Here is a 71,549-nt window from a genome sequence, read left to right as displayed (position 1 = left end):
TAAAAATTAATTGCAGCTTTAACATAAAATCGTTCATTTAATGCAAATGATTCTAATAATTTGATTATTCATTGTAGACACTCTACCTCAAATTGTTTTCTCAATCGCGTCCTTAGTTCTATCATTTCGTTATAAATACTGACTGGGAAACTTTCGACAATATTCTTGAATAGTCCGAAAAAAATAACAGGAAAAGTATGCGGCGACATGAAGAAAATATATCTTAATATTTCCATAAACACGCTCTTCGATTTCTGAAAAATTATGAAATATGTATTTGTGACATATCTTAACAATGAATCTCATCATTTAATTGTACCTTAGGATTATCCCAACGATTAAATATTGAATATACATCTTTGATACTGAGAAGAATAATCGCGCTTATTTCAAAAGATCGTTTCATGTCTTCAAAATCTGCCTGGAAATAATCAAAGAAATAAATGTGATGTTTATCTATATATCTGTACACGTATTTATCTATATTTGCTTCTTGAAGTAATATTGCTTGCAATAACTTCTTTATAATTATAAATTTTTCTAATTTAATTTAATTTAGGACAGATTATTAATGTTTCAGATTGATTGTATTAAAAGTTACTGGCATACAATCATGTCCGAAAATTATATAAATTTATTTAATAAATAATAATAATATAATATTTGAAATATCCAACTTTAATTGTAATTGACTGTCTTACATTATATTGGGTCGTCCGGAAAGTTCGTGCCGATGTTGAAAGAAAATTGAAACGCAGAAAATTTTAATTTAATAAATGTATACTAAAATTTAAATTTTAATCGGCACGAACTTTCCGGACAACCTAATAATTTGATTCATTCATATAAAATCTTGTTTTTAAAGTCTTAGCATTATTTATCTATATAAATACTGTTATTTTTTTAAATTAAAATTTTAATCTTTTAAATAAAATGAAATCTATATATAACATTAAATTTTCAGCGTTACATAATTTCAACGTAAATACATTTTATTGTATATATTATTTTTAATTAATTATCGGAAAAAATTTAAATTATTACTGTGTTACACATATAAAGAAATAGTCTAATTTATCTAATAATTTAATTCTGATAACAAATTAAAAGATAAGTTATAATATAAACAAAATCCTGACATACTTTTTCCACTCTAACACCGCTTATTACTTCTAGATGTCTCATCAATTTATAAATTGCATTTTGTACATCAGTTGTAATTGAATCTGGAAGCGGGCCATAATTATCCATATAAAAATACTTTATATCGCTTAGATATACCTGTAATATGCAAATCTTGCATAAATAAGCATTATAAAATAATCATTTATATCAACTTTATTCATTATTTATATTAATTTCGTCAGTTAATTTCTTTAATACTAATATTTTATTACATTTAATTAATATTTTTAGAGGAAACAGAATATACGTATATAAAAGCAGTAGTTTATAAAATTAAAAAAATTCTGACCTTTTTATTAAAAGTAATCCTAGCTTCATCCGATTGTGACATCACTGTTAATAACAGAGGCAGATCTGTAGCGTATCTGACCATTGAACCGATTGAGAAAAATGTAGACCAATTTTTATCATTTGCACTAGGTTTGTGTCCTTCTACTGATATCCAGTCTAAAATATAAAATTATTTTACTTATGTTAGTTTATGTATGTTAGTTTATGTTGTTTTATAAACAAGTATACAAAATTAAAATTTTGAATTAACTCATTCTTTTTCTCTGATTGTTCGATGAAAACTTACTTGGTGTGGGTTTATGGCCAAAAATGCCGCAAAACATTGCCGGGAGCCTAACGGAACCACCAATGTCTGAAGCCAAACTTAGAATCGAAGCGCCAGAGCCAAGAAGAGCAGCCTAAAAAAAAAAATTAGTGTTGAACTATTACAAAATTCCATTATGTATATAAAAGTTTATATATCTATTTATATATAAGGTTTATTTAAGAATTTTTAACTTTTACGAATTTTTGTAATAAGAATTTTTAATTATAAAAGAATCTTCGCGTCATTTGTATAGAAGAAATATACCTCGCCACCGGAAGAGCCACCAGCGGTCCTCCGTGTATCATAGGGATTCTTGGTGATGCCAGTTATTTTGTTAAATGTATGCCACCACAAACACAATTCTGGAGTGTTACTGACAAGAAGAGGAATCCCACCGGCCTTGCGAATCCTCGTTACAACGTCGGCATTTTCTGTCGCTCTCAAGAAAACATCTTTCACTCCCACAGAATAACTCATCCCTAAATAAATCTTATATTTTGAACATATACATACATTACATGCTAGTAAAAATGAGGAGGTTAAAAAGAAGTCAATATAGCGTTTTTTTTTTATAGATTTCAATTTCTCTTTTTCATATTATGTATTTGTAAAAATTATGCAAAGGTATGATAAATTTTCATTTCAGAGACCTTGGAAATTAAAAAACATTAATTTTACATTAATTTTACATTAATTTTTGGTACACAAGTTCCTGACATTTGCGATAGAAGAATTAAAATCAATTTATTATTTGCTACTTAAAGTAATATATGCAAAGTACCTGAGTATTTTTCTGGAAGTCTCTGTGGAATTAATTTTTAATTTATTTAAAATTTAAATACGTCAATATACCATGTTGGACATGCATAATAATCAGTATGGAATGGTAAAATAATGTCTAACGCAATAACATTACGTCAAAAAACAATTCTTAGAAAATTCTAAAAAAAGCTTATCTATCAGGATGAGTTAACTGATAGGAAAACATTTCGCTAAATCATGCGAATTATTAGATCGTAGTCATATGCTAAGTGTTCAAAGTAATTCAACTAGAGATAAAAGGAGAGAAACATAAGAAAAGCTAACAACTTTAATATTTCGCGCTTATATATATAATTCTTATATATAATTATATTTATTATATATAATTCTATAGAACTATTAATTATTGTTTCTATTTTCTTATTTTTATTTTCTTATAATTAGTTTTGTGCGTGTGTAATATCCAAATGTTTATTAGTATCAATCGTAAAATTGGAATGCAAAAATGTAAATGCTGAGACTATTGAGCATTGTATAGCTTTGAAATTTGCACGGACAACAAATGTGAACTTGAGTTTAATAGTTTTGATAAACATCGATCAAATATGAAATTTAGCATAATTTCATGTTAAAATTCTATTGTAATTAATTCTACAAGCAAAAATAAGTAAATACGTATATATCAATTTAATGTAAAGTTTATATATACAGGATGTGTCATAAGTTTAGAAACGGTCGAATATCTCGAAGGCAAAGCATTTTTGAGAAAACTGTTTTAGAGAAAAATTATAGGGCTTAAAAAGATCTATTTACTGATTGCATCCACTTGACCTTGAGTAGCGTCGCCAAAATCAGACTCAAGGTCAAACTAATTTTTTTAAATAGAACACTCTATTTTTAATGCCAGAATTTAATAGCTGATGTCAAGAACTTTCAAAACACTGTAATAAAATTATTTTTCGTTTAGTATTTTTCTAATTATAAAGTTTGAAAGTTACAGTACCGCTAGCATTAGCATTACGCAAGGTCGAACCGGCTAAAACCTTTTGAATATTAGGATAATGTCTTGGATATTAACATTTATCAAGATCAAAGTCATTGGAAATTGTATTTCTTATTTTTATTTTTACATAAAAATAAATTCTCTACTCTCTGCAAAATATATACATTTAAATTGTAGAAAAATGAAAATACATAACTCACCTTGAACAGCAATACTTTCTTTAATTGTGACAGGTAGTCCGAGTAATGGTTTCTCATTCGCAATTTTCGTCTCGTCTATTATCGTTGATTGTAGGAAATTATCGATTTCACGTGCCTCTTGAATTGCCGCATCGAAACGATCTTCTACAATAGCATTGATCAACGGATTCACTATCTTGCATCGCTCCACATATGTGACGATCACTTCCTCGGAGCTGATCTGCCAAAAATTAAGTTATTAACTTTGAATATTAATTTTGATTCAATTATATTCAAGTGATTTTTCAGCATGCATCAAATTGGCAATAATATATTGCCTTCTAAAATGAGTAGAATCTTTCGAGTCTAATCAACAGAGTGACAGTAAACTTACTTCTCTTTTACGGATTTTCTGGGCAATTTCTGTCGCCGACAGCAGCAAAATTTGATTTTCGATCGGTGGACATCGCAGTCTTTTCTTCAAACCTCGCAATTTGAAGAAAGGCCCGAGCAAACAACGTAGAAAAAAAAAGAAGTACTTTATTATTCTCATCGCTTAAATCTTCTGTATAGAACGATATATTGTTCTGATAATTTTTTTTTATATCACAGACACAAATCGTTAAGACAAAATCTGAAGTGAATTTATAATCTTCCCATAATATCAATTATTCTTATTGCTTAAAAAAAAAAAATCTTTATTACATATTTCTCTTTAAAGATTTCGAATTTCTCAGCTTTGCAATTTTTTAGAATCACGTTGGTGTGCGATCCATGCAGATTAAAGATTTCGAATGTCCTAAATAAGGAGAAAAGTTTTATTTTTAGGTCACGAAATATTACTACATGCATTTTATATTATTAACTTAAACTCACTGAATGAACAAAACAGAGATCACTGCAGAGAATGTTTAATAATAAATGGAAACTCCATAACGCATTTTATCACGTTATTGCAATTTATCCTACTTTATTGTTTCTAATTAATCCATCGATCCAATCGATGTTATCATAAGTCTCACTGACTGCCAAAACACGCTTGTGTTAATTACAGGAAATGTGTGACTGGAATTACAAAATTTTTAATTTATGCATTTAATTTAACACTACTTAAAGTCGTCGAATCAACAGAGAAAATATCTTTATGTTCCAACAATAAAAAAAGAAAGATCGCGATAGTTGCCTCGATATATTAAAGTATAACTTCAATATTAATTATTGAATTTAGTGAAAAATTCTTTTAAACTTTTTCAATAATCAAAAAAAAAGTAAAATAAAGATATTCAAAATATTGTTAATATTTAATATTTTTGAGGAATACAATATAACTATAATTGATGTGATTTTGATGTAAAAGGTAAATATTTAATAAATCAATTTATTAGATTACAAGATTCGTTACTAATATAATGTTTCGTCATTTGTTCACAAAACTTTTCTAAAAGGCAATGAAAATGGACATGTGAAATATATTGCTTAATTTAACACCGACATAAAATATCGCGAAGTATTATCATTAAGAAAAACTGTGTGTTCATTACACTGAGCCAATGTTAGTTTTATGAAAGATGCAATCACTTATGTTAATCCCATGCACGTCTAACGCAATACTTTGTGGACACTTCTTCGAGGTTCTAGGTCGTATCCCACATGATTCACCGTTAAAAACGGTAATGAAGCGCAGTTCGTGAGTATTTTATTTATGAGACTATCCTAATTTTTTCTTTTATAAACGAATCGAATATACTGATTATTTCAAATTGGAAAAAAAGATTTATAGTTAAATTAATATTGATTTGTGAATATAAAATTGATTAAAATCAATTTTATATTCACAAATCAATATTTTCGAAGAATTAAATTAATAAAGTTTTCAATTGATAAATTTTTTCATTGATAAAAGTCGATTTTATATTCATGACGCAAAAAAATCTTTGAATTATATATTTTAATCACAGAAATGTATGTATTTTGCTTCATTTGAATATCAATTTTTCAAGATATGTTAATTTAAAAACAGTTCTTTTTTCATTTATTTAATTATATTAATCAGGATTGAGTTAACTTTTTTTTTATCAAGTTAAATTGAAGTTAACAGTCTTGAAAATTTAATTTAGTTAAAATAAAAGTTAATCTATAGTGAATTAATTGAATTAAAAATTAAATTAATAGAAAAAAGTAATTGAAAAGTTAAAAGTTAAATTTGTCTTATTACATGATTTCGATTAACCATTTTTTAATTAAAAAATTAAGTTAAAAAATTAACTTTTTAAATTAACAAATATGTCCCCTATAAATAAACATTTCTATTAAATATTTTTTATTTGAATTAGGTATAATTTCATTAAGTATTTTCATAGCATTTACTATTCAGCAAACGAGAATTGAAACGGATTAAAATGGATTCAGATTTTCAAAAATACGGATTCATGAATGTTAAAATAAATCCTTTTCAATCCTGAATGCATTTTTATTCATTTATAGGAAGTGCATGAAACAAATGTCTTCTTTTTTATTCTTTTTTAATCTTGAATGCATTTTTATTCATTCTTTTTTAATTTTGAATGCATTTTTATTCATTTATAGGAATGGCATGGAATATATTTCTATTTAATCTTAATTCTTTTCAATTTAAAAATAATATTATAGTATTTTGTGTGGTGTGGTGTGCATCGTGAATACTGTTTAATTAAAAATTCTGAATAGGAAATGCAGTTTTTCAATCCAGTTGAATCTAAAAATAATTATTTTCTTAAAATGGGCCATGAATACTATTCAAAATTGTGAGTAGAAAATTCACTTTTATTTGAAAATACGTCATGAATGCTATTTTATCCAGAATTATAAATAAAAAATTTTTCGTTTTAATTCACTGAGTTAAAAAAAAAGTTGTACCATAAAAATATAAATCATGAATTCTACTTCATTTAAATATTTACAAAAATATTTACAAAATATTTAAAACAACTCATAAATATTATGTGTTGACTGGATATCAAAATTTAGTTTTAATGATTTATTAAATTAGTAATAGAATTTCTTGAGTTTATTAATTTTTAATACTTACATAACTATAATAGATCTTTTGTATATGTATGTATAAAAAAGTATAAAAAGTATGTATAAAAAGAATGTATAAAAAGTATGTATAAAAAAGAAAATTAATTTGATTATATAACATTCCCATTTATAATTATTTTTCATTCTATAAATCTATTTAAGTTTCGACAGAAATTATTATCTTATCTTGCAAATCGATAATAATATATTGATCAAGTTGTTAAAAAATACATAATTTCAGTTTTTGGAAATTTAATAATTTTCTTCTTATTTTGTGGGCTATTACGTGCCCAAAATAAATTTTCGATTTTGATGTGAAAGATTTCTTTACAAAATCGTTTTTTAAAAATATTTCTAAGATTTTTTGTTATTCAGTTAAAAATCACTGTACCACAATTTAAAAAAAAACAGATTTTTAAAGTTGAAACTTTGCTCTATCGAACAGTATGATCGCCAATTTAAAAAAAAAGTATATACATCTCATATAAATGGATTGAGTAGTAAACTTTTATTCTATTCCATTTTATAATTTTATTCTATTCAATATTTTGTAATTTAAAACTTTTTAATATTTTATGAACATGATGAGCGCAACGCAATAATATAATTATTCTTATCTCACATATTCAAACATCTACGTCATAACTTTTGTGATTGTGATTATTTCAAATAAATCAAATTTCACACTGACATCCTTCGTTGGCTTATACAATAATTGGCATTATTTTATTATATTAATAAATATAAATAAGAACATTGAGATAAAGTTTAATTTAATTATCTTACCTGTTTAGTACGAATTTTTAGAAAACATTAGAACATTATGAGTTGAAGAATTTTATTTATTCGAGATGATCTTGATCAAATTCACAACTTCCAAACTGAGCGAGTAATATCCAAGTACATGAATCATAATCCGACTATTCATACTTGACTGATTCCTATTTCACATCGATATGAGACAGCCAGCAAACGAGTTTGAAGAAGTGGGGCGAGCAAAGTGTGGAGTATACATTCTACTTTGCTTTTTTATCATTTATCGAAACGCATATATTCTATTGATTTAAATTCTACAGACATTATTATTTTATATTCTCTGTTAAGTTTTTGTGATCTATTCGCACTATGTGACTTTTTGTTTCATATGTTTGATCATGTACGTCATAATTTCTTTTCGAGGTAAATAAGTAATATATGGATCAATTTCACGATGTATATCTTAACATAATATATGTATCCCTTAGCTGAGATTCAAACGAGTTCTCTAATAATATTCAAAATTTCAAGGTCTACAAAAAACAAACAATTCTACTGAATTTAGATAGACACACACATCTAAAATAATTTTGTTAGATCATCAAAATAATGTAATTAATTATATAGAATTGAGTCTCAAACATGGTGAGCAATGTTGCAAAAAATTTTAGCAACAGAAAGATATTATAGCAACCAATTTGAACGTTCTAGATAATTATTTTGATGGTCCAACAAAATTGTTCAGATTTGCATCTAGATACATTTTTAGATAATTATAATACAGTAAAACCGTTCTTTCCATGCATAAAAAAAAAAATTGGTAAATACACTCGCTATATCATTACTGAATTACTAAATAATTTATATATTTAAACTATAAAATTTATTTATTATATTAAACAACTGGCCTACGTAATACACTTATTACTGAATCGAACCTTGTTTTCTGTGAATGTAATATGATGTTTTCGTTGCCTCAATTGAGATATCATAATGTTTGAAGAAAAAGAATTTGAACGAAATAAAAAGTGTTGAATTCTGAATTCTCGAAAATAATTTACACGAAAATCAATTACAAGAAAAAGAAAGTAGATGTGAGTGCAACATTTCAAGAACTATTTCATCTAAATATTTTTTTCGAGTTTCGAATGCACAAATTTATTTAATTTAAAAAATAATTGCATGATTTGTAGGTATTTTTACATTAAAGAAACGACTGAGTTGTCTCATAAAATTTACAAATACAAAAATCTTAATGATCATAAATCCGTAAATTAAATTAACTTAAACAATAAGAATCTTATTTTAGATTATACGAGATTTTTTTATTTTATAAGCTAATTTGTGCGATTACATATATTGTGGAATAAATATTTCAAAGTGTTTAAAGTATCGATATTTTTTAAATTTAAAGATTCATAGAATGTAAAAAGTACAGAATATCACGAAAAGGATTTTATTTTGCAAACTTATATTCAAGTTTTGTTACGTGTGTGTGGATTCTATTAGCCAGTTTCATTTTTACCTATAATTTCGAAATGCTTTGTATACACAAGAAAAAAGAAAGAAAACAAATCTTACAGTGATAATATAAGGGCTAAACAAAAATTAAAATAAACTATGTAGTATCTTCCATTGAATATTATATATGATGTCTTTTTTATTATGTTGAAGAGCCAAAAAATACCTTCACTTTTTAAAATGGAATTATGTAATTTTTTCACAATATATTTTCCTAATTAGTCTCCGCATAAAAGTAGGAACATCAATAAATTAATAATTTAAATAATACATAATAATACATAATAAATTCAGATATTTTTTAAAGACATTTTAAATGGACTTAGTTATGCAATAGTAAAAATCCAAGCTGTTATCCGAGGTTGACCAACAATTTTTAGATTTGAGATATTTTATATTTCATTTACAATTTGTCAGAATAAAATATAAAATACCACGTAAACTTTGATTTTTCAATATTTTTACTTTGATATATATTTATGTGTGCAGAATATTTAGAGGGATCATACCACATGAAAAAAAATTATCTTATAATCCCGTTTAAGAGACTGAAGATGACCTTTCAATCTTTTCAGTTTATCTAAAAAGAAAACAACGTAATCAAAATCAGGATTGGGAAAATTACTTGTAAAAATAATTAGTTACAATTCCAAGGTACCGAGACCACAAATTAATTTGTTAAAATTACAATTACTAAAAGTATCTTTTAAAAGTACTTTTCAGTTATTTTTTTTTATCATGATAGAAAAATGAGTGACATCGATATCATTAGGGCTATCAAAGAAAAAAAAATTACAATTTATTACCAGTCAAAAAATATTTTAAAATATTTATAGTAGACCGTATCCTTAAGTATTCGGATTTTAACCAATCACATTACAGACGTCACATGACAAATAAATTTAAAATGTAAAAGTAACTGTTAAATTATTTACAGTTATTGGAAGAAATGTAACTAATAATAAGTTACATTACAACTACTAAAAAAAGATAACTGTAACTTTGCAAGTAACTAATACTTCCCAACCTTGATCAAAATACACTTGACTAATATGAATAATAGATGATAATGATATTACATACAACATAACTTGTTAAATGTGATGATTCCATTTTTTTGTTATTGTTTTTTATAACCTTTTTTGTTACCACTTTTTTATTTCATTTGATTACATTGAGAATGATTCGAACTTGAACCGAAACGTTCGTTTTATTTAAGCACTGACTAATGAGCATTAAATAATTTATATTAATAATTTTAAACTCCGCATCATTTTCTGCGCTGACTCCAAAGCCCTATGTTACTTATATTTTGAATTTTATTACTTATACTTTGAACTTATATTTTGATTTCGAGGACTCCGTTAATTGTTGTTGCAAAATATATCCTCCTCGAAACCACTCTATTTTTCATATTTCTGAAACAGTTTTTTTATATCATCAATAATTTCGGAGAAAACTGACTATTTAAAATAAAATAGGACAATCTATATGAATTTTTGGAAATTGACAGAAACAAAAATAATTATATAAAGAGGAATTAATTTTTGTTTTTCTCATAATTATAGTAAGTTTATATATATGTGATTTATATTGTTTATAATAGAAGGAGAGAGAGGGAAAGAGGGAGGGAGATAGGGAGGGAGGGAGGGAGAGAGAGAGAGAGAGAGAGAGAGAGAGAGAGAGAGAGAAGCGAATACAATCGGAACGATATTTATTACAGAAAGATTATAAGATTATATTCAGGACTATAAACATTTTAGACGCGGTTGATGCGCCGTGATTAGGACGCCGTTTCCCTGTTTAATGTGAAAAATATTATTTACATTGCACATATATCACTAGCGTTACTATCAAACGAGCGAACAGTTGGTCGCTGAGAACTCTCCGCGAAAAGGCCGTTCCGAACGAAAAGAATACAACCTCATCTCAACACGATCGTCTTCTCTATAAAGAAATGATCTCAAGAGCACTTCTAACAACTAAATATGGTCCCTCCACCCGATCGAGTTATCATTTATCATTCGTATTCACAATTCAACTGATCAGATTATCAGGACCACCGAACCAGCCTCTAGAAATCTCGCGTTGCGTCCGTTCATTCTCAACAGATTACTTAGCATACGTAATTTTAACGCTAAAAGAGCCGAAGATGAGGAACAAAGACAAGCGCCTTTCTCCCTCGAGATGTTCAGCTAAGAATTCGAAAATTTCCTCGAAAACTTACTTTCTTTATATCTAATAGAGATCTATAAAAGTTACAGAACTTGCGAATACTCGAGGAAAACTTATCCTCGTCAGTTCTTTCGGCGCAAAGTTTTAATCTTTTGCTAATCTTTCGCGCGCGTAACATTTTAAAATAATTTCAAACATGTTCACAGAATATCAATTTTTTTTTTCGCACGACCGTGTCGGACAGTGTCGCGTTTGAGGCACTCGCGCCGCGGAAAGTCGCTCAAGAGAAAAGGAAAAGAGGCGTGTTCTCCGATCGGGAACGTCGCTAAGGTAAGCGTCTAAACATCACGAATGGATAGCAGTTGCAGGTTGGCGTCGAGAGAATCACTAATACTCGTATAAACGCGTATAAGATCAAAAATAGTCATTTGTAGTCGGTTGAGTTGTCGAGAACGAATGAAGTAGTTCTCTAATAGGCGACTATCGTCCATCGCAATCACGAATGGATGCTAATTGTAACCATCTCTGAAGAACGCAGATAAGGCGAGTTTTTTTTGCTCTCACTCTCACTGCGTCTTACTATCTTTCCTTAAGTACCGAATACAATATTACTATTACTATCATCATTTATGTCTACATTCATCGTATATACGCGCGTATCTTCGTTCCACGGCGTTATCACCTTATTTCGCTGCCGTTAATCACTATCTTATGTCGTTATAATAAAATACGTCTATATGTATATATATATATATATATATATGTATAATGCAATATGTATATACGTATACATATATACGAGGTTCACGCGATTGAATTCTTAATGTCTACTGCAATGAAAAAAATATGTTACCCTTTTTTAAAACTTTTTTTTTAGCACTTTGGAATTTTCTAAAGATTTCATTATTATCGTATGTGTAACATGTTGAAAGAAACAACGAATTACTTGATACATTCGAGCTATTGACGAATCATCATATATAAATAGCGATAACTGTCGGCGCTGTTGATCAATTGTTAAGAATACTCAACATTTACAATTCGCGACTTTTAATCCGAGATATAATCACTATTAAGTATTGACTTAAAACAAAATATTCGGACGTTGCGAATTCGAACTTTGTGGACGATTAAAGTGCTGCCATTCATTAATGCAGCATAAATTTAATTAGACGAAGATCGACGAAGATAAACGCCAGTGAAATATTACGTTACATCAATCACAACGTTCACACAGAACAAAGACATGTGATAGTTTTTTGTCGATAACATTAATTCATACAAATCGAAAATTAATAACTGGATAGAATTATATGAGAAATTGCAGTAAGACGATGTAGATGATTTAACTAGTAGTATTCAGTATCTGAAAAACATCTGAAGCAGGAAATATCACTTTCTACAGGGATAAAACGCGTACAAAAACCCTAATCATATAAATAAGTCTATAAGCGCTTAATAGGACGATATCTTAAAGTAGTCGTTACATAATAATGCGATAGCATTGCGCGTTAACTTGTCTTTCCTTTTTAACGGCACTATACATATATGTGTGTGTGTGTGTGTGTGTGGGTGGGGGGGGTGCGCGCGTGTATGTGTTATTATACCAACAATGTGTAATTTCTCGATAAGAAACATGGGATACTAATTCGAGAAATGATAGAAAATTGTTGTTTACAAAACTATCTCTAAACATAAAAATAACCATACGAAATTCACGATATGCCATCGCATTTGTACATAGCCATACGAAGCATCAGTAATTTCTACAGTTATATAATAGCGACAATATTTTTACATCCGACAATAGAGCAGCAGATAATAATAACGAAATTGCAGAATACCCATGAGCATTACGATTAATTTTATTTGTTTGTGAAACAGAGACGCGTGTATCTAGAATTTTCAAATTCATTTTTTCCTCGAAATATGCACTTCGTACTTATCTCTCCTTTGTGTATCAGCAGTGCAATTAATAAATTACGATTGAAACGTGCTTGAAGAACGTTTGGAGAAAACAGTCACAAAGTCGAACGCGCCGTCTCATAACTTCCGTCTTGTTATCTTTATCCACTCGATAAATTTTTTTCTCTCTCTTTTTATATGTGTGCACATAGTGAGTATACAGAATATATCTATGCGCCGTCAGAGAAGAATGAAGTTTCACAGCGAACACTATAGGTATTTTCTTGCGTCAATCGCTTGTTTCTGAAGCGGCGACAATTTTTGCCGCCAATTCTTTGAAACAGAGGCAGATCGTGGAGTTAGCGATTAATAGATCAGTTTAAATAATGTAATTATATGTGCGGGTTAGCGAAGATAGCATGGTTGAGAGATTCTTTGGAAAAGTTTCGAGAGGACGAGTGGCTCGTAGACAATAGACGGACTCATCGTGCGTCTTTCGCTGTCAGTTTCTCTATTAGCTCTTGCAAAGGTGCCAATTCTCTTCTCTCGATCAAATTAAATTCCTACAATGCGATATTATATATTGAATATCAGGAATAAAATCAAATAATTAAGTTATAATTATGTATATAATTATAATCTAATTATTTGATTTTATATACATAAGGATGATTTAGATACGAATAAAACTTTTTTGTTTTGATACAAATCGATGTTGGTAGACGTATTTACACCGAGTAATAGATGTGGTTGACTGATCATGCTCTATATAGTTATAGTCTCGTACAATTGTTTTTGTAGTCGTTGTTATCAATGTCCGAACAAATGGTACCAAGTCATTCCACAATGAGTTATTCAAGTTCATACGATCAATTCTTACAAATAAAAATGTTAAAATTGTTGAAATTTAGCGTAAATTGCATGCACAGTTCAGAGAAGAGACATTATTGAAGGCACAGTGCACTTGGTACTATTTATCCTAACATTGCAATGACGAAAATAGTTGCCATGAGGTCACAACTATACAATACGTGAGCAGACATCTCTATCTGTCATCATTCAGTGTAAAAAACCGTCTATCAACCGTTGATTTGTCTCATTCATACTTGAATCTCTAGTATACATGTGTTACTATATCGTGAAATTTTATCATTTTTTGTTATCAATTTAGTCTTTTAATTTAATTAACTTTTTGCAAGATATGATTGCATACCTGAACAAAAAATATGAAATGTTTGAACGACGTATTTAAATGCGCCTCTTCACCGAGCTGTACAACTTCACTAAAATGCTGATGATAGATGTGAGCATATACTCTAAATAACCGCTTCAGAATAGTTTTTGCAATAGATAAGAAATTCTTGGGGAAAGGAACTCCTGCAATATTGAGAAAATAATCGAGAATTAGTTTTCTGTTCGGAATGATCGACGAAAAAGAAAACACGTAAAGATAATTATATAATCACCGATTTTGGATGGAAATAGAGTCTCGTCGTCCAATTGATCCTGCACCCAGGTCATTAAGTAATCTATGTATTTGGGTGCTGAGCATTTGATAGGTTTTTTCACCGTGTGACCATCGGCCCAGTGATATTCATACTTTGGTCCGGCCGACATGATGGGACAACTCTCCTCTGTACAGAATTCTGTGATAGTCCCGTATAACATGTTGATTTGATTGAAAAAATCAACAGCTAAAAGAAAAAGACAGATGTTTAGATCTGATTGATATAAAGATATAATGTTCAACTTACTATTAACAGCGACCCATTCGTTCAAATCCTCTCCTTCAGGAAGCATTACTGCCAATCGTAGATTACCGGAGCCTAATGTAGCAGCGGCATGTTTCATTAGATCATATTGATGAGTACCCTCCGGAATGTTTTTCTTTGGTTTAAAAGTCTTGGAAGACCTACTCCCACTTGAAAGAAAAAAGGACAGATATTAAAAGATCTGTGATTTCTGTTTCTTATTATGAAATTCGGAGTTATTATTTTAATATTTTAGTTCGATATTTACTATACAATTCTAATTGCATATCTTCGCTTAAAAATCTGAGGTATAAAGCAAGAAAAAAGATGTCATATAAATAAGCTATTTATCATTATAGATAAATCAATGTCAATCAGCTGACTGCCAATACTTATTAATAACACTTGTATTACTGATAAGATTAAAAAATGGCAAACATTAACATTTAATTAAAATATAGAGATGAATGTATACAATATGTGTTTCTAAGAGTCCGTTATATTATTTTAATTTTTTATAATTTTTTCCAATAATTTTATTTTCTGATTTATCAAAGAGTGCATTTCTTTAATAATAATAAGAATAAATTCTCCATTCAGCTGCAGTCTTTTATACTCCTGAAATGTTTAGTTGAAGCGCAAATGTTCAATGAAGATATATATCGTTTCTTTATTTCAAAAGTGATAACTAAACAAATAAAATTTTTCAAAAAAGAGGGAAAACGATTTTTCAATTTAACAGAAAATGATGGACTAATCAAACAATATCGGTAAAAAATATAACACCTTTTTTGATAAAAAGATAAAAAATATTTTTCCTCTTTTGTTCAGTTTTTTTTAGTCTGCCAGTTTTAGATCTTATCAATAACAAGTCGACAGTTAACTCTGATTGTTTATCCGTAATAATAAATCTAGTATTTATATGATATCTTTCTTTTTGTATATACTTCTTAACGTATTTAATCTTTTCGCAATTTTGTGCAATACAAAAATTAAACAATATTAAAATTAGAGTCAACAATTCTTCCATCGAATTAAATAAGATTGACTTAAGTTGCTTTCCTTTTAAGAAATACAGTCGATATAAACGTCGTTCTTCTTGGCATTCAATGAATAACAAAGATAAAATACTTGTGTCGATTGTCTCCTAAAAGGAAAGCAGCCTTATTGTCTTGAAATAAGAGTGACACGTAAATGTATTATATATTCTTACGTTTAGAATAAATCTTTATCCGATATTATAATGTACGATGCCACAGTATTTGAGGCGAAACTGATGTGCTAAATAATTTCTAGTTTTAAAAATTCTTTATTTAAGAATATAATAAATATATAAATTAATGAATAAAATATACATTTTTCTTTCAATAATAAATATGATTCATTTCTACATCAATTCTATTATTACTAATATAAATCGAAAAATAAATAAGATCCAGAAATTTTTTTTCTATAATAAATATAACCTTCATTTTTGTCATTTTCATTTTATAACTTCAAAAAAATTATCTTATTTGAATTGTGATGATTTTGGTATCTTACAAAATTATTAACAAATCCAAAATAATTCATCAAAAATAATTAAAAATATCATTAATAATTTATTCAGTTTATCTTCATAAACTAAAATAATTCAAAATGGAAGAATTTCTTTTTCAAACTGTATTAATTCTACATGTTCTCTGCAGAAGATTCCTTTTTATTTATAAAAATGACACAATTCAAAATGTATTACTCTGATAGAAGGGATTGGAATGATGAATAAAATGACGTTTTTTTGTATTATTATTAAGAGCAGTAGCTTCATTAAAAAATGAACAAAATTTAAATTTAAAAAAAATTTTAAGCTTGAAAACTTTACTTTCAAAAACTCATTATATATATATTTTGAATTGGTGTAAATTTGATAATTTTTATATATACTAGAAAACTATCAGCTGAAAAAAATGAAAAATTTTCTTGTCATTTTGTAGGTATCCAAAAAAAATTGAGAAAATTTTTTACTATCGTAAAAATTAAAATTTTTTCAAAATCGTTTTTTAATAATGTTCTTACAATCTTTTGTTCCTGAGTTATTCACGGATTAAAAGGAGCATTTTGATTTTGGTTGCTCATAACTCCATTAAAAATCATATTGCAAAAAACATAGATTTTTAAAGCTGAAACTTTGCTTTAAATAATATAATCGCATCGCTAACTTTTGAAAATATAGTAGAATATATTAAAAAAGGAAAATCACCATTTTATAATATGGAAAACCGACATTTACTTACATCAACTTAATATTATTTCTTTGAAAATTTTAAAAATAATAGAAGTGCTATTTAATGGACAGACTGTGAAGTTAAATTACTTTTGATGATCGACGGAGTAATTTTCATCTAATTCATTTATGGTAAAAAAAAATAAATCATTCTTTTATTGTGTCACTTTTGGAATAAAAGAATGATGTAAATATGTACAAAAATAATTTTTCATTAAACCTCTTATTGGATTTAATATTTTCCTACATTCAGCAAATCTTTTTCTCTTTCCTCTCTCTCCAAAAACCCGCTTACACTAAATGAACAACAAGAGGCAGGTAGGAAAGTGCAAACGTTATCTCCCTCTCTCCTTCTTTCTCTTTTTCTCTCCCTCTTTATCTATATCTCTACAATCTATAGTGTCTATACACTTTCTCTGGTCAAGCTTTTTTTCTAGACAAAAAAAAATCTAAATATATTTTCCTTTACAAATGCAAAAAACGTAAAGAAATCATAGTTTGAAGAAAAGGAACCCTGCTCGATCGCAACGCTCAGCTGATCGTGATTACGCGCATGCAGAAAGCGACTGCGTTATTTATCACGAATGTCAAAGTGACTCCGAGAACGTCAACATCGTGGCATTCTCGATGACGAGGAGCACAAGGCGCGGCCACTGAGACGGATGATTCATAGATTACGTGCCGCGTCGAGCGATAATCCTGACATTCGAGAAATATTGTAGGTCCCGCGGGAAGACGCACTAAGGGAAGAATCTCCCGCACGATAGGCGCGCTATTTTTACTCTCGATCGATCCATCGGTAGACAGCATCAAAATTGATCTCATCCTCATCAACTTCGTCATGGAGAACAAAACATAAATTTGACTGTAAAGATTAACTATTAAGATTAAGATATGAAAGAAAAAAAAAGAGAAAACAGGACATCCTGGAATAGAATAAGAAACAAAGCAGGATCTTTCCTAAAGAAAAATAAAAATAAATCGTCAGCTGTCACAAAAGGAGGTGAATAAGATTAGGATTTTTCTTGTGGCTTCGTTCTGTCTCGTCCTTGTAGGAAGTATGAGGACGTATCGATCGGAGGGCGGCGATTTAATTCGACTCAACTCGATTCGACGGCGACGGAGAGGAGAAAGTCGCGGAGGCGAAGAAGAGAAGACTCACAATAGAAAACTCATCGTGACGGGCTCGTAGCTGTGGCCGAGTCGCTCCGCTCGTTGGGTCCGCTCTCGCCCGTTTCGCTCGGTCGCGTGGTCCACTCAGGTCCGCTGCGTCCTTGCTCAAATAGACGTGTAACGAGACAACTGACTGGACGACAACGGATGACGGACTGTGCGAGTATGATACGATGACGATGACAACGACGACGACGACGAGAACGTGCCAGCCAGCCGGCCGCCACACTCGCGAGTCGCGCGTGCGATCGCCTCCTCACAATGCTACTCGCTTTCCTTGTTCTGTAAACGCAGCTGTACCGGGGAGACGAATTGCTGTCCACACAATTCAAGCCACTCGCTGTGTCGTCGTCAGTCCACTAAATTGTCCGGTTTCTCTCGTGCTTATTCTCTTCTCCCTTCCTTAGTTCCTTTCTCTCTTTTTCAAACTGCGGGACGTTGCGCGATCGATCTGGCAAGAATCACGGCGGTGCGGAGACTCGTTACGTTGGCTACAATGTATTCAATAGAGCATCCAGGATTGCGTTCCAAAATTCAATTCTGTCAACTCCGAGTATCATTTCATCTTTGTTGGTCACCGAATGTTAAATAAAGGATACTCGAAGTTGACAGAGTTAAGTTGAACGCACCCCAGGGGATCGATTTTATATCTTGAAATGAGATGAAAATTGTAAAAGTGAGCAAATATACTAGAATACTAATTATTTCATTGATCAACACCTAATAAATTTGCTTACTTTTGTAATTTTCATCTTGTTTGAAGATACAGAAGGTTTATTCGCGTCGCATGCCCCCACTCCTGCTATAGTTCCTACTCATTCTAATCAACGCATTGGAGTAAGTAAAAGCTATGAAGGGAGCATGTTGAAACATGCGACGCCAACAAATCTCATGTGAAGAGAACCTGTCATAGGAGCATGTTGGAGCTTGTGACGCGAACAAACCTTAGGTATATCAATGGCTGCGATCAGCGGGCTTAACAATTGAATGAACACTTGCTGCTATTGATGTATTCTTGATGTATTCAGATCTAAAATGCTGATTGGATGATCTAAAAGAATACATTAATAACAGCAAGTGTTCACTCAACTGTTGAATCCTCTAAACGCAGCCATTGCAAATGCATTAATAGAGAGCTTTTAGAATACCGAGTATTCCGATACGGTAAACGCTAAGGCCCGGTTGTTCCACCTTTTGGTAAATTTTATCTGTTGAGTAAATAGCAAGATTACCCAATCACACGCGCAGATTGTCAGATTTATCTAACAGGTAAAATTTACCAAAAGGTGAAACAATCGGCCCTAAAACACGTAATTTAATGGAAAGACTATACATGCAGTTCGATTTTTCATTAAATAATGAGACTTTAGCGTTTAGGATTCACTTTACGAAATGCCGATTAGTCCATTGGAATGGCCAATCGCATCTGCCGTTAAATGAAATGATAAATGCGATTGGTCGATTAAGCTAATCGGTGTAAAGTGACCCTGAGCGATTGCGCTTCTGGCTGCGTTCCAAAACTCAACTCTGTCATATCAAATATCATTCTATCCTTGTTCATTGAACAAGGATAAAAGATACTAGAGTTGATGGAAGTCGAGTTTTGGATTCATTCTAGAAATTGAACGCAAGAAACACGACTTGCATCGATCGTTTTGTCGAACGCGTCGTCATCGTTCGCCATTTTGTTCACGAATCTTCGGTTTCGATACTTACAAGTATTTCTACTTCGGTTGTGTTGATCGTTTGTATGTAGTATTCAACGAACGATTTCAAAGATAATATTGTAAATTCGAGCAGATTTCTCTAATTACCTAACTTTGTGCTCGAGAACGGGAAAAGCAGTATTTCAACGCCCCAGGCGGCGGTAAGTTGGGCGAGTCGGTATCATGAATCTTGTCGAATGCCATTGCTTCTCCCAACAGTCGTAATGGCATTCCTCCGCGAGATGTTTCATCAAATATCTGTTAGGTCTTTTTTTATAATTGAACTAATACTTATGTTTGGAACTTAAAAATAAAATTGGTATATAGTTGATATTTGACTAAAATAATTTACTATAGGAATAAAAAACTGATCTAAGTATGTCGCCGTTACAACACCCAACGTTTAGTGTCAGTTAAATTCTTCATGATTTTCGCATATATTTTTACTTGTGAGTTGATTAAAAGTGAACACCGTAGTCTAATGAGTGATTATTTTGCGATCAGAAATTATTCACTTTTATTTTCTCTTTTAATCTTATCGTGTTCTTTTCGTCAATTTATCTGTCAATATTCAGCCTGTGAAAACAGTTGACGGAAATTGTTGATATATTCTGGTTTTTGTTTTTCTTCTCTCTTTTTTTGTTATTGTTTTGTGTATGTTTCTTGCAAAACAATTTCCAAGATGTTTTAAATTGTGAAAAGTGCATGTTTCGACATGTAATGTGAATCTAATTTGGAAGAATTGCGAAATTGCTGGTATTCAAGTAATATAATTCAAGTAATATAATTAAGTCTTATATACTCAAGTTTGATATCAAGTCAATAGCATATTAAAGTCATCATATATTAATCTCAGTGTATTAAAATAAAATACAACTTTGAATTAATAAATTTGAAAAAATGTGAGTGCATTTAGTATTACAGACTGGGCACTGAGCATTCAATGAGTAAGAAAGGAATTAATATGTTTATTATAATATTCATAATATAGAATAACTTATCTATTATAGGTAAGCTTTAATATTATATTTTTTACTTATTACTATTTATTATTTTTCCAGGTGAACAATATGAGTTCAATTTTATGTCACTCATATTGCTTAATGAATGTTCACGATCTTAAGAATTAAATTATTAAACAGTAATTAGTCACTAAGAAATATAATATTAAATATTATCTAACAGATAAGATACTCTAGAATATTACAATAAACTTATGAATATTACAATAAACATATTTTTTCGTTTCTTCACTGAGCGTTCAGTAAATGCTGAATGTACTCTATGTATTTAAAATATATATATGTATTTTATCAAATAACACAAAATATTGAAGATTTTACAGTTTAATCTTTATATTTAAGTATATTTATATTATATAAGTATTTTATATTTATATTAAGTATACATTATTTGTCTATAAAGACTTTAATATGCATTAAGTGTGCATTAGTGTGTCCAATTGAATTCACTATTATAATTTTTCTGTACACTGTAATTATATTATTTGAAATATCCAACTCTAACCAATCCTAAAGCGTTCTCTACTTTTTTTTATTGCTACATTTACTTTGAGCTAAATTGATTGTAAAATATTCCATCTTTGTATTTGCAGATATTATTTATAAGGAGAGATTGCATTAGATTAGAATCATGTCGAGTGGTAGTGGAGATCATGAGGAGGAGGGATATGTCGTTAAGGTGCGTGGACTGCCATGGTCCACCACTGTGGATGAGATTATGAAATTCTTTGGCGACTGTTCGATTTCAAATGGCAAGAATGGAGTTCACATGACTACATCCCGTGAGGGACGCCCTAGTGGCGAAGCCTATGTGGAAATGGATACTCCAGAAGATATTGAGAAGGCTTGCAAAAGAGATAGAGATCACATGGGCCATCGTTATATCGAAGGTTAATTTTATAATTTCTTTTAACATGTAATGGTTGTATTTAATAAAAAAAGCAGTTTTCAATTATTGTAAGAGTCTTTAATATGATTTTACCTTTACTTCCTCATTGGATCTAAATGTATAATGTTGTTTCAGTTTTTAAAGCAAAACGCGGCGAAATGGAATGGGTTGTGAAGAGGAGCGGTCTAAATTTGGAGAACGCGATGGACGATGGTTGCGTGAGATTGCGCGGCCTGCCGTTTGGTTGTTCGAAAGAGGAAATTGCACAATTCTTCTCAGGTACTTAGCATGTAACAATCAAAGTATCCAGTATCAATGCTTTTTAATTGATATCAAATGTCATTGAGATTTTATTTAATCCTTGGAAAACAGACACCTATTCATCTTTTTCAAATATATAGCTTTTTTATATTTTTATACTTCCTTTTTCATAAGATAAAAATGAATAAATGAAATTCAACATTTGTCTCAGGAACGCAGTGACGGAATACTTTCGATGGCTTTAACAATTAAATTACTAAAATTATTATCTTGCATCAATGAGTTTTATAGTAAGCAAGTAAGCTGTAACAATTGCTTTCTAACAATATTAGTTGCTTAATCTAAAATTAGCTATTAAAAGTAATGAGATAATGGCTCAAACGCATCTATCTAAATTAAATTAGATGAAATTAAATTCCATCTGAAGAACGATGTCTCTGTGTTCTGATATCGACGATTAGCCTTAGTTAAGATTTAAGATTTCGCTGAGTTGTACGAATGTGTCGCAGATTTATGATTTTTATAATTTGTACGAACGAAAATATTTTCATTGCGCGATTTGATCGAGCTTAATTCTTAACTTTGGTTTTCGGACGTGGCAATTTAATGTCTTATATCTGTATAAGGAGAATCACGAAGAGAAAGAAGAAAGAAAGAAAAAGAATGCGCACATATGTGCGCAATTTTAGAGTCCTTAAAAGTTTTGCTTCTTTTATAAGGGTTTTAATAAACTTGACCATAACATCTTTTTCCTAATGGGTGCCTATAAGCTACAATATCGATGTTTGATTATGTGTGGGTCAGGGTTGGAGATTCTTCCGAACGGGATATCACTACCGACAGACTACACGGGCCGCAGTACTGGGGAGGCTTACGTTCAATTTGTTAACAAAGATGTTGCGGAGCGCGCTCTGCAGAAACACAAGGAAAAGATAGGACACAGGTGGGGCACTGAGACGGTATAGCTGGGTTTGGGTATACTTATGACTTTTCCATATCATTTATATTAATGATCGTAGTACATGTAGGTATATACATTTCGTTTAGTAAATAGTGGGAACGAATTCTACGATACGGATGCAGCTTCTTTATCTTTCTCTGAGGAGGATTTTCCGCGCGAGAACGAAAATGGAGGAACCATTATATTTGTACTATTATTATTAAGCTCTATTCAGTACATGTGTATCGTTTTGAAAATTTTTAACATAAGCTAATTTGAGAAAATCCCGCATCTTGCTGTGTCGAGATAAATAATTTAAGTTTTTTAAAGTTATAAATGAATTTTTTTTGTGTCGAAAGAGGATCACATTTAGAAAATTTTTCTTATTTGACATAAAGAAACTGCCTCTCTCAAAACACAATTACAACTAAATAGTCGTACGTAAGCGAAAGTACTGTGGACCCAACTATTTATATTTATGGGTGGGTGTTGGGGGGCGGGAGATAGCCCCTTACCATCATCACCAAATCCCATGGGAAATGGGTAGGGCATGCCAAAGCTCGGTGGGTGCTACAGAGAGAAAGAGAGAGGGAGAGAGGTGGAGAGATATAACCATCGATCCAATACGACAACGTCTAAGCGACGCCCATAATTGCAGATGAACGTTAAACTTCAAGATTAAACTGTCTTGTAAATTCAAAATCAAATCTTCTTATAAATTTTAAAATAAAAAAAAACTATTTAGTAAACTTCAAATCGCTTTATTATTACACTAGGACATTTTTTTTTATGTCAGCGTATGTTAAATTGATAATCTACATCAACCAAAATGCTCGTTCATCTGCAAAAGGGTGCAATCGTGAGCGTAGCTTACCCGAAGATCGTCGGCGTCGCATGGGCTTGTGGGGTACGTGTGACGTAGATACGTCGGGAAGGAATTTCATCGTGGGAGGGTCTCTTCGCAGGTTTAATAAAAAATTGCGGAGGTTTAGTATGAATATAATTGTTCTGTCACACTTGTAAACTCAACTTCAATGCCAAACTGCCAGACAAGTTTCCTCCTTTTTTTTCTTTTTATTGTAAACGTCAGACAGTAAATAATTAATCTCTCGCTACTGCTGTGCAGGAATGGCTCCTCTTTACACTTTTTCTGTTTCTATAAAGTAATGTGTATCACTGTTTTTGTTTTTCTTGTCTCTCACCATTTGTGATATCTCGAATTAAATCCGTATCGTTAAGTTTTGTCGAATTTTCAATTTGGTGGCATTTGTATGGTGAGAGTAATAATAATATAATAATAATAATAATAATAATAATAATAATGATTATTTGCTAACGTATCGCTCTGTGCATCTCTAACGCGTATATCTTCAATCGTTAACAGATATATCGAGATCTTCCGAAGCAGCTTATCCGAGGTACGCGCTAGTATCGGACCGAAAATGCGCGGTGGTCCTATGGGCGGCTTCAATCAGAGGCCCGCGCCGTATACTCGTGGTGACCGCTTCGGTGGGATGAATCGTTTTAGCAACAATGGCAGAGGATCCAGAAATAGAGGTGATTCCTTTCATCTATCGAAGTACGAAGACAATCGTGCAGGACAATACCGTAATAGAGACTTAATATACAATTCACGTACTAATTCATTACGTATGTATTTACATGTCTTATATTTTACTTCCTTAGAGCTTCTAGTCTATTTTCAGCTTTATCGTAAACTGTGTAATCTTTAGACTTTGATAACGGTCCATGGGGAAGTGGGAACAATTATGGATCTCGTGGTGGCAATATGGGAATGCGTGGCAGCATGGACATGAAGGGTGGCAATTATAGAGGCAACAATGATTCCTGGGGCGGTAATTCTGGCGTGTATAGTATCCATATGCGAGGACTGCCGTTCAAAGCGACAGAACAAGACATAGCTGATGTAATTCTCATAACTGATAAGATTCTATTTAATAATGATAAAATTCTATTTTTCAAAAATTCTTTCCTAATATTCAATAACATAACATTTTGGATGGTTGGTCTTATTTTGCAGTTCTTTAGACCAATTGAACCGGTAAATGTTCGCATTATTCTTGAGAATGGTGGTCGTCCATCGGGAGAAGCTGATGTAGAATTCGCGACTCATGAAGAAGCTTTGAAAGCAATGTGCAAGGTTTGTGTGTACATTTTTTATTTCTTTAATCGAAGTCAACTTCAGAAATCATTTAAACAGTATATATGATTATAATATACGATTATGTATGATTTTATATATATATACACACACACACACACACACACACACACACGCGCGCGCGCGATTATGTAATTTTAAGATAATATAATTTTAACTTCTTCACATTTTATTATAGGATAAAAGCCACATGTCGCACAGATACATTGAGCTATTCATGAACTCATCCAGCGGATCAAGTAACATGTCACTAAGTGGCATTGGCAATTTCTGTGGAGGTAATTCTGGATCATATGGAAAATTTCCAAAAACACGCTACAGAAGATAAAAACTGTTTAAATTAAAACTCTAAATTATTGTTATTCTCTAAAATATATTTTTAAAATATATAAAATAATTTCTTACGAGTCTTTGTCATATTAACAATTTCTATAGAGATAAAATTGTTAGATCATACCAAAAAATATCTGAAAACATAACAAGATAAAATAAAATAATTGTACTTAAGATATTTTGAAAATATATCTAATAATCTCTTACAATTATTATAAATTGAATTTTGTATATATTTTTTCCTATTACATAATTTGAAAACAGTTTTATAATTTTTAACACTTAAATTACAAGCAAATGTTCTTTTCGCGTTTATTATATCACATTGACATAATATTGACATATTATTTACTATGTTTATGTATACGTACATATAGATTTCTTTATATACAGGCTTAAGTAACAACTTCAGGCAAGGATACTCTCCAAACAACAGAACTTTCAACTCGCAGTTGGGCGGCAGCAATTACAATAGTTTTTGAGATCGGGCAATGCGTTTCTAACGCTAAACGTTCAAAAGAATCAAAGTGATCGATGGAAAAGACCCACTTCTAAATCACATTGATGCAATATGAATAGATTTTATTTTATTTTATTTTTTTTTTTTCATATATAGTCTTGAATTATATGTTAATCGTAAGCCAAATCAATAGTAGTATAAGTACTCTCGCTTATTCGTTTATAACATAAAGTATGTTATAAACATATATAAAATATGTAATTTACATAGAACATATAATTTAATTTTTGCTATGAATGAGTAAAGGTGGAAAGTTCCCCTTTGATAACTTTTTTTTTTTCTTCGTTTAAACTGAGCGCAATGTCAACAGATAATCGTACGTCGTCGAAATAAAATACAAGGCGAAAATTTCTTGGGGAATTATTATTGAATGAAAAGAATATAATTTTAGAGTTTGGTTTAGCATATAATTAGATTAACTGCGATAAAAATATTTCTTGTTTTTAGTGGCGACGTACATGATATTTTCTGATAATATCAAATATTAGAATTATAATTTTATATAATATAAATTTATTACTTATCGTAATAGCTTTGATGCAGGCTTAAATATGATAATCGTCAATATGCGTCGAGACGTAGTGATGAGCTGTAAAGCGCAAAATATATGATTATAATACGGACTAACTACAGTTCGCGATTACACCTCAATAAATTCGTATTGTCTTATGTATTGTACATGCGGGATCCTAAGTTAGATATAATAGCCGCTTACACTCATCTTTCACCACAACGCGATAATGTACTATATGACGTATAATCTTGGAATAAGAATTATAATTTCCATTGATATTTATAGATGTTACGAAACTATATAAGGAGACGCTGCAGTTCTCTTCAAGTCGGTGTGCCGGTTGCAAGTGTCAATGTTATATATATCTTAACGCAGGTTTGATTTCGGTTTATATTATCGCACATGTTTGAATAAAAAAAAAATTCGAAACAATGAAGAGGAAGTGCGTAAAATGCATAATTCCCAGAAACAATACGAACGTGAATAAGTTAGACTTATTATTTCAATTGAATGTTCGACTTTGAATTACGCCGAGTAAATCTAATTTATTTATATTTGTATTGTTATACATATTCTTAGTTCATGTATTATATTCTTAAAATAAAATTGTCATTCAAAATTGAGAAAAAAATCCAATCTAAATAAAATTCTTTGAAAATCCAGTCAATTCCTCATTTCACATCCAAAACTTATTAAGAATATTTTAGCTATATCAGTTTAAAGTATTAGTCAAATAATTAATCAAATAAACTAATGTTAGCTTATAATAGTTTTATGCAGCAAAATAATCAGAATTGTGCTCAAATTTTACACAGATATTCATAATAATGAAACTATCTGAAATTTTTATATTTTTGATAATGTTTTGAGATATGAATCACACATCTTCAGCATTTCATTTATAGAAGAAACTATCAAAAACGGTATATCTAAGAATATATTTTAATGAAAATTTTTCTTGGAATTTTTTTATATCAAATTTTTTAGAATTTCTGATTAATTTTATAACTTTTTAGAAAATTCTGATTTTTTTATAGAAATTGGAGCACTTCACACAGATGTCAAAAAAAATCTGTATTTCTTCTAGAATTCTAAAACATTCATTTATTCATGTGAATTCCGAAAAAAAATATTCTAAAATTTCTCTTTCTAATAAAATGACATGAAAAATTCTAAAAAAAAGATAAACTTTTTCAAGTATTTCTAAAAAATGTTCCAATTTGTATAAAAATTTTGAGAAATTTTTTCTCCAACAATTGCGTTTCGAAAACTTCGAGTATCTGCGAGTATCATTTTAGCCTTATTCATCAAATGTTAAACAAGGATAAAATGAATGAATCTTGTTTGTACATGTTATTTAAAATATTCTGGGCCAGAATATTCTAATTATTCTAATACAAACAGAATTCATTCATATATTTACGAAGTAAATTGAGTATCTTCTATGCTTTTATTAATTGCTTTATACATTTATTCAAATATAATTTTGTATCTTAATTGATTTATTTAAGTATCTACTTTTTATAATATTTTTACAAGACTTGATGTATCTTCGATATCAACTCTTGTAAAAATATATAATACAAAACATTTATTCATTTAATAGCGAACTCCATGGACTCGAACGTTGTAACATAATATAACTTTTCAGACACCCCGTATACAGTCGTGAATACGCCGACACGTCACTCACATACGCTTCCTCACACGCAAACGTTTCATTAAGTAAACAATGCACGAGTGGTTCATCGTACTTGGAAACGGAAGCTCCGGGAAGAAAATCGAACTGTCAGAAGACGAAGCATGGGTCAGCTGAGATTCCAGATATGACTGCCCACACTTTTCCAGGAGACAAAAGCGTACGGCTTTGATAGAAGATCATTCTGTGCACGGAGTTTTCGAGCACGTTCAAAGTACGTTGATTCATATCCCCATCAATCGAAAGTGAACTGGTAAGCAATTTTGACGGTTTATTCTATTTTCGATATTGTAAACAAGATAAAACGCACGATCTCGCAGTTTCCAAAGGAGAGAAAAGGCTTCTCCAAGTAAGGTTTGTTTTTGTGCGCCAACAGAACTCGAATTTATGCTTTATGAAATGATATTCTACTAAACGTTAAATTATTATTGCAGGTATTAAAGTCATTCAACACAAGAAGGTGTGCATGTTATATAAATGCCATATACGGTACGACTGCGCCTCACCCTTCCCTGTTCTACTCTTCGGCTTCGCGCATGAACGGAAATTTAAAAAATACGCACTCATTAATGATGTCGAGAGATTAAACCGTACTCTTATCAGTGTCGCCGATGTAACCGGTGATTACTTGTCGCAAATGAGGATATCTCACACTGTCGATGAGGTAAGTAATGGTATTGAATATTATTTATTTATGTATAAAGGGTTGCGTGAATGAAAGTATGTGGGAATAATTTATATAGGGATTGGCATGTTTATAGTCGTGTCATGCGTTTTCACAGTTGTATAAGAAGTTTGTTTATGCCTCGATTTTTTGAAATACGTAATAACTAGCTTAATTCTCACCGAACATATATATAATATTTTGTAGCTTTATGTAATTTCGCTTTATCACGACACGCCTTGCGGTGATTAGAGATCTTTATCTCACTTAGTTTTTCGAGATGCAATTGTGATGTGAATTTAAGTTTCAAGTTTCAGATTCTTCCGGTACCATTACATTTGTTAGAGTGAATTGTCAAATAATAATAGTATTCTGTAAAAATGGGACAAGACACAGAAAGCAACAATGGTGATAATGACAAGTGGATTGAAAGTAACGTACAACACAAACGTAATGAAAGGTATATGGTCATTTAAAATTGTCTTTCATATTCTCTTCTTGAGAAAAATAATGAAATATTTTATTTGAATTCAGTTATATGAATTAACTTGGAAGATATACCAATTTCTTTCAATCTTTTCTTAGATCTTTGGAGCCCGAGCAACAGCATTCTCTTTTACCAAAGGCAAGTGGCAGTACAGCGAAACAAGTTAGGGAATATATCCCCAGATCTGGGATGAAGAAATACAATAATGCTTTGAGCAATTTGATACCAATACGGTATCAAAACCAGTACGTAATCGAAGTCTCAATCAATAATCTTTTGTAGTAATTAAAAATGTTTAATATATATTTAATAAAATATTTAATGAAATGTATTATATATGATCTTTATCAGATACAACAATATAACTTAATCAAATAATAGTAATATAACACATGTGTTGTATTAGTTACATTCTTGAATGAGAAATTAATAAGTTGTGTTACTATTTTGTTGATATTTGTTGGGAAAAATTATTGTTTTAATGATGAAAATATATTTTACAGGAAGAAAGAAAATTCACCAGCGGATAATGCTGGATTATTTTCTTATGTATATATAACATGGATGACGCCATACTTATGGAAAGCATACAAGAAAGGTCTTACGGTAAAGGACTTACCGGACATATCGGTATATGATAGCTGCGAGTACAATGCACTTAGGTGAGTTTAATATATTATTGTGTATCCTGAACAAATAAGTAAAACTCTGTTTATTGGCACTCTATTTAGACAATAGATATGGCGTCATAGTTTGGATAATAAGAGCTCGATGCATTCAATTTGTTTTCTTAATGTCAGCTATTATTGGAACTAATAAATACTGGTATCGGAACTGTCCTCCGACACTTCAGCTAAACGAAGTTTTATTGTAGTTATAATATAACTAAGAATTATTTTTTTAGACTCGATGTACTTTGGCAACAAGAACTAAGTCAAAATGGCCCGAATGCAGCATCTTTTTCTACAGTTGCGTGGAAATTTGTACGCACACGAGTTTGTATGTCATGTTTTTTATTGACATGTTCTCTTATTTTTGGATTTCTAAGTCCGGTAAGATCATTCTTATAACAATATCTAAATTGTTATTAAATTAAATCTTTGTATTATAATATAGAATTTTTTTTCACTTAGACGATATTAATGAGGAAAATATTGGAACACGTAGAGTCTCCAGAAGAGGACTTTTGGGATGGTATCAAATGGGTTTTTCTGCTGACAGTATGCGATTCTTTGCGAGCTTTCTTCTTTACCTGGACATGGAACATGAACTATAAGACTGGATTACGATTGAAGTCGGCTTGTACAGCTCTGTTGTATAAGAAGATTATAAGATTAAATAGTCTTGGCAATAAAAGTACAGGAGAAGTGAGATATTTAATTTGTTCCGTAAATCTTTAAACACAAAGAAAATGCTCTCTTAATGAAGTAATATATGATTCTTGTGTTCAGATAATCAATTTATTTTGCAACGACAGTCAAAGACTTTTTGATGTGATTATTTATGGACCAATGATTATCAGCGGGCCGATAGTTATAAGTTGTGGTATAATTTACATATTGTGGCTATTCAATCCCATTGCTCTAGTAGGAATGATAGCTTTTCTCTCGTTTTATCCGTGTCAGGTAAATAGCTCATTGTTAAAGATATTTAGTCATTGTAGATATTAATAATATTTTGATATTGTATCAAAATTCTAAGAGAAAAATTTTTACAAATGCTCATTCTGCATATTTTGATAAGCAGAGCAATATCTGTTTTAGTACTTCATCTCTCGTGCGACTGGCTATTTTCGCTCGAAATCGGTAAACGTTACAGATACTCGGGTGCGACTCATGAGTGAGATTCTCGAATGCATAAAGTTAATTAAGATGTATGCCTGGGAGAAATATTTTGGCCAAAAACTTCTCGGTGAGAATAATACAATAGAAAATTTATATTTTATATAGAACAGAAATTATTAAAAGCAATGTTATTGGCAAAGCAATAGAGTTTTATTTTAATATACATATTCTTTATTAGAAAGATATATAAATTTGTTAAATTTACATTTACAAAAATTTGTGTGTATAAAATATAGGCAATTTAATAATTTTCTTGCAGCTATACGCAAGAAAGAAGAAAGTTGGCTTCATAAGACTGCGTACTTTCAAAGTCTTAGTATTTCTTTGACGCCTGCTATACCTGTTATATCCGCGATCATCACGTTTTTAGCACACATTGCTTCGGGCAGTGGATTAACAGCTGCACAGGTACAAAATATAATCTTTTAATATAATTTCTGATTTTTAAGATATATATTTTCATAAATATCTAAATTTTATGTATATCAGGAGAAATCGAAAAACATTCAATAGGTAAGCAATTTGGTAAGATAAAGTTTTGGTATGATAAAGTTTTCCCTCAGAAGTTAGTTCAATCAATTTCCACGAATATTCGCAATCTCAATTGCAAGATAATATCTCCTGAATTTTACAATCAATGGATTATATTACAGGCTTTTCCAATGACCACATTATTTGGAAATTTACTTAGACTGGCACTCACGTCACTTAAGGATACCACGCGATATTTTATCAGCGCCCTCATAGCTCTTAGAAGATTCAAGGTCTCCATGTTTTTTAAGTGATTTCATGTACAGCTTAATGGGAGGTCGAATATCCGTACCTATTATTAGAAAGTCAGTATCCGTGTTCAATAAATTTAATCTCGTTTGAATCGTTAATTTATTTTTATATATTTTTTTACCGAGATTATATATTAAAATACAAGTAATTAACTCTAATCTAAATTGTCATTGAATTTTAGTTTGCAAAGTCTATTAAAGATATTCAATCATTATATAAATTAATATTTTGATAAAGAATTTTTGCAAATAGAGATTAGCGAAAAACAGCACGGACACTTCCTATAATAATACGTACATGAGGTCAATGTTGTTTTAATGTAACATAAGCTTTTTAGTAAAACTAAAGTAAATTATGGACAAACACTGCATGCCTTGTAAAGCACCTTGTTACATTCGAACAGCTGTTTTCTTAGCGGTTCTTTTAATATGCCAAATACCCGAATTGCATCTGTATACAATATCGAGTGAAGATGTAACGTTCCCATGCCACGGAGGATTATAACAGTCGATTTAATTCTACACTTTTCAGGTGTTTCCTTTCGTATCGGTACTCAATGCTCAAATTCGTACCTCTTTCATGTTTTTACAAGTGGCCTTAGTTAATATCACCGCAGTAAAGATAACTTTTGGCAGAATAAAGGTTTATTCTTGTTTATATCTAATAGAAATGCACAGATTGCACCATATATATGTGTTATATCGCAACCGTGCTTTTCCTATTAACATCTTCATTTTCCGATATAACCGAATGATAATAAGCTTCCATTTTGCTAACAAAACTTGCCTATTCAGCATTTTCATTTTTGCTTCTTTTGTTGCTTTTGTATCTGTATCATGTCAATTATGATGAGCTTAAAGAGCATATATATATTACTGTATAAATTTGTTTTTAAAAATTGATTCGTTTGGGGATATTTCATACTACTGCGAAGGATATCTAGATTATCGCAAAATGTATATTGCATATCTTTATCTTATTTCTGCATAAAGTTACATTTTTACATATTTATTTGTTCAATGTGCTTTTAACAATGGCTTTACATTTCTTTGAAAATTTATTGACTAGATAATTTGATTAACAAAGCAATATTTGTATAGAGTGTATTACTATTGGATGAAAGCAGTTGCCAAGCATCAAAACCGATTGTGAGATCGCAAGCAGTTGCCATTGCTAATGGTACCTTCGTTTGCGACAGTATGACGCTTCAAATAGATGCATTGATCGACAACAAGAAAAAGTAAATATTTATTCCATAATATTTATTATAATAATCTCTCTGATGTATTGCGATAACTATTTTTTATATAGAAAGAAATCGCTACCAGTCACAGACAGTCCGCCGGAACTGGAAAACTTGAATCAATTGATACAAGAAGCTAAATACGTTGAAGTTCTTACTGACGTGCATTTCGGAGCACCTAAAGGAAAGCTGGTCGGTATTTGTGGTCACGTAGGCAGCGGCAAGTCCAGTCTGCTTTTAGCAGCTTTAGGACAGCTGAAAATAACAAAGGGACACATCTTAAGGGAGGGCACTTGTGCTTATGTCAGCCAACAGGCATGGATTGTGAATGGAACCTTTAAGGAGAATATTTTGTTCGGCGAGGAGTTTGATGCCAAACGTTATTATCACACGATCACAATTTGCAATCTGAAGGAAGATTTAAATATGTTACCGGGAGGAGATGATACTGAGATCGGTGAGAGAGGTATCAATCTATCCGGAGGACAAAAGCAGAGAGTTGCGCTCGCGCGAGCATATTATGCCAATCGGTACGTAAAATCTTTATCATTTCCTTTTTAAGAAATACATTAGTTGTGCTGCTAATGTCTGTTTCTACCAATGCAGTTTAATTTTAATCTCGGTTCAACTAATTCTTTTTTTTCTAGTTCTAGTTCTAAAAATTGAGCCGAGATTAAAATTAATCTACATTGGTAGAAACGGATAAAAATCGAATATAGCAATTGTATTTATTGTTTCAGGGATATTTATTTTCTTGATGATCCTTTGAGCGCAGTTGATGCATACGTTGGTTCATATATATTCGAGAAATTGATCCTTGAAGCTCTTAGAAACAAATCTGTTCTTTTCGTGACACATAACATTCAAGTATGTATTTAATTGATGTTAAAATTCCAAAATATTTATTAATAATATACATGTGCCTCATAGTTAATAATATAATAAAATTCATGAGAATTTTTCTCTATATATATTTTTATTGTTTTCTAAAAATATAAAAAATAAATTCAAAGGAAATTAATTAACAATGTGATTTGAAATATTGGCGTCAAAATTTTAAAATATTCCAAATTTTTTCATTATAGTTTTTAAAACGCTGTGATGAAATTTACATGATGAATGCGGGCAAGATTGTAGAGCATGGAACCCACGAAGATCTCTTACGACTTGATAGGGAATACGCATCAATGGTGAAGAACAGCACAATTGCAACGGAAGATAATTTATCAGCGTACGTTTAATGGCATTGTATTTTTTGAATTATTTGAAAGTAATTTAGTAATCTTTTATTTTTTCACAGTGTTAAATCTATGAAAGTAACACAAAAAAGTATTAACGATTTAGAAGTGCAAAAGAAATCTGCGCACAAAGAAAATTATGGAAAAGAGAAATTATACAAAGGTACGCGCATTTAATCGTATATCTTTTGATTTAGAGATCTCTGATATTTTTCTTTTTTAAATTATATTAATTGTATTGAATAGGAACTTTAACAATGGCAGAAAAGTCTGAAAGTGGATCCGTCAAGTCGTACACTTATCACACATATATACAAGCTACAGGTGGTTATTTGATCGCTATTCTCGTATTTTTTACGTTTTTTTGAACGTAGGTAGTTCGGCCTTCAGTACTTGGTGGCTCGCTGTATGGATTAAAGCTGGCGGAGGCGTAAGTAGTACATTGTATTCAATATTTTATATATATATATATATATATATAAAGAGATAAATAAATATATATCTATCTCTTTTCTTCAATCAAAAAATATTTTAGTAATATTTTTGTTATTATCACTTTTTTAGTTAATATTTGATATATCGTCACAGACGTCGTGTCAATCTTATTTAATTTTCAGAACGTGACTATGCCAGGAACTAATGATACTATATACTCAGAGGATATCAACGCTAATCCTGATTTTTCATTTTATCGAGATATATACGGTGCTTGCATCATCGGCATATTATTGACAAGTTTTCTTCGTGGCTTAATAATTATGTTTGCCACGATAAAAGCTTCGACTACATTGCACAACACGTTTCTTCACAAAATTATTAGTTCTCCGTTAAGCTTCTTCGAAACTACTCCAAGTGGTAGAATACAGAACGTTTTCAGTCGAGACATAGACGAAAGTGAATAATTTTTTAATTATTTTACACATGCACTTGTCGCAAATCAATATATCTAATTTAATTAATTTTCTGATTTGCAGTTGATAATTATTTACCCATATCGATAGAAAACATGGTGCAAAATATTTTTACTTGCAGTTTTGCTATTTTTTTTATTTGTGGCATATTGCCCTGGTTTTCGATACCGTTACTTCTATTTGGTGTACTATTCTTCTTCGTTGGCAAATTGTTTAGGTATTAGCCTAAATATCGCAATTTACGTATATAATTTACATATGATTAACTGTTTTGTTTTGTGTCTTCATAGAATAGGAATGAGGGATTTGAAAAGAATGGAGAGTGTCTCGCGGTCTCCTGTTTTAAGTTTCGTTACAACGACGATTCAAGGTTTAAGTACAATTCACGCTTTTCAAAAGGAGAAGAATTTCTTATACAGGTAATTATTTAGTGAAATACATGCATCATATAATAATGAAGTAATAGAAAAAGAATATGGCGATTGAATTGTTTCTTGTCGATAGATTTGAAGAATTATTCAACACGAATAATTTATGTCAGTATCTATGTCAAGCCGCGATGAGATGGTCTGCGATTAGACTGGATAGTTTGGTAATTGCTTCATCCTGTATAATCGCGTTATTCGTGATTTCATTTAAAAATGAAATATCGCCGGCCTTTGCCGGTCTGGCTATGGCATATGCCACACAGATGACTGGTGTTTTCCAGTATACGGTCAGACTAATGTCTGAGACGGAAGTGCGCTTTATAAGCGTAGAGAGAATTAGTTACTACCTCAAGGTAATCTATTTCTGTTTAATTGATAATAAATTCTGATTCTGTAATTTCTTTTTGTTTTAATCTTATATCTTATTCAGACTTTGCAGAAAGAAGGTGCAAGCAGAACAGTCGCTCTTAAACCAGCCGATGATTGGCCTTCTCGTGGCAAAATAGAGTTCAAAGCTGTTCAGATGAGATACAGAGAGGAGTTGCCGCTTATACTGCTCGATGTCTCGTTTACGATAAAGCCCGGAGAAAAAATTGGTAATAGCTAAATATTTTCTTTCTCTTTCTCGTTTGTCGCATTTTCTTATGCGAGAAATTAATTGTGAATTATTTCAGGCATCGTAGGTCGCACAGGATCCGGTAAAAGCTCCTTAGTCGTAGCTTTATTCCGATTAGTCGAAATTTGTGAAGGGATCATTAAAATCGACGGTATAGATATTTCGAAATTAGAATTAGATATACTAAGAAATAAATTGTCAATTATTCCTCAAGATCCAGTTTTATTCAGTGGCACTGTAAGGTAATAAATTTAATTAGCAATTTTTGCTAGCTATTCTCTTCATTTGATTCGTTTTTTAGATCTAATTTGGATCCTTTCCAACATCACGCCGATCATGATATTTGGAATGTTCTTGAAAAGACTCAGATGAAAGAAAAGGTGTCTCTAATGTCGGGAAATCTCGATGCGTCCGTTGGATTTGGCGGAAATAATTTGAGCATTGGCGAGAGACAGCTTCTTTGTCTGGCAAGAGCTTTATTACACAGTACAAAGGTAATGCACTTTTATTGAACGATTTTTGCAATATTACATACATTTAAAATTGATTTCCGGAGAATACTTCTTATTTCTTTTTAGAATATTAAAATTAATATTAACATGTTATACGCATATTATAGATACTGATTCTGGACGAAGCCACGGCCGCCGTCGATCCGGAAACTGAAGCGACAGTGCAGAACACGCTGCAGAACGAGTTCGCGGATTGCACTGTACTTACGATCGCTCATAGATTACAAACTGTTGTTGCGTGTAATCGTATTCTCGTCATGAGCGAGGGCAAGATTGTTGAATTTGATGCACCTGCCACACTTCTCTCTTATCCAGATTCCGAATTTTCGAAACTGATGGCTGCTGCAGATGAAAATGCATAAAATAATCCTCGCAGAGATCTGACTCATAATTGCAATGCATTTAATCACATTTTATCAGTTTGTATGATGAAACTAAATACATTAACTTTCAGCGTCATGTGAGTAAATGAAAGAGCAAGAAAAGAAAGATATATTTATATATTTCAAAAATACAAAATAAGGATAAGTAAAGAAATGAACATAACAAATGACTGTATTTTTCTATTAATAAACTACTTTATTAAATTATTAATTAAAGAGATTAAATAATATTATCTATAAGCTCGTATTCTGTATATAAATAAAAGAGAGAAAAAAAATCTTCCCGTTTTCTCCCTCTTTTTACTTAATCCTTTCAAATAATTTATTATAATAATTTAATTTTTATTATGTTATACTAGTTGTATAAAGTTATGTTATAATATATAACTTTATATTATATTAGTTATATGTTTAGCTAGAACTTTGGATTTGCTGAAAATTATATATGAAAATTGTGTTTCAAAAACATCAACATTTTCGCTGTTAAACTGTTATTGGTAACATCTATTAATTTAGCGATAAAAGGATTGATTTAATATTTTAATTAAAGACGAATATTTTTAAGTAGGAATAAATAATTATAAAAAAATCACGATTTCTGGAAATTCGCGCCCTTTAGAATAAAGTGTGAAATATTGATTTTCTCACAGAAGGTGGAGACCGTGGAGGACACACTGCTCATGCCCATTTGCCCAGACTTTCGGCCGTGCTGGCGACACGGCCGAAACATGTTCACCCCGACATTGCCAGCTTGTTATTACCTCTGAGATGTTTATTACATGTTGAGCTTTATCGTTGCTTTATATCGAGATGTAGTCTATAGAAATTGCCGTAAAGGCAGTGTCTGTCGTTTCGTGAACAGCTAAAAGAAAGGTAAATTCTTTGATAATAAAATATTCCTTAGAGTTATCCCTTTTACGAACAACACCGATTTCGTAAACTAGCTATCTTTTAAGTTTTATTGAGCTATTTTTAAAAGTATATGTTACTGGAAATTAAAATATATATTAATAAATTATTTATATAAAGTTTGAAATGTTACATATATACTAATAAGATGTATTACTAATCTAATACATATATTTTAAAATAGTGGATAGAATGTATAGAAAGATATATGAACACATTGAGAGCAAACGTGATGCATACTTATCTTGTCAAATAATAATTTAATTTTTAATAATCATTTTTATTAATGATATGTCCAATTTCGATCATTTTTCTGTTACTTCCAGGCCTCACCATTGCGAACATAATCCCTATTATGATGCTGGGGCGGAAGCAGAGCCTCAAGGGGGAACCCGTCCTGGCCGATTATGGTCCAGAAGAGTCCCTCAATGAGAGCGCTGACATAGAATGGGTCAACAAGGTGAGTGGAAGTATAAATTGACCCAGGGGAGAAAATTGTAAAAATCGAAAATGTTTTCCTTTTCTCACAATCAGATCTTTCCTGAAAACCGCTTTATGTGATTTCAGTTATGGGTAAGACGGTTGATGCGACTTTGCGCCCTAGTCTCGTTGGCTTCTGTTTGCTTGAATACTCCAAAAACTTTTGAGAAAGTACCGTCCCTTCAATATGTTACCTTTATTTGCGATTTGATAATCACGTTTCTGTTCACTGCCGAGATGATCGCTAAGATGCATATACGGGGAATAGTAAAGGTAAAGTCCCTCTTTATCAAAGAGATACAATTGAGATACTTGATTGCTTTGAGAAATAATTAAAAGTTTTTATTTTATTATTATGACACCAACAACATTATGAAATGGCGAATAAAATTTGTATGCACTTGTAACACATTTGATATAGACTAGAATGAAATTATAAATGGCATTGCAGAGGGATAAGTCTTACCTGAAAGACCACTGGTGCCAATTTGACGGGTTTATGGTAATCTTTCTCTGGTTATCTGTAATTCTGCAAATGTTTGAGATGCTGGGTTTCATAAAATTTAGTTACGCTTCAATAGCGCGGTCACCACGGCCGCTGATCATGATACGCTTCCTTCGAGTCTTTCTTAAATTTTCAATGCCCAGAGCCAGAATCAATCAGATCTTCAAGTAAGGATATTGATGTAAAATTGATATGAAAGATTTACATTTAAATAAGAATAAGATATCACAAGATACTATTATACACTACAATTATTAATTTAATTTAATTAATTTATTTAAGTTTATTAACAATATATGATTTATATTTAGACGCTCGAGTCAGCAGATCTACAACGTAACGCTTTTCTTCCTGTTCTTCATGTCCCTTTATGGTCTTTTGGGTGTGCAATTCTTCGGCGAACTAAAAAATCATTGCGTGCTGAACACAACTGAGCCTAATTACATTACGATCAACAGCCTGGCTATTCCTGACACATTCTGCTCCACCGATCCAGAATCTGGATATCAATGCCCCGAAGGAATGGTCTGCATGAAACTGGAGTTGACCAAGTATATTATAGGCTTCAATGGATTTGACGAGTTTGGTAGTAGTTAATGTTAATGTTATTATGCCCTTGTTCTTCTGTATTTATTGGCTTTCATATTATTTTTCTAAGAATATGTAAAGCTAACTAATTTATTGGAACATTTGTTACAACTTTATGATTTTATCTTTCTTATACATATTTTCTTATATTTCATATTTTCACATTCTATATTCTTATGTAATAATAATTATAATAGCTTCAAAGATAGTAATAAGATTACAAATTATATTATAATTTATCCAGTGCAATTTTATCAAAATTTTGTCGATTTTTATATCTTGTATACACCGCATGTAAGTCTTTTTTTAATATGAAGATTGAACAATTTTAATATTATTTATTTTAATATTATTTATCAATTAAAAACTAAAGTAATATTCGAATATTATTTGTAAGTATTTAAAAATATCTTATTGTCTGAAAATTTAATTCCAAATTTGAATTATTTAGCTACCAGTATCTTCACCGTATATCAAGCGGCTTCTCAGGAAGGATGGGTCTTTATCATGTATCGCGCGATCGATAGTCTACCAGCATGGCGCGCAGTTCTTTACTTCAGTACAATGATATTCTTCTTGGCCTGGTTAGTGAAGAACGTTTTCATTGCTGTCATTACGGAAACTTTTAACGAAATCCGAGTACAGTTCCAACAAATGTGGGGCGTTAGAGGTCACATTAGCAACAGTTCGGCATCGCAGGTCAGTTTTACCAAAGATATCTTTGAAGAAACAGCCTTTACTTTACTTTATTAAAATATTCTCATTAAAAATATACATATATTTAAAATTAATTTTAAGTGAATATAATTGTATGATTTTATTGATAATATAATTGATATATTTACTTTATTTAATGCAGATATTGACTGGAGACGATAATGGCTGGAAATTAGTGACATTAGACGAGAATAAACATGGGGGCCTAGCCTCTCCACTTTGTCATACTATTCTCAAGTCGCCGCATTTTCGTTCAGTTATAATGTGTGCAATTCTAGCGAATGGCATCACCACTGCGACGATGAGTTTCAAGCATGATGATAAACCGAGGCAAACATACTATGACAATTATTACTGGGCTGAGATCGTCTTCACGATATTGCTGGATTTAGAGACCCTCTTCAAGATATGGTGCCTGGGTTTCCGGAGTTATTTTAAGCATTCGATTCACAAATTCGAACTGCTGCTTGCCATTGGCACGACTTTACACATTATTCCGTTTTTGTATCTCTCTGGATTCACTTTCTTTCAGGTTTCTATCTTTATTTGATTCCTCGTCTTTCATGTCGCTTCACTTTTACATTTTTCCTACAGTCTAATGTCTATGCTTTTTCCTTATTGTTTATATATTTTATATTCTTAGTTGTGTTGGTCTTTTTATACTTCTAAAAATTCAAACAATATAAAAGACCTTTAATTTATTATGGTATTTTTATATGGGAAGGTTCTCAGAATAGTTCGGCTTATTAAAGCGTCACCAATGCTGGAGGACTTTGTCTACAAAATTTTCGGCCCTGGCAAGAAGCTCGGTAGTCTCATCATTTTTACCATGTGCCTGCTGGTGATATCCTCAAGTATTTCTATGCAGCTCTTCTGCTTCCTTTGCGACTTCACCAAATTCGAAACTTTTCCTGAAGTGATTATACTTTAACAAACCACATTACACGACTATTGTGACTTACTCATCAAAATATAAATTTTCAGGCATTTATGTCTATGTTCCAAATTTTCACACAAGAAGCCTGGGTCGATGTGATGGATGAAACTATGTTACGAACACATGAAGGCATAGCACCGTTTATCGCAGTATACTTCATTTTGTATCATCTCTTTGTCACATTGGTAATCATCAATATCTCCTTTATGCAAACTATGATATGAACTAATGCTGAATTATATCTTCAGATCGTGCTAAGTCTTTTCGTCGCGGTAATTCTTGACAATCTCGAATTGGATGAGGACATTAAGAAACTGAAGCAATTGAAATTTCGTGAACAAAGTGCCGAGATAAAGGAAAGCTTGCCATTCAGATTGAGAATCTTTGAAAAATTCCCAGACAGTCCGCAGATGACGTGTCTTCACAAAGTGCCATCAGATTTCAATTTACCGAAGGTAAATATTCATGAATAATTATTATTAACTCCTTGGTTTATTCCTTAGATATTAAATTTAGAATAGTTTTAATTTTGTTGAAGAATTTTAACATCTTACAGCCTCAAGATTATAAAACAATCTATTTCGCTTAATTATTCAATGGATTGAATTAATATTCGAATTATCTTTTTTAAGGTGCGCGAGAGTTTTATGCGACAATTCGTGCTTGAAGTAGAGGATGAGGAAAATGAAGGTGTAAAGAGAATTAACGAAACCTTTGATTCAAAAATTGTGTATAGAAAACAACGCCCGGTGAAAATTTTAAATAATCCGCCGAAGGTGAGAAGTGTCGTTACTAATTTGAAGAAAGCTTCTGTTATTTATATCATAAAGTAAGTAAAATATCATTCGTTATTATATTTCTTGAAATTTTCAACTTAAAGATTTAAGTCGTTCTAGTGATTCCAATAATCAGAGGCTTCTCTTGGGAGACTCCGCCATGATTCCAGTACCAGGAAAAGGACTTCTAAAACCGCAGGGCACCGTGAGTGGCACTAAGCAACTTCGCATCGATCCGAAAAAGTAAGAACAAGATAATAGAAATGTTAATAGAATGAGTAACGAGAATTTAGATTTAGAAATTTGAAAATTTTTTAAATGGGACAATTTAAAGATTTAATAATAGTTTTTTTAATTAATATATTACATATAAAATTTTCTAAATTATTACTGTCTCTGTTAATTATCATCGATTAAATTCTGATATTCTTTAAGTATAGTATGTAGTACGAAGATATTTTATGTTTTTACATTTATTTATCTATGTTTTCTATTGGCATAACAAAAATAGATCAATCAGAAGAAGCGTCCGAAGTGGATCGATCAAATTAAAACAGACGTACGAGCATCTTATGGAAAACGGTGATATAGGAGGAATAAACAGAGTCAGTTCGTCAAGCAGAAGGCCACATGATTTAGACATCAAATTGCTGCAAGCTAAGAGACAACAGGCGGAGATGCGAAGGTATCGAAATTATTTCTGAGATTTTTAAGATTTTCACAATTATATATCTCTTATATATCTTATATATCTCTTCTTTCATTCCAGAAACCAACGTGAAGATGATTTGCGAGAGAACCATCCATTCTTCGATACGCCGTTATTTGCGGTACCTCGCGAAAGCAAATTCCGAAAATATTGCCAGTTATTCGTCTACGCGAGATATGACGCGAGATTGAAAGATCCTTTAACAGGCAAGGAAAGGAAGGTGCAGTACAAGAGTCTACAGTAAGCATCGCGAGATAATATTGAAATATATTGTCCCATCGTCATGAAGCAAAGAAGCCAAGTTCAACAAATTCTGTATCTCTTCCAGCAATTTCCTTGGTTTAGTGACCTATCTCGATTGGGTAATGATATTCATCACGACGTTGTCGTGCATCTCGATGATGTTCGAGACACCACGAAAGCGCGTAATGGAGACACCGGCGTTGCAGATCACCGAATACTGCTTCGTTATTTGTATGAGCATTGAACTAGCGTTAAAAATCTTGGCGGATGGTCTGTTCTTTACACCCAAGGCCTACATCAAAGACGTTGCCTCTGTGTTAGATGTCTTCATTTACATTGTTTAGTATATTGGAAATATTAAATTCTATTGGGAAATATTTCTTTTAATCTTAAGTATAATAATTATATGTGATAAATCATAAATAGTTCTTAGTATGTATATATAATATATAATATTGTATGCACGTTGTCGCAGGTAAGTCTCATATTCTTATGTTGGATGCCGAAAAGCGTGCCGCCGAATTCTGGAGCGCAACTGCTGATGATATTACGATGCGTCAGACCGCTAAGAATTTTCACTCTTGTTCCACATATGAGAAAAGTCGTTTACGAGCTGTGCAGAGGATTCAAGGAAATTTTATTGGTAAATATCGTTCTTTATTATTCTATTATTATCGTTCTATATTATCTCTATATCTTCTAGAAATAACTAATCTGAAAATGATGAAACAAATTAACAGATAAATATTATTTCATTCAGGTATCAACATTATTGTTCTTGCTGATGTTCATGTTCGCGAGTTATGGAGTGCAATTATATGGCGGTCGATTAGCGAGATGTAACGATCCCACGATCTTGAAGCGCGAGGAATGCGTCGGAGTATTTATGAGAAGAGTGTTCGTGACGAAGATGAAACTACGACCAGGGGAAAACGAGAGTTATCCGTCCATATTAGTACCGCGTGTTTGGTATGCATAAATCATGCAATTCTGAGAATTTTACTCATTTACATTTTCTTTAATTCAGATTAATTATAAGGAACTAATGTAAGAAAATACGCTATTTTGTACACGCTTATTTTGTCACACATTTTTCAGGGCTAATCCTAAAAGATTCAACTTTGATAATATTGGCGATGCTATGATGGCTTTGTTTGAAGTACTTTCTTTCAAAGGATGGCTTGACGTACGGGATGTTCTTATTAAAGCTCTTGGTCCCGTGAGTCATTATTTCTTTTGATAGAATAATAGATTATGTTGTTTAATATAGATGATCACAAAAATTACAAAATTTGGAATTGGGTAAGAATATTATTTCTCCGTCACATTCTTCAATATCTTATTGTATCTTTTTTCAGGCTCACGCTATCTATATACACGTTTATATTTTCCTCGGTTGCATGATCGGCTTGACATTGTTCGTGGGTGTGGTGATCGCGAATTACTCCGAGAACAAAGGCACTGCTTTGCTCACGGTCGATCAAAGACGGTGGTGAGATGTCGTATATTTCGTCAGTAAATATCGCGATCTCTAGATTAGGAGTTTTTTTTTGTTGGGTATAGGTGCGACTTGAAGAAACGTCTGAAGATCGCTCAGCCACTGCACTTACCACCTAGACCGGACGGCAAGAAGTTCCGTGCTTTCATCTACGATATCACGCAGAACATTTATTTCAAAAGATTCATTGCTGTCATGGTACTCGTGAACAGCGCTCTTCTGTGCGTTTCTGTGAGTTGAACAAAATAATATTCAGATATAGATGCGTGAGATTCGATAGATATTTTTCAAGGCTGATTATTTCCTTAAATTGAATTACAAAAATATGTATTAATTTTTAGGAATATTATTAATTATAATAAGTGTATGCTTGGAATTGTAAAATTGTAAAATTGTGCTAAATCATAATTCTTACGTCATATAGCGTCATATAGCGCATATAGCGCAAAGATTAATCACAAAATTAGGAAAAATAGTTTTATAGACTAGCTTGACATTCTATTTAGTTTTTTACGGATTTATTAACATTGCTACATAGAATCAAGCGCTTGATTCATATCAAAAGAAATATGCAATTTCAACGAATATCGTAAGAAAATTTTTCTTGAATTATTTATTCCTTGCCATCATTAAACTAGTAAAAATAAATATAACGTGCCTGCTCGTGTTTAATCTGCTATCTTTCTTCCTTTTTTGCTGCTCATCTGAAGTGGAGACTCGAAGAGGAACACACAGAAGCTCTGGCTATGGTCTCCACGATTCTGACACTGGTGTTCCTTGTGGAAGTAATCATGAAAAACATTGCTTTTACACCGCGTGGTTATTGGCAATCCAGGAGAAACAGATACGATCTACTCGTGACAGTTGTAGGCGTTATTTGGATTATCATACACTGCACAATGCAGGTATTTTCATCATCAAGAATCCTTTGTATTTTTTCTTCGTCTATCACTCGTTGTTCATTCTCATATTATCATGTTTTATTGTATTGATCTCAGAACGATCTGTCTTACGTAATTGGATTTATGGTCGTAATCTTGAGATTCTTCACCATCACTGGCAAACACACCACTCTCAAGATGCTAATGTTGACAGTTGGTGTATCCGTCTGCAAGAGCTTCTTCATCATATTCGGCATGTTTCTTCTTGTCTTCTTCTACGCGTTAGCTGGCACTATAATCTTTGGTACAGTGAAGTACGGAGAAGGTATAGGAAGGTGAGAAAAGTATATACTGTCTACGAAATTTTAAGATATATAAAATACACGTGCAATATAATTTAATATAAATCTCTTCCAATATAATTTTTTTAGTATTAAATTCTTTTTCGTTCTATTATAATATTTCTTTATCTTGCTCTGCTTCCGCTTGATATATCAGAAATAATCTCTTTGTAATTTAGACGCGCTAATTTCGAATCACCGGTTACTGGCGTGGCGATGCTCTTTCGCATAGTGACGGGGGAGGATTGGAACAAAATTATGCACGACTGCATGATACAACCACCCTATTGCACACCGGCGGATAATTACTGGGAAACGGATTGCGGCAATTTCCATGCTTCTCTAATTTATTTTTGCACTTTTTACGTCATCATTACTTACATCGTCTTGAATCTTTTAGTGGGTATGTATGCAATATACTTGTACATACATCAAAGAAGCTTATACAAAATCATGTTGATTAGATTTTAAAAAATCAGCTGTATTTCTCCTCTTAGATTAGACAAAAAAGGAGATTGTTTAACAGAAAATATATTATTATATAGTGGCTTCAATCTAATTTTTCTGTTTAATAATAATATATATATATATATATATATATATATTTAATTTTTTTTAATTAGATGTCTATAGAGAGTAATTTAAAGGGAATAAAACAAAGATTGAAATTTTTTCTTTTTGAACAGCTATTATTATGGAGAACTTTTCTTTATTTTATTCAAATGAAGAGGATGCGTTATTATCGTATGCAGACATAAGGAACTTTCAGAATACGTGGAATGTTGTTGATAATCATCAGAAAGGTGTTATACCGGTGAAGCGGGTATGATTTTATCGCGAATCCGTATTATATTAGAAATAATATAATTTTTAAGAAGCAAATACTGATGTTTGCGGATTTCAGGTGAAGTTTATCTTGCGATTGTTGAAAGGTAGATTGGAGACCGATCCACAAAAGGATCGCCTGCTCTTCAAATACATGTGCTACGAACTCGAACGATTGCACAATGGCGAAGATGTTACCTTTCACGATGTTATTAAGTAAATTTTACAATATGGATTGTAAATGAAATATTAAACATTTATAGCTTGTTAAGTAAAATTTTTAGATATTTGAAATTTTCTCAGGACAGATCTTCTATAGGACGTAGTTTCTTCTTTATTAGATGTTTTAAATATTTCAATTCGTGAATTTTTCATTCATTATATTTTACATTATTCGAATATTTTACAATGTTTTCTTAATAAAAATTTTTTAGTATGTTATCGTATCGCTCAGTGGATATAAGGAAAGCGCTACAATTGGAAGAACTTCTTGCACGAGAAGAATTCGAGTATATAATTGAGGAGGAAGTGGCTAAGCAAACCATCAGAACTTGGTTACAGGGCTGCCTGAAGAAGATACGAGCGGTGAGAATGACTTAATCTGAAATCGTATCAGAGAAATAATAATTTTTTTTCTTTGCAGAAACAAAACAATCTTATCGCGGGTCTTCGTGCTACAAATAACACAGCTGTGCCACCTCAAGATATAGAGAAAGGTAAAGAGGAGAAAGGCAAGGAAGTTAGTGTTGATCGTGAAGAGGAGACTGAAATAAAGGTGCGTCTTATCTCACACTTTATTTGCTTTATTACACCCCAAGCATTTCTTGTAGAAAAATGTGAATTGATATTTTTATATCATAAATCAATGATATCCAATAGTGACATTTTTTGTTTAAAAAATTTTTAAGTATCAACTTCTATATTTATAAAAATTAGAATTTGTACCATCATTATGATTTCAAAAAAGTAATATAATTTGATGAAAAAAGTTTATTATCTTGTTTTCAACTGTTAGGATGTCGAAGCTCCAAAATACAGGGCCAAGAAACCGATGGTGCTTCCAAGATCGGACAGCATAGGAAGTGCTTCAGGAAGAAAGTACCTAGCACCAACTTTATCGGATCCAGCATCCGTTCGATCCGAGAAGGATAAGATCGCAGTGTCGAAGAAAAGGAATAGCAGACCGCCAGGTAAGCCGAAATAATCACTTGGCTTTCGTACAATATATCGTATTAATTATCTTTGGCGCAGAATTATTTTGGATTATTTTTTGTAGCAATGGTGAAAAATAATTTGCATCATTTAACGGAAAATACAGAGCAAAGCAGGCAGGCAAGGGAAGCGTTGAACAACAAAGTAACCGCGCCTAAAGTTTCCAGCGTCATGCTGGAAGTTCGAGAATGGTGGAAGGAACAATTGGCTTACAGCAGCGAGTCCAGCGAGGACGAACTCTGAACTTTTCAAAATTATGGACGTAGATTACAATCGTAGTAGATTGTGAACTGATGATTCTTACTTTTAGCAATTGTAAAAGACAAATTCTTAATCTAAGAATTTTGTAATTCAGTGAGGATGAAGATCCAAGGAGAAATGTGGTATGTGCCTAATAATTTTCACTCGCCCAAATTCGAGGAACTTTAATGCGTTGAGCTTCGATCGCAATTCGCCACCCTCATTGCTGAAAGCCATATTAATATTTTACTACGTCCAAGGCAGTGTGCATAAAGTGAACAAAAACATTCAAATCTTTCGTTCTATCGAAGCTCATCGTGTTAGAAGAATCGATTTCCTATCGGAAGAGAGAGAGAGAGAGAGAGAGAGAGAGAAAGAGAGAGAGAATTATAATTATCGAAACATACATATACTCGCGACATTTCGAATTCGGAACATCACTGCCGTCAAATCACTCATATAAAAATGCTTGAATCCTCGAAATATCAATTTGTCAAAAGATTTCGATGTATGTGTTTTGAAGAATTTTTTCGTACATCATTCGCGTACTACTATCATTCATGCATCGTCAGCTAGTTTTAAAATGTCTCGAGATAATTATAATTGTATGTAGTAAATTTTGTACGACACGAAGTTGATTGTGACATTGTGAGAGTTAGTAGCTAAAGTCGATTATGATGTTATTAAGGGCAACTGTGAGTACAATTAGCATAGGATTCATCGTAGATATTTTTGTCGTGAAGAGGGTACTGATTCTGTCTGAAAAAAAAAGAAAAAAAGAAAATGTTGGACATTGCAGATCGTCGATTCTTTCCTTACAACAAGAATATGTCCCAAAGGCCTGTATCATAGATCTACGCGATTGATTTGATATTGACAATTATAAAAGTTTTAGCGTGACCGTTGATGTTATTATCTCTGTTATTAATTAATTAATATAGTAACGCTGTTACGGGTGTCGCTTTACTGAATAGGAGGGTTGTGCAATCAGGAGAATTATTTAGCGGAGGGCATAATTTATTTTGAAAATGCGATTGCATCGGCTCTCTATATTGTGTATGTTGAACATACGAGAATTAAATGAAGCATTTATATTAAATATACTGTCGTAAGTTTTTGTAACGAGATGATGTGCGAGTAGGTCGCAAGTAAATTTGTGAAACGAACCTTTAGCAAAACGCGATCGATGTTAGCGCAATAATAAGCATACGCACACACGTACGATGAATGTTATGCATATACATAATATATTTACAGAAGCGGAAAATGGATTTAACGTTTTAAGCCGCATTACGTTTACTGTAATGAATGTTGATGATTGTTGCTAGTTTATGTGCCAATGTATTGTCTTATCGAGTATAGGGCAAATAAATGTTATTAGATACCATTATTTATAAACGTGTACATATTATTCGATTCCTAGTAATAATTATAAACGATATAAAAAAATATTTATCCAGAAGACTCGCATAAATTATAAAAAAAAAAACCTTATCATTCATTGTACTTATAATGAATGATTTCTCATATCTAATCAATTACAGCGAGTGCTTAGGAATTTTATTTTACCTGATAAATAATCTAAAAATATCACTTACTTCGGTTATTGTTTAAAATGTAATAATAAAACATAAAAATGTTTTATATCAAGAAGATAAGGTCTTCCACCGCCATAATCTGATTTGCATCTGTCATAGTGTTAATAGCGGCGTTAATTTCATCGGATGTGAAGTTCAGAGAAAGTGTTGTGTTTAGATGATCGATGACTTCTGTCTTCGGAATATTCTGAACTCTGCGTTCTTGGAACAATTTGTTAAGTGACGATTTGAAGATCGCAAGTCTAAAATTAGAAAGAAATTAATAAAATTAATAAATATTTATACTTTCTCTGTAACTTTTATTTTTATTTGTTTTAACAGGCACGTAATAAAATAAAAATATAAAAATAATATGTTGAAAATTTAAGGCGTAAAGAAAGTCATGCGAGGGAAAGTCATTTATTTAATTAACGATTATATTAATTTTATCATTACGTAATAATTATATAAATAAAATTTATATAATTATTTAATTAAATGATTCTACTAATTCATAAAGCATAATTAATTTAACAAATTACCTTTCCTGCGTGATTGTCGCAGTCGCTATTTGAGGAATGGTGGTTGTTTCAGAAACGGAAGATTCCGGACGTTCGGTCTCCGTGCTGTGCGACTCTGTGTGCGTGCTGGCTTTTTGTGACCTGGTTATTCTTGTTGCTTGTTCAATATATTCATCATCACTATCATATTCGTATGGATCGACTTCATCCGAATCTGTTCTTTTCGCCCTTTTAGAGCGCTTCGCCTGCTTGTTCTCCTCTATCTCGTCTGCAGCCTCCGACTCGTCGCTATCATGACGTCGCCGCTTTCTTTTTTCTTTCTCCAGCACGCGTTTGAAATAAGCAAATTGTACGAGCTCTATCGCGGCGCATGCATCCTCGCTTTCCACATTCTTCGAGAGTCGTGCTTTCGCGTGCGCCGTGGACAACCGAATCAGCGTTTCTAGGGTTCTCGCAGTTACCGGTTGAGTCTAATTATTCGAAAAAAATGTTAGACACGCATTTGTATATTTTTAAAATTCAAGTCTGGAGTTTTTCTTCTACTCACTCTCGCAACATCAGATTCCACCATTTCTTCCGATCGAAGTCTCGAGTATTCTTCTGCAATAACAGTGCTAGCTTCTTCCGTGAGCTTAGGTTTCATGCACCGTGCAATGTGTATGTATTTTCTCATGAACTGTATGGTGAGGATCTGGTCGCTGAGAAAGAAATTAAAAATAAGTTTCTTGTATAAAATTTACATAATTAGAGCTCGTATTGTTGTAAGATTGATTGAACCAAAGCTCGTATATTTAATGTAACAAATTATAGTATGATAAAAATGGATTACTTTTTAGAACGTGTTTGCCCGTGTAAAAGTGGATCATATTTCTGATAAACTTGCGACTGGGTCTCCTCGGTAGCTACATCATCCGGATTTTTCGTAGTCAACATATCCAACTTTGAGCCCAAACTCAGAGCTTCCCCATCCTGTTCCAGAGGACTTCTATATCGATGCATTCGGACGACGTGATCGCTAATTACATGATCCTGATCCGAATCAATTATATCCAGCACAACGAAGAGTAAATCGAAACGCGATAATAGAGAATCTTGCAGGCCGATATTCTCCATGGGAGTTTTATACTGATCGTACTGAAAATGTGGGCTTTCATTAAATAATATTCACATATTTCTTAAAATCAACTTAATAATTAATATATTAATTTATTTATTATAATTATATTTTATGTGAGTAATTATATACAATTTTTAATATAGAAATATTTTTGCTAAAAGGCGAATCCAATTCAAGCTTTTTCGTAAATTACATAGAAATGTATAAGTTTAAATTTTGTCATTAAACAGAATCAGATACAAATAGCTTTTTTAAAATGAAATTCCGAACTTACTCTGCCATACACAGGATTCGCGGCCGCCAATACCGAACAGCGCGCATTCAGGCTGGCGTGAATTCCCGCCTTGGCTATCGTAATTCTTCCCTGTTCCATCACTTCGTGTATCGCCGTCCTATCAATATCTGACATCTTATCAAATTCGTCGATGCAAATGACACCGCGGTCCGCCAAGACCATCGCGCCTGCTTCCAGTCTGCGTTCGCCAGTTTCTTGATCGACTGTAACCGCCGCCGTTAAACCAACGCCGGAAGATCCTCTTCCAGTAGTTGGAATTGCTCGTGGAGCAGTACACAACACATAACGTAGTAATTGCGACTTGGCCACTGATGGATCTCCAATTAGTAACACATTTATGTCTCTGGCATATATCAAAAAGATCCGATTATATTATTACACAATTATCATTAGTGAACACTGCAATGTGCACAAAACTATTGAGGATTTTGAAGTCTGTTTTTCAATGAAACTATAAATTGTGTAAAAGCTTACCCTCGCAACCTTGTACCGTTTGGTAAAATCTTCTCCACTCCACCCAAAAGAAGGCACAAAATCGCTTTTTTTATATATTCATTGCCATGTATGGATGGCGCAAGAGACTTGGCGAGAAGCTTGAAGATATTCTTGCAGGGGTTGTTCTTAGCCAATTTCTTGCACATAGTTACGTCGTCATGGGTGATCGCAAGATTAGCTTCCTTACTCAGTTGCATTATATTATTAGCGATTAGAACGGTCCTACACATGATAATTACCAGTGAGTTTTAAGATAAAAATATACGAATTATGAGATCTAATTAAACTGGAAAACAATTCTCGATTTTTATCTGAACATACTTGAAAGTTCCGGTTGTATATCCGCCTTGTTTTCCTGGCAGACATCGGTAGTTTCCAACAATCTGCACTCGATCTCCAGGCTTGCATAAGTCCACTAAATCGTTATCACAAATTATATCCACGCTTCGTGGTAATTGACCGGCTGGAGCTTTTTCCGGCATCTCCTGTATAGTGAGTGTCTGATGATCCTTGTAAGTCGATAAACCAAATTCTGTTTCAAGTGGATTGCCAGCTTCATCCTATTAAGCAGAAAAATGAATCTTCAAACTAAACAACAAATACTTCTTTACATTTCATTTAAATGGCAGAAATAATTACAGTAGTTGGATAGATAGCAGAGTGAGGAAATGCCTCCAAGGAAGTTAGATCTGAATAGGCTCTTTCTAGGACTGTTTTGGTCACGTCACAGTAATGGACGCTCCTTACAACTTTCGGTCGTATTAATGAACCTATGATAAACGTTTTTATTTATATAAAATATTTTTATAAATATAAATTTCATAAAACTTGACAAATTTAACACATGAATCGATCTATTAAAGAAGAATTATAAATAGAATCTAATAAATTCTATAAATAAGTCTGAAGCAAAAATTAAATTCGCTCTTTCAGTATCTTTATTTCATAAATGTGATGTTATTCTCATAAATATATAATTTTTATAAATATAAAACTTGATAAATGTAACACACGAATAAATTAAATAAATCTATTAATACAAAATTATATGCTCAGACTTACAGATAAATTCTATAATTCTATGCAGAAATTAAATTCTTTCTTTACTTTTCTCTATTACTTACATTTTGTAACGATACCCTCTACACATACCAAGTTACCCAGGAAACGAGAAGTAAGTGTTCTCGGTGTGACATGCTTGTTTCCAAAGCTGCCCTCAAAAGCTACGAAGAACTCTTTGTTGCTTTTGGCATAATCAGTGTCTATGCTTGAGATATATTGTTTCAGGGCATTCTGAAATGCCAATTGCTCCTCGAAGGAGTTATTCAACAAGCTGCAACATAATTGACTCTTATAATTACCCTTAATATTTTACAGTTTATATAATTTGTTCATGCTGTATATTGGTAAGAGCTAAAGAGATAAATCTATTATATACCTTGCTGTACGAGCAGGATTTTTTCTTCTTAAGTCATTGATGTTTACGACCAATCTGTTTTTATCTTCCTGCATCATATTCTTAATCATAGTGGCATATATGCTTTGGTCTTCCTACAAAAATAACGAGCACAAAGATTTCATAAAAGTATCAAGCACAAAAGTAAACATGATCTTAGTGTAATAATAATGTGACATTTAATAACACCATGTGACTTGTAAATAAGGATGAAGTTACATACTTATCTAGTATAAGTACTTATATTATTTCTTATAGGGATTTATTAATTATTTTTCATATTACATATTTATCATATTACATATTATTATCATATTTATTCATTTATTATCATTATTTATCATATTACATATTTTTTCCATAAGCAAAAAAATTTATTACAGAGAATTAAAATACAATTAAAAATTGTAGCTAAGTAAATGTTATAAACAATAAATTTTGACGATACTTACCACATCATCCAGAAAGTCAACATATTCGCGCGTTATCTGCTCCAGATTCTGATCGAATTCCGTATCCATTTTTGCAGTGGGCAATGGACACTTATCGCGCTGTAAATTCTCGTAAAATAAATACTTAGGAAAACCGAAATCCTTTGAAAGAGAAACCACTCCAAATCACTCTCTGCCATTTACGCGGGAAAACACATGCGAGCTCTAAATCTTTGCGTCAAAAAAACTCCAGTCGTTCCACGTGTAATTTTTAGGGAATTTGCTGTCATGTTTCTCGGACTGTAACGTTTTAAAAATGGCGATGATATGTTTTGACGATTACTTGAAAGGTTATGTTTTAGATTGTGAATGTTCAGTTCGCAAAGTTAAGCGGGTTGACCCTTAATTTTGTTTTGAATCTGTTCGTGGAAATCTATTCGTCAAAGAAATATACGATGGCACAAAGCAGACTAGAAAAAATTGGCACTATATATACCAGGTGAGTCCACATTCAAAATTATTTTAGAAATAATCTGGCAGTTGTTAAGAAACTACAGAGTAATCAACATTTTATTTTTTTATCTTAATCAGAGATATTATCTTGATATTAAATTGTTTATGCATCACATCATCTTTAGAACTTAAGTCTACAAGTTTTCTCTTTAGAAGCTCTTAAATCTATTAGTGTTAGTGGTCTTGAGACATAATGAAAAACACAGTTAGAAATACAAATAGAGTAGGGTGTATTTAAAAAAAGCCTTTATTTGAAAAACAGTATATATAAGACAATAGTATTTTGTATTTTATATTTCAGTAAAATACTTGAAAATATATTTTGTGTTTCATGAAAGCATATAAAAGTATTTTGTATCTCAGCATTAATAACAAAAGATTGGAAGTATTTTGTATTTTGTATTTTGAATACTAAAATTGACAATTTTATTATTTGAATTACAAAATACAAAAGCTTTTCATCTTTCCATTTTAAATACAAAATATGTAATACTTTCATATGCTCTACTGAAATATAAAATATACTTGTATTGCAAATAATGTGATTAAATAAAATAAAAATATTTCAAATGTATGCCCATGAAATAGGAAATAATACATGATAAATTTCAATTTACCAAAAATTGCTATACATTGGTACACAGTTTCTGACAGCTTGAAATCTATTGTGTGTTATTCCTTGTTCCTCTACTTCTTATTATCTGTACTTTTATTTATTATGCTTGTATTTTTCATCATATCTAGGTTCTTATACTTTAAAAATGAATAATCTAAGCATTTTTTAATAATAAGAATATATTTCAGAATTGCTTCATTATTAAAAGGTAAAGCTATAAAAGAGGAAGACGCACCATTGTGGTTGGTAGTGTATGAAGCTTTTCCCCCGAAATACGAACCAAGATTCGACAGACGATTGCCAAAGAAGCCAGTTACACCTATCTTTTATGAAGAGGATCTTATTCGATCGTAAGACATCTTAATATGTTCAATAAAATATTTATATTATGATATGTAAATATGTTTTCTGTTACAGAAGATTTCATAAAGATCAGAAATTTATACCAACTACTAATTTGGCAAACGAAAATGTAAAATCTGCAACGCAGAATTTTCTGTCCATGTACCAAACGATAAAAAAGGTAAATTATTCTATCTATTATCGATTAAATTAATTTTTTAATAATACTAAGAATATCTTTAATTGATAGGAAGAACTATTAGAAGATAAAACATACGAGCGGGCGATGGAGCAGTACGTTTCTGAAATGGAAATAAAAATGGAGTCAAGAAAAGAGAATGAATCAAGTTCTGATTCAGCTAGAAGCTCTAGTGCCTAGAAAAATATATTCTTACTGTAAGTTCTGTTGTAAATAAAGATCTCATTATTTAACATCTGAATGTCTATGTTAAATGCTATCCTAATGCTATTGTTATAAAAATAGACGTAATTAATGAGTCTTGTTCAACAACAGTATTTATATTTCGTGACAATCAATACATTAAACAATACATTTAACAATGAGTTCCTGCAAAGTTATAACTTACGTCGATAAGTATGAGATGATAATCATAATGATTCTCACAATGAATAAACATGAATTTACAATGATATACTTAATATACGGAGATCAATCGCATAAAATTTTCAGTCGCAATAATTAATTATTCGTTACACAACATTAATCATATTTCAAGGCATATGTGACAATAAGGGTGCATTCTTTTACGCAGCGATTAGCGCAAAGAATATCATTTAATCCTTGTTTAACACTCGGTGAATAATCTGCGTAAACCGCATAAACGCTAATCGCTGCATAAACGAATGCAGAATAATTGTATAGGGTGATAATTTCTATTCCTTTACTGTGATTGACGTTTGATGCGTCAATAATCTTAGGCATTGCTCTCGCACTTGATTTTGACATAGATCGCCGGGACAAACGTCAGGACAGGAAATTTGCGATCGCACATACAGGGGTACACGCGGGACTTTTTAATTATTCGGATCCCTTTCGGGATCTCAACGAATTATTTTTTTCTACAATGATTTCAGACATTATCCTATTTTGGTTCCAAACACAGGAACAAGCATAGAAAATTTTCGATAATACGTACATACGAGAGATCAATTGTCTGTCTGTTTAGTTTGGGCTTACTTTTAATCTTCGCTCCACGAACGCTCCAAACTTCAATTACATTCTTTACAATAGTCATATTATAAAAAAGGGGATACAAGCTGCGTATATCACTGTGATTCGCATTACGCGCTGCAGGTACGAGCAAAGTTAAAAAAATAAATATAAAATACGCTGCATATAAATTAAAGATATAGAATCAACGCACCGAACGCGTCGGTTCGAGAATAACAGCCAAAGATGTACACATCATACGTTATTGAAAATATTCTCGGCCAACCACATCACATTTCCTAAAACTAATATCCATTTAGCCCTTTAAATGCCGCTTCTCGTTTAAATGAGTTACGGACGAATTAAATGTGCAAATATATAGTATTACAATGTTACGTTCCATTTTTATTTTATTGCTATAAGTTATTCAAAGATATCAAAAATGCTTAAATATATAGAGAAGAAACGAATATCTATCAAGCAAAAGAAAATTTCTAGCAAATAGAAGACCTTATCAATAAGTGTAATTAAAGAGCATTATAATTAAAAATAATATTGTATAATATAATAATTTTTTTATGACAATATTTTACGTTCTTTCTTTCACTGAGTATTTCATATCACATCGATTACGTTTGGGATACACTGATTATTCGTATAATTAAATAAAATGAATCGAGATCTATGCCCATTTCCACCAATATAGATTAATCTCGGTTCAACTTATTCTTCATCTTTTTCTAGTTCTAAGAGTTAGAGCTGGCTGTACATTAACTTGATTGATTGATTGAAGTGTCAACTGTAATGGTTAATTCCAATAAAACAATTGGTCTATTAAGTTAATCAAAATGATGAAAACTGGCTTTTAGAAAAAGATGAAAAGTTTGAAATTAATCTACATTGGTGGAAATACAGGCACTAATGATTTTATTGAGCAAGATGCTTCTAATGTGTATGTGTATTCTTGTAGTATTATAGTAGATTAATGTTAATATATATTTACATCATGTCCCACAACCTTCGGTTCGGTTAGAGTTAGGCTGCTTTCCTTTTAGGAGACATAAACGTTATTCTACCCTTCTCGGCATTCAATGATAAAGATAAAACGATACTTAAGACTGTGTTCCTAAAAAGGAAGCAGCTTTAATCTCTGTAAAAACTTACAGTACAGTGAAAGATATTATTTTGGACATGATGTAACTAAATCGCGAAGATAGTATGATTTAGAAATATTTCTATATCGACTCAAGATTACGACGTTAATTTCAGCAGTAAAACTTATCGAAATCTTAATACTAACGAGATATTATAAAAAGTAATATTGGTGATGCTAAAAATAGCTCTTTGTTATCTAACCAGCTCAGTTAATGTCAATTAATATTCGAAAAACATTTTCCTTCTTTTATGCCGTATCTTGCAATAACGAAAAACAGATTGCATTACTTTATCTCTTCCATTAGTTATATAAATATTTATATAGCGCGACTCTTGTAGAGTCCGATTATATACTTACGCAAGCAGAAACGTATGTTAAAATATCATTAGATTATTTGCTTAAGATTTAGTTTTATACAAAATAAGAATGTTTTTTTTATACTTGGTAATGCTATGGACGAACGAAAGAATATCAGCTTATAGCCTGTGATGCAGGATGTTCGTTAATAAGAGTACTCGTGGGAAAACTCGAATTCCGTGTAATGTCATTTCCTTTTTCTTTATAAATATTTCTTTATAATATTCTTTCTCGAGCACACTTATTAGCGCAATCGACATCCTTTACGTACTAAATACTATAATATTGGACGTATAAGATTCACTGCTGAACCCATATATTGCTCAATTGAACCTCGCACCACTTAAGCACTTCCGGTATTATGTTGCCGAAAAAGAGAACCGTGTGATCTCATCACGAACTTCATCGCTCTTCGAATTTTCGCCATATCAAATTATAATCATTCGTATATTGGCACCGAATTTTCATACAATGAAAACTTTTTATCGGTACTCATTGAAAAATCACTGGACCAGAGTAGATCTGTCTTTTCACTACGCATTCTGTATTAAATGTAACTTATTTATTATATCATTATTTTTGTATAAGATAAAGTCAGACGGATCGCGTGTAATGCTAAAAAACGATCGTCAAATGCACCTGAGGATGTGGACCTTACGATCTCCGAGGGAATCAAGCTGCCGACCAATTTTCCGATCTCCAAAGCAGGGTGTACATACCGTGCCTGAGTTCCTCGTTCTCCAGACTCTTCAAAGAGAAGTCAGTATATCGCGCGATCAGGCTACGATATCCCTGTCCGACAGTCGCCAGTACTGTCTTCCTTTTGTCGGTGGATTTGAGGGACACAATCTGGCAGACTTTGCCCTCGAACGGCCGGAACACAGTGACAGGACGAAGGGTACCGCACTCGGCAACGACGATGCAGCCCCAGGTAGTGCCGATGTATAACTGACCGCAGCTGGCTTCGAGTGCAGTCACCTGACACTTTTCCGTCGATAAATTTTCCTCGATAGCGATGGACTTGAGAGACTCGGAACATGGTACCAGTTTAGACATGTCAAGTTTATTGATGATCTGTCGGCTGTCTACGTCCCATTGATATACGACGCAGCCTGGATATGTGTACGAGAAAATGAAACTCTCGGTTGTCACGCCGATCAGGTACGTGGCAAACAGATTCTTCATCGCGGCGTCATTGGCGGAGCAGTGAGACAGCTGCGTTGTATCAGCCAGATTGCCATCTTTTAAAGTGTAAATGGATATCCGGCCATAACTTTGGCCAGCCCAGAGCTCCAGCACACGTCTCTTGCGGCAGACTGCGGCAAGCGAATAGGTCTTGATGTCAGTATTGTGGCGCGTCATTTCCGTGCCATTGCTGCCGCCAGTGATCTCAGTCTTCTTCATCTGCATGAACGTGTTGGATAGCAAAAAGATCCGGCCACTGTGCAAAGCCACAGCAAATTGCTTCAACTGTTCCAGGTGAATCAGCCCGACTACTTTAGACTCTCTACTGTGATCTGCCTCCAGACTGTAACTGGCCACACAACCAAAGTTACCGCATAAATAGACGTGTATCTGACCGGCATTGTCGCCAATCCAGATATAGCCATCTACGCCGCACATAGCGTACGGTATCACAGGTGTTTCAATGCGTACGTGGCGCAGCCAGCCCTTTTGAGTACCTAACAGCATGTCTACTTCACCATTATTGTGTCCAAACCAGATCTCATCGCTGTTTAGATTTTCTGTTGCATCATTTGACCCGCTGCTACCGCAATGATTAGTTATGGTGACCGCAGTCACCTGCGTGCGTTCTGTCAACAGAGTAACATCTATCAAATGCGTGAACTCGGGCGCGGAGGCAATTGAGACAATCTGACTGGCAGTTGGTCGATCCTTCGGATTCTGTGCCCAACATATCACCATCAAATCGAGCGCGTAGCATGGATGGAAAGTCTCACGGTACATGAGCGGTGGTCTACCGCCCTCCAAAATGCACTCCTTCACCGCCTCGTGGCCCTCAAATGGTTGACGCAGTGTGATAAGCTCATAGATGAACATGCCGAATGAAAACGAATCCACCTTCTCCGTATATTCCTCCTCGCCATTGTATCTGATGATCTCAGGCGCCATGAAGCCTTCTGTGCCTCCAAAACCTTTCGCTCCTGTAGGCAGCGTCAGTCTCGAAATACCGTAATCAGCGACTTTGACGTGCGCCGGTTCCGGATTCTCTTGAAATGGTAACGGCATCTGCCACACCAATACGTTCTCTGATTTGAGATCGCGGTAAATGACATGTTGCTGATGTAGATACTCCACAGCCTTAGCGACCTGAAGGATTATCGCCTGAAGCGTATAAGGATCTAATTTAGCACCGGAACGACGATAGTTCTTCAGAACGGCATCTAACGCGCCTTGAGGTGCCAGGTCCAATACAAGAGCCAGAGGACTGACGACTATACCTATTAGCGGCACGATATTAGCATGCCTGAGTGTTAGCAAAATATTGAGCTCTTGACGCGCCATACAATACGCTTTGCAAGCGTACTGCAGCGGGTCACGGTCCCATTTACTTTGTGATGCTTTGTATGCAAGGATTGCCGATTGCGTAGAATTTGGACCCGGCGAGACTGGTTGCAACATTTTGATGGCCACGTCGGTGCGGACATGCGTACCAGGTAGTCGGCAGCTGCCACGAAAGACGAAACCAAAGGCGCCACGACCTAGTAACTTGCCCCTCTTCAAATCCTCCGACTTAATCAGGTGTTTGACGCCCAAATCCATGAAGATGATGTCTGGCGCGACGTGCGACAACGGAATCTCCGAATGCTTCGGACAACTGATAGGTTTGTTGCTATACGCTGCCAGTATGCATTCTTCCACCATCCAAGAGTATGCAAGAGTATTCTCGGGATTCGAGTTCTGTTGCTTTGACATATCCGGATGTCCCTCGAGTGACGGCATTCTGCTGGACGTCAGACTATCATAACCGACACCGCTATCACCGTCGGACTTGTAGCTGTCCTGACTCTGCCTTTCGGTGCGATTCATGGCGCAGTACTTCTGGATGTCTTCGATCAGTCGACCATCGCTGTCGCTTGACTCGCCATCGCCATTCTCGGTGTTGCCGAGTAAACAACGCGGACACGGTATCAATCTTGTGACTAGCAGTTTACCTTCCGATGTGTGGACGAAACGCGTGCCTAGTGTCGGATACCAATCTTCCAGTAAGATGTCGATGTGATCGACGATCAATGCCATCAACTGTGGCATACTTTCTGGCCGTGGCTCTACCACGATCGCTTGGTAGCCCATCGGTTCCTCGTCCACAGAATCGGACATGATGGGCTGCTTAATCACCAGGGTATCAACTGGAAACCAAATTTCTAGAATGGCGGAATTTTTCAGATCCACTGTGCACCAAATACCATCTTGTTTTAACTTGAACTTAAATTGTCTGTAATCGTACGGCGAGTTCTTTAGATTATAGCAGACTTCTTTTAGACGTAATAAGGTAATGCCCGAGTATCGCAGTTCAATCCCCGTTTGCCAGAGCACCCATTCGGCCTGTAGATCTAGCAAACTAGCGAAAATATTGTCGTCGACAAAATCTTTGAATGGCGCTAGAAACGACATGACGATATCGACAATGGCATCATCCGCGAGGATTCGAGTGATCAGTCGGGACCAAAAACCACTGGGAAAATATGACATAAGTAATAGTCTAGTGACAGAACAATCGGGCTGCGATCTCGACGTGAGCACGCATTCGGCATTATTTTTATTGTCACTGGTTAGCGCACTCAAGCACGCGAACATCGGCGACGTGATCTTCTTCACACGTACATGCCAACCGCGCGTCTTCACTGGCACCTTGATTATCTGATTATTGCGCAAAATATCTTCTTCAGTTGGTAAGAGAGATGGTATCAGTAGCGTGCGGCAATCCCATGTCAAAGCAACCTCAAACTTGTTAAGCAAGCTAACAATATAGCCTTGGGTATCAATCGATGATATCGTGGAGGATTTGAATACGTGTTGAATATCGTCCAGTTTCATTATACCTGACCTGGCGAACGGGTTGATCTCCCTTATGGTGACCACGTGAGCTAACATATCGCAGAGCCATTGCGGATCTAAGAAATAGAGATCTTTCAATGTTGCGTCATCGTAATGAAGGATTATCCCGTTCTCGTGCAAGAATAACGTCGCTTGATGTAACTCGGCAGGGTCTCTGAAGGATCTGTGCAACTTCTGAAGTTCATTATTAATCGCTGCATAATATTGATCGGCCTTTAGCACCGGATCCAAGCCGGACAGTTTCCTGTCGTGCGCCAGTTGGATCACTACGTCTTCCAACGCCAAATAACTCGCCGGAACCTTCTGTTCCAGCAACAATTCCTTGCTACCAGGCGATCTCAAACTGAAGACAACGTCATAGATAAGATTGCACAACATCTTAATATTATGACGCGTCTTGCAGCTCACTTCGATTGTTTCCATGACTTTGGGTAGACCGCACTTCTCAGCATCGACCACGTTAATAAATTTGTCGCGAATATATTGTTGCAGGCCTTCGCTGTGCTCATAAGAAACGTCGTAATGTGTGCCGACAATGATAACCGGCGAATTAGGCGCTCTACTTTGAATGTTCACTAGCCATTGAAAGATCTCGGAGACGCCTTTGAAACCGTCCGTGATCCGCCACACGACTAGATATAGACTGCGCTTTGATAAAAAATACTGATGCGTCGCGTAGTATTCGCGTTGACCGCCAAAGTCCCAGGTCCTGAAGTAAACCGGTCCGTGGGACGATTGTCCGCGCACTTTCTTCTCGTAAATCCAATCACCAATATCCACACCCACGGTCGAGATGGTCGTACCCTTGGCAGTCTTCGCGTTGATGTTTTTATTACCCATCCGTTTGGCCCAGTGCTCGGATGCCTTTTTCTTGTTCGGTACTTCGCCTTCCTGTCGTAATTGCTCCAGCAGACTCGTCTTGCCAATTCCTTGAATACCAACGATCATCAATTTCATGCGCGCATATGCCTTTGCGTCTTCCAGGATAGACTTTAGGTAACCGATCACGTCCATCGTCTTGTATTTCTTTGATTCGATCATTGATTTGAGTGGTTCCTGTAATCGGCAGCCTTGTGTATTAAGATTCCACAGGCGACTCAGCAAACCCATCTGTGGTGGCAACTCAACGATCTCATTGTTGCCGCTAATGTTCAGCACTGACAGATTATTTAGCTCGTAGATGTTGTGCGGTATCTCGCGTAATTGATTATTGCTGATATCCAACATACTGACATTGGGAAAGAGCAAGTACAGCTTCGATCCGGGATGTCCGATCTTTGGATCTCTATCTGAATCCCCGCGTTCTTCCTCTAAGTATGGCATCTCACCATCGTCGCATGATGTCAACTGAATACGATTCAGTAGATTGTTCGCCAAGATCAGCGTGCGCAGGTTCTCCAGTCGTAGATGCCGTCTATGTACACATACCGATTGCAATACAATATCACGCATCGATGTGGGCGTTTGTCGATTACCGGGCACAATACTAGGCGATTGTGTGTTGACAGCCGGACAATAACAGGCTGTATTCGCCTGTTCCATACTGTCAGAGCTGTCCACTTGCGGTAGACTGGGCCATCGCGTGATCTGATTGTTTGATAGATCCAACTGTTTTAAGCTCGCTGGATATGAAGTAATGTGGCTCATCGAGCGTAGAGAATTGTACGCCATGTTTAGTCGCACTAAGCTCACCGCTAAACATGGCAACGCCACGGGAATGCTGTTAAAAAGGTTGTGCGCGAGATTCAATGACGCTAATACTGATTTATTACCGTTCTCCGTGTCATCGGTCATCCTCTCCGACACCTGGACCGAACTGATCCATACATGTGGCCTTTCCATTTCGATTATCTGTGCGTTCGCGATCTTTGTGAAGGAATCGAACTCCATGGACTCTATTCGCGGCACAGCAGCCAGTCCGCGAAAGTTGGTACCATTCTGTTGTGCCTCTTCACCTCGCTGTGATTTCCTTAAGACATTCTGCGATGCCTGACTGGGCAGATCACGCAGTAGATTGAACGAGGCGTTCAGTTCCTTCAGCTTGGGTGCACGCCATAAATTCTGTGGCAAACACTGCAGTTTGTTGTTGGACACGTCCATAATTTCAAGTGCTGGTAAGTTCATAATGAATTCTGGCAGCTGTTCCAGTCGATTGTCTTGTAAATACATCTCTTCCAGAACAGGACACAGCTTGTCCTTTGGATTCTTCGAGTCAGCCGTCAGAGTGTCAATCTTGTTCTGTGCCATGTTGAGATACCGCAGACTCTGTAAATAGAATATGGTAGACGGTACGGAGGTAATGGAGTTGAGAGAGATGTCAATCCGCGTGATGGCATACAACACTAGATCATTATTCTTCGAACTCAGTTTCTTGTTGACATGCAATACTGCGTCGATCAACCACTGTAACCGGATTTGCGAGAGATGACACTGCTGGTTGTGCCAATTGATCATCGTGGGCGTTTTCGGAAACAGCGTGGAATAAGTGACGTGACCGAAAGATGACAGAGCAGAGAAGTGTGAGCTCTGCGTGCATTCGGTCATCGCCTTCTTATTGATCTTATACTCGGAATCCGGATGAGCCTTGATCGACAGCAGTTTCGCAGTCAACGCCTCGTCACGGTTCTGTGCAGCAATTTTCAGCGCTTTGCACTCATTGTCGACGGCGCCATGTTTCAGCAATAGATCCGCAATTTTCACATCGCGATTCTGACATGCGATCGTCAATACGCTCGAATAACTACCGTCGGGATCGTTCTGATCGTATGGAATTTTGACAGGTAATTCGAGATTAGCGCCCGCTTGAAGAAGAGCATTTACCACCTCGGTATGTTTCCCTCTGACGGCTACATGCAATGCTGTTTCGCTACCATTGTTACAATAAAGATCCAGATTCACCGGATATATCATTTTATCGTCCTTTTTATCTGTGGACGCTTTACTGCGGAAATTCAATGACGACATCAGTCTCTGAATACCACTGGAAATCTTGCGCTTCGACACCGAAAGTTGTTGCGCGCCATTCACGCCATCTTCTTCTTTGGTCGTCCTCGCTTTCACTCGGTAACCCAAAAATAGCTCGATGCTTTTGACGTTGCCCAGCATGCTAGCTATATATAGTGCATGCTGGCCAGTAACGTCTTGCGCGTTGATGTCGAACGGTAACTCGTATTCGAACTCACCGGACGGATCCCTGTAGCGTTGATAGACATGCTGCGGATATTCAAATTTGAGCAATACGTCGATCACCAAGTGGTGGCCATTTATTGTCGCCGCATGAATCGGCAGCCAGCGCTCTACCGTGAGCTGTTGCACCTGCTTGGGAAAATGTCGGAGTAACAGCTCGACGATCTCCAATTTGCCGTGGTAACACGCTATGTAAAGTGGACAATATTTGGTGACCGGATGGATCCTGCAGTCGGCACCGTGATCCAGCAATAGCCGAACGATATCCTTATGACCGCTCTCGCAGGCAACGAAGAGCAACGTGTTGGTGCCGTTCGGCGCCATATTTACCACGCATTCAAGATCGGTCGACAAACTCTGGATGATATTCCGAGCGGCCACAGTGTCACCCTGAATACAAGCTGCACGTAAGGAAGCGTGAGTCGCTTGTTTCGCAAGCTCATACTTCTCGGCCGCCGCTCTCAGGAGATGAATGCAGGAGTCGTGGCTGCTCTTCTCGGCTATGTCGATAGGCTTCAAACCGTCATCATCTCGGATCATGAGATCCGCGTCAAAGTTCAATAGTGTCTCCACGTTACCAGCATGGCCATGTTCCGCGCAAACATGCAGTGGTGTCCGATGATGACCGCGGGGACCGCAGGTGACGTTCGGATCAGCTCCAGCGGTCAACAAGACATCTAGGCAACGGGAGTTCTCCGTGATTGCGGCCGCGTGCATCGGCGTCCTACCCCACGAATCCTTACTGTTGATGTATTGCGCGTGTTCGCCGCGCAGCAGATCCTCCAGTAACTCAGCGTTGTCCCAGAGCGCGGCCTGGTGCAGCAACCGACCCGGGAAGTCCTCATCAATCGGCGTGTAGTCCTCCATCACGGGACCTACGAAAATACATCGTTTTCGAATCAATCTAATAACGAAAAACGTAGCAAGAGCTTATGTTCTTTAAGAGACCAATACGAATCATCTTCTCTTTCAAATATGAAATTATGCATTTAAAAAAAATGTAATTTATGATTTAGAAATATAAGCTCTTCCTTTAATTGTTTCTTCACATTTTTTTTTCTTTTTGTTGGCTTTTAATATTATTCGATATTTTAATAACTGACATTATCTTTTTACCGCTATTACAGTTTGTATCGTTTATACAACACGTTATCGTTAATGAAAGTGGGCATCTTAATGAAAATTTATATTCTACCTAAAATAAATAATAAACATTCAAAGAAACAGTTGTTTACCATCCTAGAATAGAACCGGATTTCTTCAATTAAGATCTACAGACTAGTGATGGTTATTAATGTAATTAGAAATGTACCTACAAATCCTGTTTATGTCCTCGTTACATAATTGCTATTCAATGCTATTTTTTTCGATGTCATCACCCCCTCCAGAGTTCATTCTGTAACGTGTTGAATGAATCGAATTAATAAATATTGCTAATTTATAAATTTTTTAAGCGACGCTTACTTCGACAACACGCTACGAATCAATGCACCAACTGAACTGTCTTGCTCGAGAATTTAATCCGGATTCGTCGACTCGATGAGGCTTCGTGAGAGCTGTAAGCAAGACGTCTATTTGCTTGATTGAAATTACAATGACGAGCTCTTGCATATAGTGAAACATGTATGTGTAATTCTTGTAAAAGGAACAAAGAGAAAGTCACGATTTTTGAAAGAAAAAAATCAATAAGAAAGAGTTTATGTTTCAATAATAAAGTTCAATCGCTCAATAATTGTTGCAGAAATTAATTGTCAGAATTAATTTATTCTATAAAAAAAATCCATTATTCAATTATGAAAGAAAATAAATGTTGCATGCAAGCGTAAAAATATATGTTTATCAGATCCAATTTACATCGATAGATCTAAATAACTAAACAAAAATATCCTATATCTTATTTATTAAAAACGAAATAGAATGTTAATACGAATTATTGAGCCATTTAAAAAAAATATCCAAAAATATATCTTTATTAAAAAAAAAGAAAAAATTGCACTTTAACGTAAACAGACATTTAATAAAATGCACAAATATATCCCACTCTATTAAAAAAATAAAATAAAACCTTACATGAGTTATAAATAGTTTAAAAACTGAACAAAAACATCTCATCTTTTTTATAAAAAAAAAAATTAAATATAGAACTTTAACAGTTATAGGTCATTTAAAAAAATATAATAAACAATATCCTAACTTTTTTTAAAAAATGAAATAAAACTTCTACGCGAATTATATGTCGTTTAAAAAAAATAAACAAAAATATCCTTTTAAAATAAAATTAAATAAAATTTCGATGAAGTTATGAGTTATTAAAAAAAAAGAAATAAAGATATTTTATCCTTTTTACTTAAATAAAATAAAATAAAATTTTAACAAAAGTTATATATTGTTTAAAAAAATAAATAAAAATACCTCACCTTTTTATATATATAAAAAAAATAGAACTTTGATGCACATTAAAAAAAAATAGAATTCTTACGTAAGTTATAGATCATTTAAAAGAAATTTAAAATAAAACAATTTAAAAAAAAGAACAATAAATCCGTTTCATCATTACTACGAACTGCACGCGATTCACTCGCGCAAGTGCGTGTACACGTCGCAGAGAGGGAGGAAGAGTTGCAATTTTCTAACCTTCATGTTTAATTGTACATGAATCCAGGGGGAAGGAACAGAGAGGGGAGAAGTTTATGAAAGCGACAATTTCGCGATTAAGCGGCGAATGTGAAACTCGAGACCAATAAATCGACTAAATTTCGAGCATTTTTATGCAAAAATCAGAGTAGCGAGATTCCCGTGATGATTTTTTTACGACTCTAAGTCGATTAAAAGTCGTATAACCTCCTGCTTGCAAAAAAATAATTCTCGAGAATAAGGTAAATTGTAGCTAGTCACTGTGACGCCGAAAAAAGTTCACAAATCAGCTGACTTGTCAAACGCGACGTCGATTAATTACTTAACTTTTGATTTTTTTGAAGAAATCTTTCGGCTAATTTTCCTGGAAGTTTGGACAGAAACAAAACTGCAATTTTTTTTATCGTTTACCTCTGCCATTTAGCGTGTGAGCCGGCGATGTATCTCGATGGAATCAGCCGCGAAGTGTCGTTCGTTGTGGGTCGACGGTGCGGCGATCCACGCGCGCATTTTTCTCGGAAACCAGGCGATCGTGGTCATATTGTGAACCACACGGAGTTCGCAGGTCCAGACACTCATAACAAGACATTCCTTTCGCACGCGACGCTATTGACTCGGAAATCGCCGCAACTAGAACGGCGAACGAAATAAGACCGAATGAAATTTGACGGAATCATTGTCGCGCAACGGCGCGCACCGAAATACCGGAGCATAAGGATGACAGTAGACATGCTCACATGTTTCAGGCAGTTCAAGGAGGAATGTATCAAGTGGCGCCTCCATGGGGATAAAACATGTAATCGCATATCCACGAATATTTCCGACGGTTGTTATGTCGTACAATATACATAATTTTTCTATTTCAAAAAAATTTAAATTGTTAAAACATTTTTAAATCTTAACCAAGAGTGGCCTTAAAAATGATTTGAAGGTTTTAGAAAGACGTCTGAAGTTTATAAGATATTTTTATAAGATATTTTGAAGTTTGTACGATGATTTTTTTCCAAATTTTTTAATTATTAAAAATTATAAAAATAATTTTACCTACAGCAGATATTAAAGGAAATTGTATTATCGATAATGCTTATAGCTTGAAAGTGCCAACAAGCATCAATAGGTGCGCAAGAATCGACGTAAATAAAAGAAATGTCGAAAGAACAATACATGCAATTGGAATAAGATTAACATAATAGTGTCATTAATTGCAATTTTTACACAATTCTGTTGAGTAGATGTGATGATGATGCCCGGAAAAACTCCGGTACAAGGTGAAGATCTATGAATTTCTATTGTGTTTGTATAATCATTAACCAATATTCAAGTTCTTAATAACACTTGAGAATTTCTTCGTATTCTCTTCTTATAGAGAATCCTTTGGGCCTGTCTTGGCATGACAGCGCCTGGATTCCCGTTCTTAATCCAAGCAACATCATGGATTATTTCTCAGAAAGAAGCAATCCATTTTACGACAGGACTTGCAACAATGAGATAGTCAAGATGCAGCGTTTGAGCCCTGATCAACTGAAGTAAATCATAATCAATCCCAACATTAAATATTTATACAAGCATAAACATTTATAAACATATTCATGAATGCTCGCTATTCCCTAGCAATATGACTGGCTTGGAATATATTCTTTTGCACGTGCAAGAGCCAATCCTATATGTGATAAGGAAACAACTTAGGCATTCGCCAACTCAAGCTTCAGCAGTTGCTGATTATTATATTATAGCTGGCGTTGTATATCAAGCTCCAGATTTAGGATCCGTTGTGAGTTCTAGATTGGTGAGCAAGAAAAAATATACATTTAAATTTTTATCAAGATTTGGCTATTATTAGAATATTTTTTGTATCCTCTTTAATACATTATGCATTTTATATATTGCATTTTTAGTTATTGTTATATTTGAAAGATGATATCCTCTATAGCTGTCCACAGTTCACCACTTACAATCTGCTTTCGATGAGGCAAGCAGCTGTTCTCGATATCACCCCAGTAAAGGCTATTCTTGGGATTTCAAAAATGGTAAGGCTTTGGCTGCGAAGAAGGAAACACCAGTGCGCGAGGAACCTAGCTCGTTGTTTCAACGCCAGAGAGTGGATATGTTACTTGCAGAACTTACTCGTAAATTTCCTTTACCAGTGCCAAAGCCAATACATCAAGCAACTGAACCTTGTATGTATAGCATAACTTATATGCCTATTTTATTTTTTATTTCTCAATTCTAACACGATTCTATTTTAATATTATTTATAATTTTTTTTTATTTCAGCTGTAGAAATTAAGCAAGAAGTGAAGACTGAGAAAAAAGATATGAAACCACCACCAGAGAAGAAACCTAGACTTAATTAATAATAATAATAATAATAGACTTAAAATATATTTATGTATGAAATTTTTCTAACTTATAAATAGTAGGGAAATAAAACAATAGAAAAAATGTGGCATTTATTAAAAAAATTAAACAAACAAATTAATTAATAATAAAAAATGATAAAAATATCAAATTCATCAGTATAAAGTTTTCAAATCTTATCACACAAGAAATTATTTAATATTAATTTAAAAAATAGAAACGATCTAAACTAATGACCGCTTAGTATTTCTGGTATTAATGGAATATATTTTCAGTAACATATTTATGTATATTTTTAAAGTTTACAACGTTGTATATATAATATAATATGTGTGTAAGTTATAATATTATTTTTAATTATTTTTAATTATTTTTAAGAAAAATAATTGTAAATTTGTAAGTTTAAATTGTGATTTTCTTAATAAAAATTTATAACTCTACATTGTATAAAAAATATTTATCTCTCTTCATTTTTAATATTTAATTTGGCTTTTTATAGTATGAAAAATAAATAAAATATTCCTGACGATTACTCATTTTGGTATGATCCGTGTGCAGCAATTGAATAAGTGCGAATTAAATCAAAATTTTAATAACTAGACTTTAAATTGAATTCGACCCAATTTCAAACATGTTTTTTTTTTATTAATCGCCTGATCTATTATTTATCTTTTAATTTTACTGATGACGAATATGGAAACGTCAGTTATCGAAGAATATATTTTTTTTACAGTACTTTGCTTACATTTTTTGCTACCAAATGTATTTTTACGCCAAACAAGTGCTTAATTTTTTTTAGATGGAGAAATGCAAATAAAGCAATATTGCAACTTTTTATAGAGAAGCGGATTGGAATGAAGGTAAAAAAGTACATTGA

The 71,549-nt window shown here is 33.2% G+C and overlaps 9 protein-coding genes across 9 annotated transcripts in view; 5 read left to right on the top strand and 4 right to left on the bottom strand.

The window, feature by feature from the left end:
- Positions 1–4,280, bottom strand: part of LOC105623927 (fatty-acid amide hydrolase 2-A) — a 7,229-nt gene extending 2,949 nt beyond the window's left edge. Inside the window, exons 1-8 of the mRNA XM_012205297.1 lie at positions 4,122–4,280; positions 3,749–3,968; positions 2,048–2,262; positions 1,763–1,874; positions 1,475–1,632; positions 1,140–1,281; positions 320–417; positions 87–254 (exon numbers count right to left, since the gene is read on the bottom strand). Of these exons, the coding sequence (XP_012060687.1) occupies positions 87–254; positions 320–417; positions 1,140–1,281; positions 1,475–1,632; positions 1,763–1,874; positions 2,048–2,262; positions 3,749–3,968; positions 4,122–4,280 (1,272 nt within the window). The remainder of the gene's footprint in view (positions 1–86; positions 255–319; positions 418–1,139; positions 1,282–1,474; positions 1,633–1,762; positions 1,875–2,047; positions 2,263–3,748; positions 3,969–4,121) is intronic.
- Positions 4,281–13,626: 9,346 nt separating this feature from the next.
- LOC105623926 (MOB kinase activator-like 1) lies at positions 13,627–18,334 on the bottom strand. The gene is made up of 5 exons (XM_012205296.1): positions 18,321–18,334; positions 14,899–15,065; positions 14,611–14,838; positions 14,358–14,521; positions 13,627–13,707 (listed from the first exon to the last, which is right to left on the bottom strand). Exons 1-5 carry the CDS (start codon positions 18,332–18,334, stop codon positions 13,627–13,629), a joined length of 654 nt encoding a protein of 217 aa, XP_012060686.1.
- Positions 18,335–21,690: 3,356 nt separating this feature from the next.
- LOC105623925 (heterogeneous nuclear ribonucleoprotein H2) lies at positions 21,691–26,146 on the top strand. The gene is made up of 8 exons (XM_012205295.1): positions 21,691–21,949; positions 22,084–22,227; positions 23,014–23,152; positions 24,534–24,706; positions 24,883–25,076; positions 25,191–25,310; positions 25,510–25,609; positions 26,058–26,146. The coding sequence occupies exons 1-8, from the start codon at positions 21,691–21,693 to the stop codon at positions 26,144–26,146; spliced, it is 1,218 nt and encodes a 405-aa protein (XP_012060685.1).
- A 3,295-nt stretch (positions 26,147–29,441) lies between these two features.
- Positions 29,442–37,485, top strand: LOC105623923 (multidrug resistance-associated protein 5-like). Its single transcript, XM_012205294.1, is given in 25 exon segments — positions 29,442–29,521; positions 29,647–29,793; positions 30,052–30,210; positions 30,453–30,600; positions 30,682–30,915; positions 31,000–31,173; positions 31,312–31,459; positions 31,652–31,800; positions 32,046–32,156; positions 32,707–32,817; positions 33,276–33,415; positions 33,487–33,948; positions 34,159–34,285; positions 34,504–34,649; positions 34,719–34,819; positions 34,903–35,019; positions 35,022–35,086; positions 35,274–35,550; positions 35,631–35,784; positions 35,858–35,986; positions 36,072–36,348; positions 36,426–36,591; positions 36,670–36,853; positions 36,913–37,105; positions 37,231–37,485. Coding segments are annotated over 25 exon segments (4,254 nt in total).
- A 1,285-nt stretch (positions 37,486–38,770) lies between these two features.
- LOC105623922 (sodium leak channel non-selective protein) lies at positions 38,771–48,370 on the top strand. The gene is made up of 28 exons (XM_012205293.1): positions 38,771–38,875; positions 38,983–39,168; positions 39,347–39,567; positions 39,712–39,986; positions 40,440–40,687; positions 40,848–41,237; positions 41,430–41,621; positions 41,690–41,827; positions 41,891–42,097; positions 42,275–42,471; positions 42,539–42,661; positions 42,930–43,103; positions 43,188–43,367; positions 43,456–43,708; positions 43,846–44,013; positions 44,131–44,339; positions 44,469–44,589; positions 44,729–44,862; positions 44,934–45,099; positions 45,579–45,773; positions 45,867–46,084; positions 46,270–46,493; positions 46,777–46,913; positions 46,995–47,131; positions 47,350–47,500; positions 47,559–47,690; positions 47,931–48,105; positions 48,192–48,370. The coding sequence occupies exons 1-28, from the start codon at positions 38,771–38,773 to the stop codon at positions 48,368–48,370; spliced, it is 5,235 nt and encodes a 1,744-aa protein (XP_012060683.1).
- A 1,638-nt stretch (positions 48,371–50,008) lies between these two features.
- Positions 50,009–54,349, bottom strand: LOC105623921 (DNA replication licensing factor Mcm3). Its single transcript, XM_012205292.1, has 11 exons — positions 54,281–54,349; positions 53,811–53,923; positions 53,497–53,705; positions 53,012–53,142; positions 52,694–52,932; positions 52,352–52,594; positions 51,857–52,220; positions 51,295–51,599; positions 51,013–51,163; positions 50,487–50,935; positions 50,009–50,207 (listed from the first exon to the last, which is right to left on the bottom strand). The coding sequence occupies exons 1-11, from the start codon at positions 54,347–54,349 to the stop codon at positions 50,009–50,011; spliced, it is 2,472 nt and encodes an 823-aa protein (XP_012060682.1).
- Positions 54,350–54,628: 279 nt separating this feature from the next.
- LOC105623953 (28S ribosomal protein S23, mitochondrial) lies at positions 54,629–56,109 on the top strand. Its single transcript, XM_012205323.1, has 4 exons — positions 54,629–54,758; positions 55,577–55,738; positions 55,806–55,911; positions 55,981–56,109. Exons 1-4 carry the CDS (start codon positions 54,715–54,717, stop codon positions 56,107–56,109), a joined length of 441 nt encoding a protein of 146 aa, XP_012060713.1. The 5' UTR covers positions 54,629–54,714.
- A 2,977-nt stretch (positions 56,110–59,086) lies between these two features.
- On the bottom strand, positions 59,087–66,547 carry LOC105623920 (leucine-rich repeat serine/threonine-protein kinase 1). The gene has a single exon (XM_012205291.1). The coding sequence runs from the start codon at positions 66,545–66,547 to the stop codon at positions 59,087–59,089; it is 7,461 nt and encodes a 2,486-aa protein (XP_012060681.1).
- A 3,004-nt stretch (positions 66,548–69,551) lies between these two features.
- LOC105623919 (mediator of RNA polymerase II transcription subunit 6) lies at positions 69,552–70,668 on the top strand. Its single transcript, XM_012205290.1, has 5 exons — positions 69,552–69,582; positions 69,681–69,840; positions 69,926–70,100; positions 70,245–70,491; positions 70,589–70,668. The coding sequence occupies exons 1-5, from the start codon at positions 69,552–69,554 to the stop codon at positions 70,666–70,668; spliced, it is 693 nt and encodes a 230-aa protein (XP_012060680.1).
- The last annotated feature ends 881 nt before the right edge of the window (positions 70,669–71,549 follow it).

Source organism: Atta cephalotes (assembly GCF_000143395.1).
Source record: "Atta cephalotes unplaced genomic scaffold scaffold00068, whole genome shotgun sequence".
NCBI classification, from domain to species: Eukaryota; Metazoa; Arthropoda; class Insecta; order Hymenoptera; family Formicidae; genus Atta; species Atta cephalotes.
Note: the sequence above shows the minus strand (reverse complement) of the source record. Positions and strands in the feature narration are given on the sequence as shown.

Excerpts from the sequence above, each read along its gene's own strand:
- LOC105623926 (XM_012205296.1), bottom strand. Across the intron at positions 14,839-14,898 it reads CGAATGGGTCGCTGTTAATA|CTGTTGATTTTTTCAATCAA; the intron begins GTAAGTTGAACA and ends TTTTTCTTTTAG. Across the intron at positions 13,708-14,357 it reads ATTTCATATTTTTTGTTCAG|GAATTTAATTTGATCGAGAG; the intron begins GTATGCAATCAT and ends ATCGCATTGTAG.
- LOC105623925 (XM_012205295.1), top strand. The coding sequence starts at position 21,691 with ATGTCGAGTGGTAGTGGAGATCATGAGGAGGAGGGATATGTCGTTAAG. Across the intron at positions 21,950-22,083 it reads GGGCCATCGTTATATCGAAG|TTTTTAAAGCAAAACGCGGC; the intron begins GTTAATTTTATA and ends ATGTTGTTTCAG. Across the intron at positions 25,077-25,190 it reads CAGAACAAGACATAGCTGAT|TTCTTTAGACCAATTGAACC; the intron begins GTAATTCTCATA and ends CTTATTTTGCAG.
- LOC105623922 (XM_012205293.1), top strand. The coding sequence starts at position 38,771 with ATGATGCTGGGGCGGAAGCAGAGCCTCAAGGGGGAACCCGTCCTGGCC. Across the intron at positions 44,014-44,130 it reads GATTCAAGGAAATTTTATTG|GTATCAACATTATTGTTCTT; the intron begins GTAAATATCGTT and ends TATTTCATTCAG. Across the intron at positions 45,100-45,578 it reads GCGCTCTTCTGTGCGTTTCT|TGGAGACTCGAAGAGGAACA; the intron begins GTGAGTTGAACA and ends GCTCATCTGAAG.
- LOC105623921 (XM_012205292.1), bottom strand. The coding sequence starts at position 54,349 with ATGGATACGGAATTCGATCAGAATCTGGAGCAGATAACGCGCGAATAT. Across the intron at positions 51,600-51,856 it reads CGAATCCTGTGTATGGCAGA|TACGATCAGTATAAAACTCC; the intron begins GTAAGTTCGGAA and ends CCACATTTTCAG. Across the intron at positions 51,164-51,294 it reads GGGCAAACACGTTCTAAAAA|CGACCAGATCCTCACCATAC; the intron begins GTAATCCATTTT and ends TTTCTTTCTCAG.
- LOC105623953 (XM_012205323.1), top strand. The coding sequence starts at position 54,715 with ATGGCACAAAGCAGACTAGAAAAAATTGGCACTATATATACCAG. Across the intron at positions 54,759-55,576 it reads ATTGGCACTATATATACCAG|AATTGCTTCATTATTAAAAG; the intron begins GTGAGTCCACAT and ends AATATATTTCAG. Across the intron at positions 55,739-55,805 it reads GAAGAGGATCTTATTCGATC|AAGATTTCATAAAGATCAGA; the intron begins GTAAGACATCTT and ends TTTCTGTTACAG.
- LOC105623920 (XM_012205291.1), bottom strand. The coding sequence starts at position 66,547 with ATGGAGGACTACACGCCGATTGATGAGGACTTCCCGGGTCGGTTGCTG.
- LOC105623919 (XM_012205290.1), top strand. The coding sequence starts at position 69,552 with ATGATGATGCCCGGAAAAACTCCGGTACAAG. Across the intron at positions 69,583-69,680 it reads CGGAAAAACTCCGGTACAAG|AGAATCCTTTGGGCCTGTCT; the intron begins GTGAAGATCTAT and ends CTCTTCTTATAG. Across the intron at positions 70,101-70,244 it reads CCGTTGTGAGTTCTAGATTG|CTGTCCACAGTTCACCACTT; the intron begins GTGAGCAAGAAA and ends TATCCTCTATAG.